The sequence below is a fragment of the Mustela lutreola genome, chromosome X (genome assembly GCF_030435805.1).
Source record: "Mustela lutreola isolate mMusLut2 chromosome X, mMusLut2.pri, whole genome shotgun sequence".
Taxonomy (NCBI): domain Eukaryota; kingdom Metazoa; phylum Chordata; class Mammalia; order Carnivora; family Mustelidae; genus Mustela; species Mustela lutreola.
In genome coordinates, this window is record NC_081308.1 from 53,625,229 (window position 1) to 53,697,317 (window position 72,089).

At 38.3% G+C, this 72,089-nt stretch overlaps 2 non-coding genes across 2 annotated transcripts; one reads left to right on the forward strand and one right to left on the reverse strand.

Annotated features, from left to right (window-relative positions):
- Nucleotides 1-25: 25 nt before the first annotated feature.
- On the forward strand, nucleotides 26-132 carry LOC131822341 (U6 spliceosomal RNA). Its single transcript, XR_009350216.1, has one exon. It is a non-coding gene; the product is annotated as a U6 spliceosomal RNA (small nuclear RNA).
- Nucleotides 133-31,236: 31,104 nt separating this feature from the next.
- Nucleotides 31,237-31,343, reverse strand: LOC131822342 (U6 spliceosomal RNA). Its single transcript, XR_009350217.1, has one exon. It is a non-coding gene; the product is annotated as a U6 spliceosomal RNA (small nuclear RNA).
- Nucleotides 31,344-72,089: the final 40,746 nt, after the last annotated feature.

Here is a 72,089-nt window from a genome sequence, read left to right on the forward strand (position 1 = left end):
TAGAGTGTAAAAATGCTCCTGTCTTGTGCTTACTTTGGCAGCACATATACTAAAATTGGAATGATGCCGAGAAGATTAGCGTGATCACTGAACAAGGATGACATGAAAAACTGGGAAGCATTCCACATTAAAAACAAAACAAAACAAAATTCTTGTCTTTTATATATTGATCTTGTATTTGGCAGCTTTACTAAATTTGTTTATCAAATTTTTTTGTGACGTTTTTAGGATTTTTTTACATGTAAGTTCATGTTATCCAAAAAAGGAAAATTTTATTTCTCCTTTTTTTTTTTTTTTGGAGTCTTTTATTTCTTTGTGCTCCTTGTTTCTCTGGCTAGGACATCCAGTACTATGTCAAATGAGAGTAGTGAAAGTGGACACACTTTTCTTGTTTCTGATCTTTAAGGTGAAAACTTTCAAACTTTTTTGATTGAATATGAGATTAGCTCTGGGCTTGCAATATGTGTTTTTTAATTGATTTTTTAAAATTTTTATAAACATATAATGTGTTTTTATCCCTAGGAGTACAGGTCTGTGAATCACCAGGTTTACACATTTCACAGCACTCACCATAGCACATACCCTCCCCAATGTCCATACCCCCACCATCCTCTCCCAACACACCTCCCCCCAGCCACCCTCAGTCTGTTTTGTGAGATTCAGTGTTTTATGGTTTGTGTCCCTCCCAATCCCATCTTCTTTTATTTTTCTTTTCGTACCCCTCAAACTGCCTATGTTGCATCTCCACTTCATCGTATCAGGGAGATCATATGATAGTTGTCTTTCTCAGATTGGTTTATTTCGCCAAGCATAATACCCTCTAGTTCCATCCACGTCATCACAAATAGCAGGATTTCATTTCTTTTGATGGCTGCATAGTATTCCATTGTACATATATACCACATCTTATTTATTGATTCATCTGTGGAAGGACGCTTAGGTTCTTTCCATAGTTTAACTATTGTGGACATTGCTGCTATAAACATTTGGGTGCATGTGCCCCTTCAGAATGCCACGTTTGTATCTTTAGGGTATATACCCAGTAATACAATCACTGGGTCATAGGGTAGTTCAATTTTCAGCTTTTTGAGGAACCTCCACGCTGTTTTCCAGAGTGGTTGCACCAGCTTGCATTCCCACGTACAGTGTAGGAGGGTTCCCCTTTCTCCACATCCTCGCCAGCATCTGCCATTGACTGACTTGTTCATTTTAGCCATTCTGAAAGATGTGAGGTGGTATCTCATTGTGGTTTTGATTTGTATTTCCCTGATGCCGAGTGATGTGGAGCATATTTTCATGTGTCTGTTGGCCATTTGGATGTATTCTTTGCAGAAATGTCTGTTCATGTCTTCTGTTCATTTCTTCATTGGATTATTTGTTCTGAGGGTGCTGAGTTTGATAAGCTCTTTATAGATTTGGGATACTGGCCCTTTATCTGGTATGTCATTTGTAAATATATTCTCCCATTCTGACAGTTATCTTTTCGCTTTGTTAACTGTTTCCTTTGCTGTGCAAAAGCTTTTTGATCTGATGAAATCCCAATAGTTCATTTTTGCCCTTGCTACTCTTGCCTTTGGCGATATTCCTAGGAAGAAGTTGCTGCTGCTGAGGTCAAAGAGGTTGCTACCTGTTCTCTCCTCAAGGATTTTGATGGATTCCTTTCTCACATTATGCTTCTTCATCCATTTCCAGTCTATTTTCATGTATGGTGTAAGGAAATGGTCCAATTTCTTTTTTCTGCATGTGGCTGTTCCATTTTCCCAACACCTTTTGTTGAAGAGGCTGTCTTTTTTCCATTGGACATTCCTTCCTGTTTTGTTGAAGATTAGTTGGCCATAGAGTTGAGGGTGTATTTCTGGGCTCTCTATTTTGTTCCATTGATCTATGTCTGTTTTTGTGACAGTTCCCTACTATCTTGATGATGACAACTTTGTAATAGAGCTTGAAGTCTGGAATTGTGATGCCAACAACTTTGGCTTTCTTTTTCAATATTCCTCTGGCTACTCGAGGTATTTTCTGGTTCCATATAAATTTTAGGATTATTTGCCCCAGTTCTTTAAAAAAAAAATGGATGGGATTTTGATAGGGATAGCATTAAATGTGTAGATTGCTTTAGGTAGCATAGACATTTTCACAATAATTGTTCTTCCAATACAGGAGCATGGAACATTTCTCCATTTCTTTGTGTCTTCTTCGATTTTTTTCATGAGTGCTTTAGAGTTTTCTGAGTATAGATTCTTTGTCTCTTTGGTTAGGTTTATACCTAGGTATCTTAGGGTTTTGGGTGCAACTGTAAATGGGATTCACTCCTTAATTTATATTTCTTCTGTCTTATTGGTATAAAAAAATGCAACCAATTTCTGTGCATTGATTTTATATCCTGACACTTTACAGAATTCCTATACAAGTTAGAGCAGATTTGGAGTGGAGTCCTTTAAGTTTTCCACATACAGTATCATATCATCTGCAAACAGTGATAGTTTGAATTCTCTTTTGCCAATTTGGCATAATTTCGATGCCTTTAATTTCTTTTTGTTGTCTGATTGCTGAGGCTAGGACTTCTAGTACGATGTTGAATAGCAGTGTCATGATAACGGACATCCCTGCTGTGTTCCTGACCTCAGCGGAAAAGTATTCAGTTTTTCTCCATTGAGAATGGTATTTACAGTGGGTTTTTCATAGATGGCTTTGATAATATTGATAATATGTGCCTTCTATCCCTACACTTTGAAGTGTTTTAATCAGGAAGGGATACTGCACTTTGTCAAATGCTTTTTCAGCATCTATGGAGAGTATCAGATGGCTCTTGTTCTTTCTTTTATTAATGTGTTGTATCACATTGATTGATTTGCAGAAGTTGAACCAACCTTGTAGCCCTGGAATAATTCCCACTTGGTCGTGGTGAATAATCCATTTAATGTACTATTGAATCCGATTGGCTAGTATTTTGGTGAGAATTTTTGCATCTGTGTTCATCAAGGATATTGGTCTGTAGTTCTCTTTTTGGATGGGATCCTTGTCTGGTTTTGGGTTCAAGGTGATGCTGGCCTCAGAAAAAAAGAGTTTGGAAATTTTCCTTCCATTTCTATTTTTTGGGAACCGTTTCAGAAGAATAGGAATTAATTCTTCTTTAAATGTTTGGTGGAATTCCCCTGGGAAGCCGTCTGGCCCTGGGCTTTTGTTTGTTTGGAGATTTTTGATGACTGTTTCAATCTCCGTACTGGTTATGGCTCTGTTCAGGTTTTCTATTTCTTCCTGGTTCAGTTGTGGTAGTTTATATGTCTCTAGGAATGTACCCATTTCTTCCAGATTGTTGAATTTGTTGGCGTAGAGTTGCCCATAGTATGTTCTTATAATTGTTTGTATTTCTTTGGTGTTGGTTGTGATCTATCTTCTTTCAATCATGATTTTATTTATTTGAGTCCTTTCTCTTTTCTTTTTGATAAGTCTGGAAAGGGGTTTATCAATCTTATTAATTCTTTCAAAGTACCACCTCCTAGTTTTGTTGATTTGTCCTATTGGTTTTTTTTGTTGTTGGTGGTTTTTTTTGTTTCTATTTCATTGATTTCTGCCATGATCTTTATTATTCCTCTTCTCCTGCTGGGTTTAGGCTTTCTTTGTTGTTCTTTATGCAACTCCTTTAGGAGTAGGGTTATGTTGTGTATTTGAGATCTTTCTTATTTCTTGGGAAAGGCTTGTACAGCTTTATATTTTCCTCTCAGGACTGCCTTTGCTGTATCCCACAGATTTTGAACACTTTTGTTTTCATTATTATTTGTTTCCATGAATTTTTTCAATTCTTCTTTAATTTCCTGGTTGATCAATTCATTTTTTAGAAGGATGCTATTAGTCTCCATGTATTTGTGTTCTTTCCAAATTTCCTCTTGTGATTGAGTTCTAGTTTCAGAGCATTGTGGTCTGAGAATATGCAGGGGATGATCCAATCTTTTGATAATGGTTGAGATCTGATTCATGACCCAGGATGTGGTCTATTCTGGAGAATGTTCCATGTGCACTAGAGAAGAATGTGTATCTGTTATTTTGGGATGAAATATGTTGAATATACCTGTGATGTCAATCTTGTCCAGTGTGTCATTTAAGGCCTTTTCCTTGTTGATCTGTTGCTTGGATGATCTGTCCATTTCAATGAGGGGAGTGTTAAATTCCCCTACTATTATTTTATTATTGTCGATGTGTTTCTTTGATTTTGTTATTAATTGGTTTATTTAGTTGGCTGCTCCCATGTTAAGGACATAGATATTTAAAATTTTTAGGTCTTCTTGTTGGACAGACCCTTTGAATATGATATACTGTCCTTCCTCATCTCTTATTATAGTCTTTGGCTTAAAATCTAATTGATCTGATAAAAGCTGCCACCCCAGATTTCTTCTGATGGCCATTAGCATGGTACATTGTTTTCTACCCCCTCTCTTTAAATCTGGGGGTGTCTTCGGGTCTATGATGAGTTTCTTGGGCAGCATATTGACGGGTTTTGCTTTTTATCCATTCTGATACCCTGTGTCTTTTGATTGGTGCCTTTAGGCCATTTACATTCAGGGTAACTATTGAGAGATATGAATTTAGTGGCATTGTATTGCCTATAATATGACTGTTACTGTATATTGTTTCTGTTCCTTTCTGATCTACTACTTTTAGGCTCTCTCTTTGCTTAGAGGACTCCTTTCAATATTTCCTTTAGAGTTGGTATGGTGTTTGCAAATTCTTTCAGCTTTTGTTTGTCCTGGTAGCTTTTTAATCTTTCCTTCTATTTTCAATGATAGCCTAGCTGTATATAGTATTCTTGGCTGCATGTTTTACTCACTTAACACTCTGAAGTTATCATGCAAGGTCTTTCTGGCCTGCCAGGTCTCTGTGGATAAGTCTGCTGCCAATCAAATGTTTTTACTGTTGTACAATACAGACTTCTTCTCCCAGGCTGCTTTCAGGATTTTCTCTTTGTCGTTGACAGTTGTAAATTTTACTATCAGGTTACGGGGTGTGGACCTATTTTTATTGATTTTGAGGGTCATTCTTTGCATCTCCTGGATTTTGATGTTTGTTCCCTTTGCCATATTAGGGAAATTCTCTACAAAAATTCTCTCCAATATACCTTCTGCTCCCCTCTCTCTTTCTTCTTCTTCTGGCATCCCAATTATTCTAATGTTTTGTCGTCTTATGGTCTCACTTATCTCTCAAATTCTCTCCTCATGGTCCAGTATTTGTTTGTCTCTCTTTTGCTCAGCTTTTTATTCTCCATCATTTGGTCTTCTGTATCACTAATTCTTTTGCCTCATTTATCCTAGCAGTAAGAACTTCCATTTTTTATTGCACCTCATTAATAACTCTTTTGATTTCAACTTGGTTAGATTTTAGTTCTTTTATTTCTCCTGAAAGGGCTTTTATCTCTCTGGAGAGGGTTTCTCTAATATCTTCCATGCCTTTTTCGAGCCCAGCTAGAACCCTGAGAGTTGTCATTCTGAACTCTAGTTCTGTCATATTACCAATGTCTGTTTTGATTAGTTCCCTAGCCTTTGGTACTGCCTCTTGTTCTTTTTCTTGTGATGAGTTTTACCACCTTGTCATTTTGAGCAAATAAGAATATATAAAGGAGCAAATAAAATGCTAAAAGGGTGGCAAAGACCCCAGGAAATTGTGCTTTAACCAAATCGGAAGAGACCCCAAGTTGTGGGAGAACGAAAGGGGATAAAAAAGAAGTTCTAGGGGAAAAAAGGTTAAAAAAAAAGAAAACAAGGAAAGAATATTACCAAAGAAAAAAAAAATATATATATACTAGACTTGTGACTAGACTAGGGTCACTCACTTAATTTTAGGAGTATTTTGGTCTCTTAGAAGAAACTACCTCCCAGGATTTTAAAGGATGAAAAACATATAAGGGTAGGCACAATGATGGGATGGAATGAACCTATAAAAATGAGTTAAAAAAATTAATTTCTAAAAAATAAGTTGATAGAGCAAGTTGGTTGGGACTATAAAGAAAAATAAACTGGAGAAAATTTGCTCAGTCTGGACACTAGAACAATCTTGGAGCTAGATTTAGGGTATATTTTGGTCTATTAGGAGAAGTTATACCCCAAATTATTTAGAAGAAAAAAAACCCTATGTGTAAAAAATATATATAGTTAGATACAATGGAGGATAAAATATGACTATAGTAATGAAGGTTCAAAATAGATTATTTTTTTGTAAGCTATTTAAAAAATAATCTCGTTAAAAAATCATTGAAAGACGAATTGATAAAAGTTAAAAAAAAGTAGCAGAAGAAAAAAGAAAAAATATATAACTGCAAGACTAAAGAATCATTGGGAGAAAGCCATGAATTCTTTGTTTTGCTTTCTCCTCCTCTGGAATTCCACTGTTCTCTTTAGTAAGTGAAGTTGATCTTGGCTGGGTTTCTTGTTGGTCTTCTGGGGAAGGAGCCTTTTGTATTGATTCTCAAGTGTCTTTGCCCGAATGGATTTATCCTGCCCTTACCTAGGGTAGGGCTAAGTAATCCGTGAACTTTTGTTCCCTGAAGGCTTTCCGTAGAGTTCTCGATGATGGAATGATAATGGCGGTCTCACAATCCGGCCCAGAGGAGTGGAGAACTCAGGGCCCCGCTCCTCAATGCACCCTCAAAGAAAAGTGCTTAATCACTCCCATCTTCCCGGCCTCTGGCCATGCTTGGAGAAAAGCACTCTGTCATTCGCACTTGGAGAAATGTCCTTGGTCATTCTCATCTCCCTGGCCTCTGGCCGTGCTTAGAGAAAAGAGCTCAATTACTCCTGTCTCCCTGGCCCTTGGCCATGCTCCAAGCTCACCCTGCCTATTCCTGGTTCAAAGTAACCCTGGGTTGAGAGCTCACTCCTCAGCTTTGTTCTGTAGCCAGCTTCCCCACTCTAATACCTGTGAATTCTGTGACATTCAGATACCCCTGGTCCTTCTGTGACCCTGAGGGACCTGGGGCTATGCTGACCCCACTTGGGCTTCACTCTGATTTAGCCTCTGGGGTGATATCCCTCAGTGGATCAAATTTAAAAAGTCCTGATTTTGTGCTCCATTGCTCCACAGCTTGCCGGGAGCTGGTCCCTCCCCCCGCAGTCTACCTTCCCTTTCTTTGGGTTCTCTTTTCCGCCGGTTCTACCTTTCAGAAAGTGATCAATTTTCTCTTTCTAGAATTGTTGCTCTCCTTCTCTTTGATCTCCCATTGGACTTGTAGGTTTTTGCAATGGTTAGATAAGCTATCTACTGATCTCCTGCTACCTGATGTCGTCTCAGCCTGCTACTTCTCGGCCAATTTGAATCCTTCCACGGAATATGTGGTTTTCATTGTGTTGATGTGTATTCTTTCTGTACCCAGTTTGTTGAGTATTTTTATTATGAAAGGGTGTTGAATTTTGCCAAATGCCTTTTCTGCATATATGGAATTGATCATATGAGATATCATTGATCATTCTATTAATATAATGCATCACATTTACTGATAGGTGCTGGTGAATTCAGTTTTGTAGCATTTTGTAGAGAATTTTTACATTTTTTATTTATCAGGGATATGATCCAGTAGTTCTTTTTGTTGCTGATTTGAAAAGTGCCTCGGAGTATTTCAACCACTTCAACTTTTGGGAAGGGTTTTACAAGTGTTTGTATTATTTCTTCTTAAAATGTTTGGTAGAATTCACTGTGGACATCATCTGATTCTGGACTTTTATTTGTTAGAAGGTTTATATTACGAATTCAATCTCCTTATTCCTAATTGGTCTGTTCACATTTTTTATGTCCTTATGATTCAGTCTTGATAGGTTGTATGTGCCTAGGAATTTGTCCATTTCCTCTAGGCTTTTGATTTGCTGGCATTTAACTGTCTGTTATCTTTTATATTTCTGTGGTATCTGTTATAATGTGTCCTTTTACATTTCTAATTTTATTGAGTCTTCTCTCTTTTTTTCTGATTTAGTCTAGCTGTCTTTTTTATTTATCATTACCAAGTCTAATTTTATTTACCATTTTAAAAAACTTTCTAATTTCTTAATTCTATATTTCATTTATTTCTGCCCTAATTTTTATTTTTTTAATTGCTTTTGCTACTTTTAAGTTTACTTTTTTTCTTTCTGTACTTTTTTGAGCTGTTATATGGTTCTTTATTTGAAATGTTTTTTTAATACATTTAAAGCTATAAAATTTCCTTTTATAACTGCTTTGCTGCTTCTCATAATTTTTTGGTATATATTTTTTTATTTTCCTCAAGATGTATTTTTATTCCCACTTTGTCTTCTTTTTTTTGATTTTTTGTTTGTTTAAAAATGTGTATGTCTGTGTATTTTTAAATTTTCCAAATTTCCTTCGGTATTGATTTCTAGCTTCATATTATTTTGGCTGGAAATATACTCGATATGCTTTCGATATTATTGATTTTGGGGGGACTCTTGTTTTGTGGTTTAAAATGTGATCTATCCTAGACAATTTTCCACGTGTGTTTGAGAAGAATATTTATTATGATACTATTGGATGGAATATCCTGTAAATATATTAGTTTCATTTGACATAGTTCTTATTTGTTTGTTTGTTTTGTTTTGTTTGTTTGTTTGGTTGGTTGAGAGAGAGCAGGGCGGAGAGAATGAGCAAGGGGTAAGGGCAGAGACAGAGGGAGAAGATACCCTCCTGAGCAGGGAGCCCAATGTGGGACTCTATCTCAGGACCCTGGGATCACAACCTGAGCCAAAGGCAAAGGCTTAACTGACTGAGCCACCCAGTTGTCCAGGCAGTGTTTAAATTCACTATTTTCTTATTGATTTTCTGTTTGGATGATCTATCCATATGTAAGAGTGGGGTATTATTATCCCCAGATACTATTGTATTGCTATTTATTTCTCCTTTTTGTTTTGTTAGTATTTGTTTTATATATTTATGGGGCTCAATATTAGGTACATGATATTTACAGTTACTGTATGGATGAATTGATGACACTTTTCTTATTGTATAATGACTGTGGTGATTTTTAGCTTATATAAACCCTATTTTGTCTGTTATAGTTATTGCTACCCTTGTTTTCTTTTGTTATCATTAGCTTGGAATATCTTTTTCCATCCCTTTACTCTCTGCCCATGTGTGTCCTTAAAGCTAAAGGCATTTTTTATACGCAACATATTGTTGGATCTTGTGTTTTTTGTTTGTTTTTTAAATCTATTCTAGCCTTTCTATGATTTCCAACTGGATGATTCCATTCACTTACAGTTAAAGTAATTATTGATAGGTAAAGACCTAACTATTGCCTTTGATTCTTTTTATATTTCCTGATTTATTTAAATTTTAGTTAATATATAGTGTAATATTAGTTTCAGGATTAGAATTTAGTAATTTGTCATTTACATATAACATTCAATGCTCATCACAAGTGACCTCTTAATAATTTTTACTGACTTAGCACATTCTCCTGCCCATCTCCCCTCCAGAAACAATCAGTTTGTTACTTATAGTTAAGTGTATTATGGTTTGTCTTCCCCTCCCTTTTTAAAAATTTTTTTCTTTCCCCAGTGCTTATCTGTTTTGTTTCTATGTTAATTGTTTGCTCTTTTGTAGATGCTCTGCTTTTTATTTCCTGTATTGTTCTCTTTGTAATCTGATGACTTTTTGTGGCAGTACGTTTTAACTTCTTTATCAAAATCTTTTGTGTATCTACTACATATTTTTTTATATTTACCATTAAGTTTATATAAAATATGTTAGTTATAACATTCCATTATATGTTGAAAGCAACTGAACTTCAATAGTGTACAGAAAATTTATACTTCTATAACAAGAGGTTATTGATGTTTTTACATTTTGATCATTTTTATATTGTACTTTTAATAACAAATGATTGCAGTTATAGTTATTTTTAATAAGCTTGTTTTTTAACTTTTAAACTAGATTAGTAAATGATTTCTATATCACCATTACAGTATTGGAGAATCTGGTTTTGACTATACATTTACCTTTAGCAATAAATAAGGAACCATCCATGCATCCATGTTGTCATCTTGATTACATCACCGTCCCCAAATCTTCAGTAAGTGTTACTTTATATTTATCTATTTTTAAAGATTTTGTTTATTTGACAGAGAGAGAGAGAGCTCAAGTTGGCAGAGTGGCAGGCAGAGGAAGATCTAGAGGCAGGCTTATTACCCAGCAGTGAGCCCGATGCAGGTCTTAATCCCAGGACCCTGGGATCACGACCTGAGCCAAAGGCAGCTGCTTAACCGATTGAGTCACCCAGGGACCCCTAAATTTTACTTTAGTTAATATATGACCATTTTTTATTTCTACTAATAGACACATCAATTTTATTGCTTTTAATATTAAGGTCTTCTCCTTAACATCATTATCATCTAATTCTTTTTCAATTTTAAAAGTGTTGTTTACATTTGTGGTGGTAAGTATGTAATTCATGTATGTGGTGGTATGTAAGTAATTCAAATATGAATTTTAAACTCTAGATCATATGCTCCATTGTGGCAGATATTTGTCTTATTCATCCCACCCACAAAAAATTAGTACTCAATAGGTCTTTGTTGATTGACTGAATGAATTAAGTGTTCTGACACTAGCATAGCTGACCAAACCAGAGATCAAGGAGAAAATATAATGATTGTCAAATGGGTGAACCTGAGATAAAAAGACATTTTAGCTTCGTTAGTTTGATATACACTCCAGATAACATTCCAACTCTGCATGGATTTTTGGAAAGCAAACAACTCCTCTCCTAAATAATAAATGTATTAATTGCCTTCCTTATGAGTCCTGACAGCAGTCAGCTTTGTGGGTTTCTGATTCCATTCCAAGAGGTTGAATGTCTGTTTGATTTATGTCATAGGCAACAGTGTCATGAGGAAAGACTTGTAGGATAAAATTTCTTAAAGATGGGAACACATATGGCTGCCTATGGACTGTGAGGTGGGTGTTAATGAAAATGCATTGAGCAGTAAGGGAAGGGCAGCTCACAACCATAGGAAAGGTGCCCTGTGTCTTTGTTTTGTTTTATTTTGTTTTACAAACAGATACCATTTCCCCTCCCCATGGAAATTTTCAAATTTACTTTTCTCTAACAACCACAAATACTTGGGACATTATGAACACAATATGGGCCTTAAAGGATAAAAATAAACAAAAATTTAAGTAAATGTTAAGTGTTTATCATTATTTCAGCCATGTTTTTCTATGTTTAACTTCTCAAAGAAATTACACAGTCTGGTTTCTAAAGATTATACCAAGCTGTTAAACTAATGCAAAGGGTTTTATGGAATTTTTTATAACACCATCTAGATTTTCTACATTGGCTGTCACTCCTGAAAATTCTCAGTTTATAAATGTGCATGCATTGAGGCAGCATATATTTACATTATAGTAAATATTCACTGGTTATTTACCTGTTTTATTACTGTATTTTGATCCTTTCTAATTGTTCACTTTCTTCCATGTTTCCCCCTTATTTCTACAAATGTCAATCCATCACATGTTATGTAAAGTCAAACAGAAGAACAGCTGTTAGTAGAAAGGATTAATAGGTGATTTGATGTTACTCTGTGAGATATTAAGTAATAGTCAAGGTATTTCCATATCATCATTTTAATATATTTCAGTAATACAGCATAGTTGTTATGCTTTAATTAAACCTTCATTAAGTCTTTATATATATATATTTTTTCCTAACTCAAAAATCAGCCCTCATGTCCCATTCAAAACCCACTCAATTTATGGAATAATTGTTTTGTCTTCCCCACACAATCTTCATTTAACTTATTGCTCTGGTGTGCTCCTTTGTCAGCACATATATTAAGTTATTGCTCTGGGTATGTCTGTGTAAGCATTCTTAGTTCAGAGACCTAAGGAGGAGGTCCAAATTGAAGAAAAACAAACAGAAAAAAAGAAAATGTTCTCAGCCATTTCTTGCAGTTTCATTTGCAGGAACCACAAAAGCAAAGATATTAAAATGTGTTTTTTTCTTATTTTTTAAAATTAAGTTTAAATTTTTTATTGGATTATGCTCCCTTAAACTCATCTGATACCATGAATAGAAAACCAAAGCAATCCACCAAACATTCTTTCATGATGTTGCCTTTAAACATGTTGCCTTTACAAAGTTTACAGAGTAGTCTCATCTGTAGAGTAGATGAGCCTTGACTCAAAAGTGTCATCAAGGACTGTGGTGACACTTGCCTTGCCATCCGCCCCCTGTTCCTGCCATGCCAGGCTCTCCTGCTTCACAACTGTTTCCCGACTGCAAAGCCAATGGCTCCTTCTCTTCTCCCGGGGCGGCGTGCTGTGCCTTCCCCAGACATGCTAGTGGGGAGTGCAGTCACAGACGTGTCCCTTTCCTTAAGGCTCTTTCCACGGGCTTAACCACGCTTCACTCCCAGGCAGAGGGGATGCCCGGGCTAAGATGATTTCGCTCCATACAGGTTTCTCCCACGATGCTCCAGAGACTATGTTCAGGCAAGCAGCATCAGCATCCCCCAGAACCGACACTGATTTCCCAGTGAATGCTGTGCTTTCGCAGAGGGGATGCAGGAACAAAGAGGCATTTGCTCTATGCGGGTTTCTCCCACTGTGCTGTGAACACTAGGTTTAGGCAAGCAGCAACAGCAGCCCGCAGAACCGACTCTGATTTCAGAGAGACTGCCTTGCGCACGCAGAGGCTTTGGGCTTGGCGCGAACCGCACTTCGCCGCTGCTTCCTCAGGAAGGCTTTGGGTGTTCGCTCTTTCGCATCAGGGAAGAAAATCTGGGGGAGAGCTGGTGCCTCTTGGGCCTTGCTTTCATTGGCTCTATGTTGGCGCCCTGGGTTCAACCTGCCAGGCCGAACTAAGCAGACATAGCCACAACCTGCAGCAGCATGCGTGGCCTAGGATGGCACTCTATGCACACTACCATCTCCCGGTATAGGCAACACTTGGCCTTTTGCTCTGGTGCTCAGGCGGACTAGGGGACTAGGCCAGTGCCTTCCCCACAGGAGAGGAGAGGCGACAGGATCCCTGCACACTGCCTGTGCACTGGGATGGAGAGCTGTGGGGGACTTATCTCACTCCTTCCCCAGCCAGCCCGGCCACCGCGAATGCTTCCACATCCTGGAGGAAGATCTTATCTGACGACCCGTTCCTTTAGGGAGCTACTTCTGTGTGTTCAGGTTATGGTCCTGGTGGCAAGCACATGTCTGAACCAGGGACATGTGGCCAAGGAGCTGCTTTCCCCTTGGGCTCAGGGGCCCAGGACAGGCATGCCTTCTGCCCAGACTCCTTCCTCACAGTGGAGCACGCGCCCCTGCCCTAGTCGTCCCCTCGGGTCTCCTTCTCAGCCATGTTTCCGTCTCTCCACACAGAGAGAGGGTGACACTTGTCTTACCACCGACCAGCCAGGCTTCCGTCTCTCCGCGCAGGGCGCGGGAGACACTTGTCTTGCCACCGCCCGCTGTTCCTGACAGGACCGGCTCTCCTGCTTGGAGACTGTTTCTGAAAACAGGGCCAACGACTCCTTCTCTTCTCCGGGGCAGCGTGCTGCACCTTCCCCAGACATGCTGCTGGGGAGCGCAGTGACAGACGAGTCCCTTTCCTTAAGGCTCTTCCCACAGGCGCAACCAAGCATCTCCCTCAGGCAGAGGGGATGCCCGGGCAAAGCCGATTTCGCTCCATGCGGGTATATTACACTGAGCTGTGGAGACACGCTTAGGCAAGGAATAGCCGCATCCCACAGACCCGATTCTGATTTCCCAAAGAATCCTGTGCTTTCCCAGAGGGGATGCCCGGGCAAAGAGGCTTTCGCTGTATGCGGGTTTATCCCACCTTGCTGCCAAGACTAGGCTAAGGCACCCAGCAAGAGCAGACCACAGAACCGACTCTGATTTCCCAGTGACTGCTATGCTATCGCAGAGGTTTTCAGCTTGGCGAGAATGGTACTTCTCTGCGGCTTCCTCAGCAAGGCTTTGGTCGTTCGCTCTGTCGAGTCAGGGATAAAGAGCTGGGGCAGAGCTGATGCCTCTTGGGCCTTGCTTTTCTGGGCTCCATGTTCTAGTCCTGGGTTCACCCTGCCTAGCCGAAATAAGCAGACACAGCCTCGACCCTGCAGCAGCGTGTGTGGCCTAGGATGGCACTCTGCTCACAATTTCATCTCCCGCCGTAGGCAAGACCAGCCCTTTTGCTGTGGTGTTCAGGTGGACAGGGACTAGGCCAGTGCCTTTCCAGCCGAGAAGAGATGCGACACGATCACTGCACACCGCCGCGCCCTGGAATGGGGAGTAAAGGGTAACTGTCCCTCCTTCCCCGGGACACTCGCTGCCTCCGCCAATGCTGCTACATCCTGGAGGAGGATGGCATCTGACTGCCCGTTCCTCCAGGAGCTGTTTCTGCGAGTTCAGGGCTGGGCGCCTGGTGGCAAGCCCACGTCTGCCCTATCGTCAGGTGGCCAAAGAGCTGCTGTCCCCTTTGGCCCAGGAGCCCAGGACAGGCATGTCTTCTGCCCAGACTCCTTCAGAGTGGAGCACGCGCCCCTGCCCTTCTCGTTCCCTCGTGTCTCCTTCGCAGCCAAAGTGTCTCTCAGGCAAAGTGAATGACGGGGCAATGAGGATTTCGCTCCATGCGGGTTTATTACATCGTGCTGTGGAGACTAGCTCAGGCAAGCAGCAGCCGCATCCCATAGCCCCGACTCTGATTTCCCAAAGAATGCTGTGCTTTCCCAGAGGGGATGCCCGGGCAAAGAGGCTTTCGCTCTACGAGGATTTCTCCTACCGTGCTGCGAATACTAGGCTAAGGCAAGCAGCAACAGCAGCCATCAGAACCGACTCTGATTTCTCAGCAAATGCTGTGCTTTCGAGAGGCTTTAGGCTTGGAGCCAACAGCACTTCGCCGCCGCTTCCTCAGCTAGGCTTTGGGTTTTCCCTCTGTCGCGTCAGGGAAGAAGTGCTGCGGGAGAGCTAATTCCTCTTTGGCTTTGCTTTCCAGGGCTCCATTTTGGCGTCGTCGGTTCAAACTGCCAAGCCGAATTAAGCAAACAGAGGCACAACCATGCAGCAGCGTGCGTGTCCTAGCATGGCACGGTATGCCCACTACCATCTCCTGGCGTAGGTGAGGTTTGGCAATTTGCTCTGGTGCTCAGGCGGACTGGGGGACTAGTCCAGTGCCTTCCTCACAGGAGAGGAGAGGCGACAGGATCCCTACAGACCGCCGTGCCCTGGGATGGGGAGCAGTGGTGGACTGTCCTCACTCCTCCGGACAACACGTGCCATACGAAAGCTTCCACATCATGGAGGAGAACGGCTTCTGATGGTCCTTTCTTTCAGGGAGCTACAACTGCGAGTTCAGCATAGGCGCCTGGTGGCAAGCACATGTCTGCACCAGGGACAGGTGGCCAAGGAGCTGCTGTCCCCTTGGGCCCAGGGGCCCAGGGCAGGCCTCCCTTCTGCGGAGACTCCTTCTTCAGAGTGGAGCTCGCTCTTCTGCCCTAGTCGTCCTCTCATGTCACCTTAGCAGCCAGGCTCACATCTCTCCGCACAGGTAGCGGGTGAAACTTGTCTTTCCACCGACACGCTGTTCCTCACAGGTCCGGCTCTCCTGCTTCTCGACCGTTTCCGGACAATATCACCAACGGCTCCTTCTCTTGTCCCGGTATAGCCTTCTGCACCTTCCCCAGACATGCTCCTGTGGAGCGCAGTGACAGACGTGTCCCTTTCCTTAAGGCTCTTTCTAAAGACGCAACCACGCTTCTCTCTCAGGCAGAGGGGATGCCGGGGCAAAGAGGATTTCGCTCCATGCGGGTTTATTACACCGTGCTGTCGAGACCAGCTCAGGCAAGGAGTAGCAGCATACCACATACCCGACTCTGATTTCCCAAAGAATGCTGTGCTTTCCCAGAGGGGATGCCCGGGCAAAGAGGCTTTCGCTCTACGAGGATTTCTCCTACCGTGCTGCGAATACTAGGCTAAGGCAAGCAGCAACAGCAGCCATCAGAACCGACTCTGATTTCTCAGCAAATGCTGTGCTTTCGAGAGGCTTTAGGCTTGGAGCCAACAGCACTTCGCCGCCGCTTCCTCAGCTAGGCTTTGGGTTTTCCCTCTGTCGCGTCAGGGAAGAAGTGCTGCGGGAGAGCTAATTCCTCTTTGGCTTTGCTTTCCAGGGCTCCATTTTGGCGTCGTCGGTTCAAACTGCCAAGCCGAATTAAGCAAACAGAGGCACAACCATGCAGCAGCGTGCGTGTCCTAGCATGGCACTGTATGCCCACTACCATCTCCTGGCGTAGGCGAGGTTTGGCAATTTGCTCTGGTGCTCAGGCGGACTGGGGGACTAGTCCAGTGCCTTCCTCACAGGAGAGGAGAGGCGACAGGATCCCTACAGACCGCCGTGCCCTGGGATGGGGAGCAGTGGTGGACTGTCCTCACTCCTCCGGACAACACGTGCCATACGAAAGCTTCCACATCATGGAGAGAACGGCTTCTGATGGTCCTTTCTTTCAGGGAGCTACAACTGCGAGTTCAGCATAGGCGCCTGGTGGCAAGCACATGTCTGCACCAGGGACAGGTGGCCAAGGAGCTGCTGTCCCCTTGGGCCCAGGGGCCCAGGGCAGGCCTCCCTTCTGCGGAGACTCCTTCTTCAGAGTGGAGCTCGCTCTTCTGCCCTAGTCGTCCTCTCATGTCACCTTAGCAGCCAGGCTCACATCTCTCCGCACAGGTAGCGGGTGAAACTTGTCTTTCCACCGACACGCTGTTCCTCACAGGTCCGGCTCTCCTGCTTCTCGACCGTTTCCGGACAATATCACCAACGGCTCCTTCTCTTGTCCCGGTATAGCCTTCTGCACCTTCCCCAGACATGCTCCTGGGGAGCGCAGTGACAGACGTGTCCCTTTCCTTAAGGCTCTTTCTAAAGACGCAACCACGCTTCTCTCTCAGGCAGAGGGGATGCCGGGGCAAAGAGGATTTCGCTCCATGCGGGTTTATTACACCGTGCTGTCGAGACCAGCTCAGGCAAGGAGTAGCAGCATACCACATACCCGACTCTGATTTCCCAAAGAATGCTGTGCTTTCCCAGAGGGGATGCCCGGGCAAAGAGGCTTTCGCTCTACGAGGATTTCTCCTACCGTGCTGCGAATACTAGGCTAAGGCAAGCAGCAACAGCAGCCATCAGAACCGACTCTGATTTCTCAGCAAATGCTGTGCTTTCGAGAGGCTTTAGGCTTGGAGCCAACAGCACTTCGCCGCCGCTTCCTCAGCTAGGCTTTGGGTTTTCCCTCTGTCGCGTCAGGGAAGAAGTGCTGCGGGAGAGCTAATTCCTCTTTGGCTTTGCTTTCCAGGGCTCCATTTTGGCGTCGTCGGTTCAAACTGCCAAGCCGAATTAAGCAAACAGAGGCACAACCATGCAGCAGCGTGCGTGTCCTAGCATGGCACTGTATGCCCACTACCATCTCCTGGCGTAGGCGAGGTTTGGCAATTTGCTCTGGTGCTCAGGCGGACTGGGGGACTAGTCCAGTGCCTTCCTCACAGGAGAGGAGAGGCGACAGGATCCCTACAGACCGCCGTGCCCTGGGATGGGGAGCAGTGGTGGACTGTCCTCACTCCTCCGGACAACACGTGCCATACGAAAGCTTCCACATCATGGAGAGAACGGCTTCTGATGGTCCTTTCTTTCAGGGAGCTACAACTGCGAGTTCAGCATAGGCGCCTGGTGGCAAGCACATGTCTGCACCAGGGACAGGTGGCCAAAGAGCTGCTGTCCCCTTGGGCCCAGGGGCCCAGGGCAGGCCTCCCTTCTGCGGAGACTCCTTCTTCAGAGTGGAGCACGCGCTCCTGCCCTAGTCGTCCTCTCATGTCACCTTAGCAGCCAGGCTCACATCTCTCCGCACAGGTAGCGGGTGAAACTTGTCTTTCCACCGACACGCTGTTCCTCACAGGTCCGGCTCTCCTGCTTCTCGACCGTTTCCGGACAATATCACCAACGGCTCCTTCTCTTGTCCCGGTATAGCCTTCTGCACCTTCCCCAGACATGCTCCTGGGGAGCGCAGTGACAGACGTGTCCCTTTCCTTAAGGCTCTTTCTAAAGACGCAACCACGCTTCTCTCTCAGGCAGAGGGGATGCCGGTGCAAAGAGGATTTCGCTTCACGCGGGTTTATTACACCGTGCTGTCGAGACCAGCTCAGGCAAGGAGTAGCAGCATCCCACATACCCGACTCTGATTTCCCAAAGAATGCGGTGCTTTCCCAGAGGGGATGACTGGGCAAAGATGCTTTCGCTCTATGCGGGTTTCTCCCACCGTGCTGCGAAAAGCACAGCATTCTCCACAGCACGTTGTAATAAACCCTCATGGATGTGAAAGCGTTCGCGGATGTACAGGGTGTCCGGGGAAGGTGTGGGGACAGTCCCTCACTGCTCTCCATCCCAGTGCACGGGCGGTGTGCAGAGATTCTGTCGCCTCTCTTCTCCTGTGGGGAAGGCACTGGCGTAGTCCCCGAGTCCGCCTGAGCGCCAGAGAAGGGTAGTGTGCATAGAGTGCCATCCTAGGCCACGCATGATACTGCAGGGTTGTGGCTGTGTCTGCTTAGTTCAGCCTGGCAGGGTGAACCCAGGGCGTGAACATAGAGCCCGGGAAAGCAAGGCCCAAGAGGCACCAGCTCTTCTGCAGCTCTTCTTCCCTGACGCGACAGAGAAAACGCCAAAAGCCTTGCTGTGGAAGCAGCAGCGAAGTGCGGTTTGCGCCAAGCTGAATAGTACTGTGAAAGCATAGCAGTCGCTGGGAAATCAGAGTCGGTTCTGTGGGCTGCTCTTGCTGCTTGCCTTAGCCTAGTATTCCCAGCACGGTGGGAGAAGCCCCCATACAGCGAAAGCCTCTTTGCCTAGTCATCCCCTCTGGGAAAGCACCGCATTCTTTGGGAAATCAGAGTCGGTTCTGTGGGATGCTTCTGCTGCTTACCTGAGCTAGTCTCCACAGCACGGTGTAATACACCCGCATGTAGCAAAATCTTCTTTGCCCGGGGATAACCTCTGCCTGAGACAGAAGCGTGGTTACGCCTGTGGAAAGAGCCTTAAGGAAAGGGACACGACTGTCACTACGCTTCCCAGGAGCATGACTGGGGAGGTGCAGCACGCTTCACCGGGAGAAGAGTAGGAGCCGTAGGCCTTGTTTTCAGAAACGGTCTCCAAGTAGGAGAGCCGGTCCTGTCAGGAAAAGTGGGCAGTTACAAGACAAGTGTCACCCGCTCCCTGTGCAGAGAGAGGTATGCCTGGCTGTTAAGGAGATACGAGGGGACGACTAGGGCAGGGGTTCGTGCTCCACTGTGAGGCAGAAGTCTGGGCAGAAGGCATGCCTGTCCTGGGCCCCTGAGCCCAAGGGGAAAACAGCTCCTTGGCCACCTGTCCCTGGTGCAGACATGTGCTTGACGCCAGCCGCGTACCTGAACTCGCAGAAGTAGCTCCCTGAAAGAACGGGCAGTCAGATGTCGTCTTCCTTAAGGAAGTGGAAGCGTTCGTGGAGGCACGGGGTGTCCGGGGAAAGAGTGAGGTAAGTCCCCCACAGCTCCCCATCCCAGTGCACTGGCGGTGTGCAGGGATCCTGTCCCCTCTCCTCTCCTGTGGGGAAGGCACTGGCCTAGTCCCCGAGTCCGCCTGAGCACCAGAGCAAAAGGCCAAGCGTTGCCTATACCGGGAGATGGTAGTGTGCATAGAGTGCCATCCTAGGCCACGCACGCTGCTGCAGGTTGTGGCTGTGTCTGCTTAGTTCGGCCTGGCAGGTTGAACCCAGGGCGCGAACATAGAGCCCACGAAAGCAAGGCCCAAGAGGCACCAGCTCTCCCGCAGCTCTTCTTCCCTGATGCGATAGAGCGAACGCCCAAAGTCTTCCTGAGAAAGGAGCGGCAAAGTGCAGTTCGCGCCAAGTCCAAAGCCTCTGCGCGTGCATAGCAGGCTCTGCGAAATCAGAGTCGGTTCTGCGGGCTGCTGTTGCTGCTTGCCTTAACCTTGTATTCACAGCACAGTGGGAGAAACCCACATAGAGCAAAAGCCTCTTTGATCCTGCATCCCCTCTGGGAAAGCACAGCATTCGCTGGGAAATCAGTGTTGGTTCTCTGGGATGCTGATGCTGCTTGCCTGAACATAGTCTCCGAAGCATGGTGGGAGAAACCCGTATGGAGCGAAATCCTCTTAGCCCGGTCATTCCCTCTGCCTGGGAGAGAAGTGTGGTTAAGCCCGTGGAAAGAGCCTTAAGGAAAGGGACACGTCTGTGACTGCACTCCCCAGTAGCATATCTGGGGAAGGCACAGCACACCGCCCGGGGAGGAGAGAAGGAGCCCTTGGCCTTGCTTGTCGGGAAACGGTCGTGAAGCAGGAGAGCCTGCCATGGCAGGAACAGCGGGCGGGTGGCAAGACAAGTGTCACCACAGTCTTTGATGACACTTTTGAATCAAGGCTCATGTACTCTACAGATGAGACTACACTGTAAAAATTTTAAGGCAACATGTTTAAAGGCAACATCATAAAAGAATGTTTGGTGGATTGCTTGGGTTTTCTATTCATGGTATCAGATGAGTTTAAGGGAGCATAATCCAATAAAAATTTTAAACTTAATTTTAAAATAAAAGAAAAAAATTTTTTAATATCTTTGCTTTTGTGGTTCCTGCAAATGAAACTACAAGAAAGGGCTGAGAACATTTTCTTTTTTTTGTTTGTTTTTCTTCAATTTGGAACTCCTCCTAGGTCTCTGATCTAAGAATGCTTACACCGACTCTGTAGTGCAGACAGGACAAAATATCATATTACAAAATATTCTATTCCTATCCTTTTGTATACCCAGAACAATAAGTTAATATATGTGCTGCCAACGGAGCACACCAGAGCAATAAGTTAAATGAAGATTGTACTAGGAATATAAAACAGTTATTCCATAAAATGAGTGGGTTTTGAATGGGACATGAAGGGCGGACTTGTGAGTTTGGAAATATATATATATATAAAGACTTAATGAAGGTTTAATTAAAGCATAAAAACTATGTTGTATTACTGAAATATATTTAAATGGTGATATGGAAATACCTTGCCTATTACTTAATATCTCACAGGGATATTTTAATTAAGGATATTTTAATTAAAGCATAAAAACTATGTTGTATTACTGAAATATATTAAAATGATGATATGGAAATACCTTGACTATTACTTAATATCTCACAGAGTAACATCAAATCACCTATTAATCCTTTCTACTAACAGCTGTTCCTCCTTGTTTGACTTTACATAACATGTGATGGATTGACATTTGTAGAAATAAGGGGGAAACATGGAAGAAAGTGAACAATTAGAAAGGATCAAAATACAGTAATAAACCAGGTAAATAACAAGTGAATATTTACTATAATGTAAATATATGCTGCCTCAATGCATGCACATTTATAAACTGAGAATTTTCAGGAGTGACAGCCAATGTAGAAAATCTAGATGGTGTTATAGAAAATTCCATAAAACCCTTTGCATTGAGCAGTTAAACATAGAAAAACATGGCTGAAATAATGATAAACACTTAACATTTACTTAAATTTTTGTTTATTTTTATCCTTTAAGGCCCATATTGTGTTCATAATGTCCCAAGTATTTGTGGTTGTTAGAGAGAAGTAAATTTGAAAATTTCCATGGGGAGGGGAAATGGTATCTGTTTGTAAAACAAAACAAAACAAAACAAAAACACAGGCACCTTTCCTATGGTTGTGAGCTGCCCTTCCCTGACTGCTCAATGCATTTTCATTAACACCCACCTCACAGTCCATAGGCAGCCATCTGTGTTCCCATCTTTAAGAAATTTTATCCTACAAGTCTTTCCTCATGACACTGTTGCCTATGACATAAATCAAACAGACATTCAACCTCTTGGAATGGAATCAGAAACCCACAAAGCTGACTGCTGTCAGGACTCATAAGGAAGGCAATTAATACATTTATTATTTTTTTTAAAGATTTTATTTATTTATTTGACAGAGAGAAATCACAAGTAGATGGAGAGGCAAGCAGAGAGATAGGGGAAGCAGGCTCTCCGCTGAGCAGGGCTCGAACCCAGGACTCTGAGATCATGACCTCAGCCAAAGGCAGCGGCTTAACCCACTGAGGCACCCAGGAGCTCCAATACATTTATTATTTAGGAGAGGAGTTGTTTGCTTTCCAAAAATCCATGCAAAGTTGGAATATTATCCAGAGTGTATATCAAACTAACGAAGCTGAAATGTCTTTTTATCTCAGGTTCACCCATTTGACAATCATTATATTTTCTCCTTGATCTCTGGTTTGGTCAGCTATGCTAGTGTCAGAACACTTAATTCATTCATTCAATCAACAAAGACCTATTGAGTACTAATTTTTTGTGGGTGGGATGAATAAGACAAATATCTGCCACAATGGAGCATATGATCTAGAGTTTAAAATTCATATTTAAATTACTTACATACCACCACATACATGAATTACATACTTACCACCACAAATGTAAACAACACTTTTAAAATGAAAAAGGAAAGATGAATAGATGATAATGATGTTAAAGAGAAGATCTTAATATTAAAAGCAATAAAATTGATGTGTCTATTAGTAGAAATAAAAAATGGTCATATATTAACTAAAGTAAAATTTAGGGGTCCCTGGGTGACTCAATCGGTTAAGCCTTTGCCTTTGGCTCAGGTCGTGATCCCAGGGTCCTGAGATAGAATCCCACATTGGGCTCCCTGCTCAGGAGGGGGTCTTCTCCCTCTGTCTCTGCCCTTACCCCTTGCTCATTCTCTCTGCCCTGCTCTCTCTCAAACAAACAAACAAACAAAACAAAACAAACAAACAAACAAGAACTATGTCAAATAAACCTATCATATTTACAGGATATTCCATCCAATAGTATCATAATAAATATTCTTCTCAAACACACGTGGAAAATTGTCTAGAATAGATCACATTTTAAACCACAAAACAAGAGTCCCCCCAAAATCAATAATATCGAAAGCATATCGAGTATATTTACAACCAAAATAATATGAAACTAGAAATCAATACAGAAGGAAATTTGGAAAATTTAAAAATACACAGACAAACACATTTTTAAACAAACAAAAAATCAAAAAAAGAGACAAAGTGGGAATAAAAATACATCTTGAGGAAAATAAAAAAATATATACCAAAAAATTATGAGAAGCAGCAAAGCAGTTATAGAAGGAAATTTTATAGCTACAAATATGTATATAAAAAAAGATTTCAAATAAAGAACTTAATATAACAACTCAAAAAAAGTACAAAAAAAACAAAGTAAACTTAAAAGTAGCAAAAGGAAGGAAAAACATAAAAATTAGGGCAGAAATAAATTAAATATAGACTTAAAAAACTAGAAAGTTTTTAAAAATGGTAAATAAAATTAGACTTGGTAATGATAAATACAAAAAAAGACAGCTAGACTAAATCAGAAAAAAGAGAGAAGACTCAATAAAATTAGAAATGTAAAAGGACACATTATAACAGATACCACAGAAATATAAAAGATAACAGACAGTTAAATGCCAGCAAATCAAAAGCCTAGAGGAAATGGACAAATTCCTAGGCACATACAACCTATCAAGACTGAATCATAAGGACATAAAAAATGTGAACAGACCAATAAGGGGTAGGAGATTGAATCCGTAATAAAAACCTTCTAACAAATAAAAGTCCAGAATCAGATGATGTCCACAGTGAATTCTACCAAACATTTTAAGAAGAAATAATACAAACACTTTTAAAACCCTTCCCAAAAGTTGAAGTGGTTGAAATGCTCCGAGGCACTTTTCAAATCAGCAACAAAAAGAACTACTGGATCATATCCCTGATAAATAAAAAATGTAAAAATTCTCTACAAAATGCTACAAAACTGAATTCACCAGCACATATCAGTAAATGTGATGCATTATATTAATAGAATGATCAATAAAAACTCATATGATCAATTCAATATATGCAGAAAAGGTATTTGACAAAATTCAACACACTTTCATAATAAAAATACTCACCAAACTGGGTACAGAAAGAATTCACATCAACACAATAAAAACCACATATTCCGTGGAAGGATTCAAGATGGCGGAGAAGTAGCAGGCTGAGATGACATCAGGTTGCAGGAGATCAGCTAGATAGCTTATCGAACCATTGCAAACACCTACAAGTCCAATGGGAGATCAAAGAGAAGGAGAGCAACAATTCTAGAAACAGAAAATTGATCACTTTCTGAAAGGTAGAACCGGCGGAAAAGTGAACCCAAAGAACGGGAAGGTAGACCGCGGGGGGGGGGGGGGCAGCTCCCGGCAAGCTGTGGAGAAACTGAGCATGAAATCAGGACATTTTAAGTTTGATCCACTGAAGGATATCACCCCAGAAGCTAAACCAGAGTGAAGCCCAACTGGGGTCAGCATAGCCCCAGGTCCCTCAGGGTCACAGAAGGACCAGGGGTATCTGAGTGTCACAGAACTCACAGGTATTAGAGTGGGGAAGCCAGCTACAGAGACAAAACTGAGGAGTGAGCTCTCAACCCAGGGTTACTTTGAACCAGGCATAGGCAGGGTGAGCTTGGAGCATGGCAAAGGGCCAGGGAGACAGGAGTAATTGAGCTCTTTTCTCTAAGCACGGCCAGAGGCCAGGGAGATGAGAATGACCAAAGACATTTCTAAAAGTGCGAATGACAGAGTACTTTTCTCCAAGCATGGCCAGAGGCCGGGATTATGGGAGTGATTAAGCACTTTTCTCTGAAGGTGCACTGAGGAGCGGGGCCCTGAGCTCTCCACTCCTCTGGGCCGGATTGTGAGACCGCCATTATCATTTCATCAACCAGAACTCTACGGAAAGCCTTCAGGGATCAAAAGCTCGCAGATTACTTAGCCCTACCCTAGGTAAGGGCAGGATAAATCCATCTCGGGCAAAGACACCTGAGAATCAATACAAAAGGCCCCTTCTCCAGAAGACCAACAAGAAACCCAGCCAAGATCAACTTCACTTACTAAAGAGAACAGTGGAATTCCAGAGGAGGAGAAAGCAAAACAAGGAATTCATGGCTTTCTCCCAATGATTCTTTAGTCTTGCAGTTATATATTTTTTCTTTTCTCTTCTGCTACTTTTTTTTAACTTTTTCCAATTCGTCTTTCAATGATTTTTTAACGAGTTTATTTTAAAAATACCTTACAAAAATAATAATCTATTTTGAACCTTCATTATTATAGTCATATTTTATCCTCCATTGTATCTAACTATATATTTTTTTACACATCGGGTTTTTTCTTCTAAATAATTTGAGGTATAACTTCTCCTAATAGACCAAAATATACCCTAAATCTAGCTCCAAGATTGTTCCACTGTCCAGCCTGAGCAAATTCTCTCCAGTTTATTTTTCTTTATTGTCCCCACCAACTTGCTCTATCAACTTATTTTTTAGAAATTAAATTTTTACTCATTTTTATAGGTTTATTCCATCCCGTCATTGTGCCTACCCTTATATGTTTTTCATCCTTTAAAATCTTTGGAGGTAGTTGCTTCTAAGAGACCAAAATACTCCCAAAATTACGTGAGTGACCCTGTTCTAGTCACAAATCTAGTATATATATAATTTTTTTCTTTTGTAATATTTTTTTCCTTGTTTTTTTTTTTAACATTTTTTTCCCCTAAAACTTCTTTTTTATCCCCTTTCGTTCTCCCACAACTTGGGGTCTCTTCCGATTTGGTTAAAGCACAATTTCCTGGGGTCTTTGCCACCCTTTTAGCATTTTATTTGCTTCTTTATATATTCTTATCTGCTCAAAATGACAAGGTAGAAAAACTCACCACAAGAAAAAGAACAAGAGGCAGTACCAAAGGCTAGGGACCTAATCAAAACAGACATTGATAATATGACAGAACTAGAGTTCAGAATGACAACTCTCAGGGTTCTAGCTGGGCTCGAAAAGGGCATGGAAGATATTAGAGAAACCCTCTCCAGAGAGATAAAAGCCCCTTCTAGAGAAATAAAAGAACTAAAATCTAACCAAGTTGAAATCAAAAGAGCTATTAATGAGGTGCAATAAAAAATGGAAGTTCTTACTGCTAGGATAAATGAGGCAAAAGAATTAGTGATACAGAAGACCAAATGATGGAGAATAAAAAGCTGAGCAAAAGAGAGACAAACAAATACTGGACCATAAGGAGAGAATTTGAGAGATAAGTGAGACCATAAGACGACAAAACATTAGAATAATTGGGATGCCAGAAGAAGAAGAAAGAGAGAGGGGAGCAGAAGGTATATTGGAGAGAAATTTCTAGAGAATTTCCCTAATATGGCAAAGGGAACAAACATCAAAATCCAGGAGATACAAAGAATGACCCTCAAAATCAATAAAAATAGGTCCACACCCCGTAACCTGATTGTAAAATTTACAACTGTTAATGACTAAGAGAAAATCCTGAAAGCATCCTGGGAGAAGAAGTCTGTATCGTACAACAGTAAAAACATTTGATTGGCAGCAGACTTATCCACAGAGACCTGGCAGGCCAGAAAGACCTGGCATGATATCTTCAGAGTGTTAAGTGAGTAAAACATGCAGCCACGAATACTATATACAGCTAGGCTATCATTGAAAATAGAAGGAGAGATGAAAAAGCTACCAGGACAAACAAAACCTGAAAGAATTTGCAAACGCCAAACCAACTCTCCAGGAAATATTGAAAGGAGTCCTCTAAGCAAAGAGAGAGCCTAAAAGTAGTAGATCAGAAAGGAACAGAAACAATATACAGTAACAGTCACATTATAGGCAATACAATGCCACTAAATTCATATCTCTCAATAGTTACCCTGAATGTAAATGGCCTAAAGGCACCAATCAAAAGACACAGGGTATCAGAATGGATAAAAAGCAAAACCCCTCAATATGCTGCCCAAGAAACTCATCATAGACCCGAAGACACCCCCAGATTTAAAAAGAGGGGGTGGAAAACAATGTACCATGCTAATGGACATCAGAAGAAAGCTGGGGTGGCAATCCTTATATCAGATCAATTAGATTTTAAGCCAAAGACTATAATAAGAGATGAGGAAGGACACTATATCATACTCAAAGGGGCTGTCCAACAAGAAGACCTAACAATTTTAAATATCTATGTCCTTAACATGGGAGCAGCCAACTAAATAAACCAATTAATAACAAAATCAAAGAAACACATCGACAAAAATAAAATAATAGTAGGGGAATTTAACACTCTCCTCATTGAAATGGACAGATCATCCAAGCAACAGATCAACAAGGAAAAAGGCCTTAAATGACACACTGGACAAGATGGACATCACAGGTATATTCAACACATTCCATCCCAAAATAACAGATACACATTCTTCTCTAGTGCACATGGAACATTCTCCAGAATGGACCACATATGGGTCATGAATCAGATCTCAACCATTATCAAAAGATTGGGATCATCCCCTGCATATTCTCAGACCACAATGCTCTTAAACTAGACTCCATCACAAGAGGAAATTTGGAAAGAACACAAATACATGGAGACTAATAGCATCCTTCTAAAAAATGAATTGGTCAACCAGGAAATTAAAGAAGAATTGAAAAAATTCATGGAAACAAATGATAATGAAAACAAAAGTGTTCAAAATCTGTGGGATACAGCAAAGGCAGTCCTGAGAGGAAAATATAAAGCTGTACAAGCCTTTCTCAAGAAATAAGAAAGATCTCAAATACACAACATAACCCTACTCCTAAAGGGGTTGCATAAAGAACAACAAAGAAAGCCTAAATCCAGCAGGAGAAGAGGAATAATAAAGATCATGGCAGAAATCAATGAAATAGAAACAAAAAAAAAACCAAAACCAACAAAAATAAACAATAGAACAAATCAACGAAACTAGGAGGTGGTTCTTTGAAAGAATTAATAAGATTGATAAACCCCTTTCCAGACTTATCAAAAAGAAAAGAGAAAGGACTCAAATAAATAAAATCATGATTGAAAGAAGATAGATCACAACCAACATCAAAGAAATACAAACAATTATAAGAACATACTATGAGCAACTCTACGCCAACAAATTCAACAATCTGGAAGAAATGGATACATTCCTAGAGACATATAAACTACCACAACTGAACCAGGAAGAAATAGAAAACCTGAACAGACACATAACCAGTACGGAGATTGAAACAGTCATCAAAAATCTCCAAACAAACAAAAGCCCTGGGCCAGATGGCTTCCCAGGGGAATTCTACCAAACATTTAAAGAAGAATTAATTCCTATTCTCCTGAAACGGTTCCCAAAAAATAGAAATGGAAGGAAAACTTCCAAACTCTTTTTTTATGAGGCCAGCATCACCTTGAACCCAAAACCAGACAAGGATCCCATCAAAAAAGAGAGCTACAGACCAATATCCTTGATGAACACAGATGCGAAAATTCTCACCAAAATACTAGCCAATCGGATTCAATAGTACATTAAATGGCTTATTCACCACGACCAAGTGGGAATTATTCCAGGGCTACAAGGTTGGTTCAACTTCTGCAAATCAATCAATATGATACAACACATTAATAAAAGAAAGAACAAGAGCCATCTGATACTCTCCATAGATGCTGAAAAAGCATTTGACAAAGTGCAGTATCCCTTCCTGATTAAAACTCTTCAAAGTGTAGGGATAGAAGGCACATATTATCAATATTATCAAAGCCATCTATGAAAAACCCACTGTAAATACCATTCTCAATGGAGAAAAACTGAATACTTTTCCGCTGAGGTCAGGAACACAGCAGGGATGTCCGTTATCATGACACTGCTATTCAACATCGTACTAGAAGTCCTAGCCTCAGCAATCAGACAACAAAAAGAAATTAAAGGCATGGAAATTTTGCCAAATTGGCAAAAGAGAATTCAAACTATCACTGTTTGCAGATGATATGATACTGTATGTGGAAAACTTAAATGACTCCACTCAAAATCTGCTCTAACTTGTATAGGAATTCTGTAAAGTGTCAGGATATAAAATCAATGCACAGAAATTGGTTGCATTTTTTTTATACCAATAAGACAGAAGAAATAGAAATTAAGGAGTGAATCCCATTTACAGTTGCACCCAAAACCCTAAGATACCTAGGTATAAACCTAACCAAAGAGACAAAGAATCTATACTCAGAAAACTCTAAAGCACTCATGAAAGAAATTGAAGAAGACACAAAGAAATGGAAAAATGTTCCATGCTCCTGTATTGGAAGAACAAATATTGTGAAAATGTCTATGCTACCTAAAGCAATCTACACATTTAATGCAATCCCTATCAAAATCCCATCCATTTTTTTTCAAAGAAATGGGGCAAATAATCCTAAAATTTATATGGAACCAGAAAATACCTCGAGTAGCCAGAGGAATATTGAAAAAGAAAGCCAAAGTTGTTGGCATCACAATTCCAGACTTCAAGCTCTATTACAAAGTTGTCATCATCAAGATAGTAGGGAACTGTCACAAAAACAGACATAGATCAATGGAACAGAATAGAGAGCCCAGAAATACACCCTCAACTCTATGTTCAACTAATCTTCAACAAAACAGGAAGGAATGTCCAATGGAAAAAAGACAGCCTCTTCAACAAAAGGTGTTGGGAAAATGGAACAGCCACATGCAGAAAAAAGAAATTGGACCATTTCCTTACACCATACATGAAAATAGACTGGAAACGGATGAAGAAGCATAATGTGAGAAAGGAATCCATCAAAATCCTTGAGGAGAGAACAGGTAGCAACCTCTTTGACCTCAGCAGCAGCAACTTCTTCCTAGGAACATCGCCAAAGGCAAGGGTAGCAAGGGCAAAAATGAACTATTGGGATTTCATCAGATCAAAAAGCTTTTGCACAGCAAAGGAAACAGTTAACAAAGCCAAAAGATAACTGTCAGAATGAGAGAAGATATTTACAAATAACATACCAGATAAAGGGCCAGTATCCCAAATCTATAAAGAGCTTATCAAACTCAGCACCCTCAGAACAAATAATCCAATGAAGAAATGGACAGAAGACATGAACAGACATTTCTGCAAAGAATAAATCCAAATGGCCAACAGACACATGAAAATATGCTCCACATAACTCGGCATCAGGGAAATACAAATCAAAACCACAATGAGATACCACCTCACATCTTTCAGAATGGCTAAAATGAACAAGTCAGTCAATGGCAGATGCTGGCGAGGATGTGGAGAAAGGGGAACCCTCCTACACTGTACGTGGGAATGCAAGGTGGTGCAACCACTCTGGAAAACAGCGTGGAGGTTCCTCAAAAAGCTGAAAATTGAACTACCCTATGACCCAGTGATTGTATTACTGGGTATATACCCTAAAGATACAAACGTGGCATTCTGAAGGGGCACATGCACCCAAATGTTTATAGCAGCAATGTCCACAATAGTTAAACTATGGAAAGAACCTAAGCGTCCTTCCACAGATGAATCAATAAATAAGATGTGGTATATATGTACAATGGAATACTATGCAGCCATCAAAAGAAATGAAATCCTGCTATTTGTGATGACGTGGATGGATCTAGAGGGTATTATGCTTGGCGAAATAAACCAATCTGAGAAAGACAACTATCATATGATCTCCCTGATACGATGAAGTGGAGATGCAACATAGGCAGTTTGGGGGGTATGAAAAGAAAAATAAAAGAAGATGGGATTGGGAGGGACACAAACCATAAAACACTGAATCTCACAAAACAGACTGAGGGTTGCTGGGGGGAGGTGTGTTGGGAGAGGATGGTGGGGGTATGGACATTGGGGAGGGTATGTGCTATGGTGAGTGCTGTGAAATGTGTAAACCTGGTGATTCACAGACCTGTACTCCTAGGGATAAAAACACATTATATGTTTATAAAAATTTTAAAAAATCAATTAAAAAACACATATTGCAAGCCCAGAGCTAATCTCATATTCAATCAAAAAAGTTTGAAAGTTTTCACCTTAAAGATCAGAAACAAGACAAGTGTGTCCACTTTCACTACTCTCATTTGACATAGTACTGGATGTCCTAGCCAGAGAAACAAGGAGCACAAAGAAATAAAAGACTCCAAAAAAAAAAAAAAAGGAGAAATAAAATTTTCCTTTTTTGGATAACATGAGTTTACATGTAAAAAAATCCTAAAAACGTCACAAAAAAATTTGATAAACAAATTTAGTAAAGCTGCCAAATACAAGATCAATATATAAAAGACAAGAATTTTGTTTTGTTTTGTTTTTAATGTGGAATGCTTCCCAGTTTTTCATGTCATCCTTGTTCAGTGATCACGCTAATCTTCTCGGCATCATTCCAATTTTAGTATATGTGCTGCCAAAGTAAGCACAAGACAGGAGCATTTTTACACTCTAATGATGAAAAACAATCTAATTCACAATAGCATCAAAAATAATAAAATACTTAGGAAAAGTTTTAACTAAGAAGATGAAAGATCTGTACCCCATAAACTATGAAATTGATAAGGAAAAGAAATTGAAGGAGACACAAATGGAAAGATAGCCCATATTTATGAATGGTAAGAATTAACATTGTTAAAATGTCCATACTACCGGAAACCATCTTTAAATTCAATTCCTATCAAAAATCCAATGTTAGGGGCGCCTGGGTGGCTCAGTGGGTTAAGCCGCTGCCTTCGGCTCAGGTCATGATCCCAGGGTCCTGGGATCAAGCCCTGCATCAGGCTCTCTGCTCAGCAGGGAGCCTGCTTCCTCCTCTCTCTCTGCCTGCCTCTCTGCCTGCTTGTCATCTCTCTCTGTCAAATAAATAAATAAAAAATCTTTTTTAAAAAAATCCAATATTATTTTTTGACAGAAGTAAGTAAAGAATCCTAAAATTTATATGAGACCATAAAAGACAACAAATAATCAAAGCAGTTCTGAGAAAGAATGAAGAAGAGAAATTACACTTCTTGATTTGAAATTATACTACAAAGCCCTCAAGCTCAAAACAATAAAGTATACTGGCATAAAAACAGACCAATAAACAAGTAGAACAGAATTGAGAGTCCAGAAATAAATCCTTTCATGCAGTCACCTAATATTTGACAGGGGCCAACATATGTAATGGGTAAGGATAGTCTGTTCAATAGATGATATTTAAAACTGAATAGTCACATAAAACAGTATGAAACTGGAGCCTTATATCACTCATAAATCTTAACTTGAAATAGATTAAAGACTTAACTATGATGCATGAAACTAAATTTCATAAAGGAAAACATAGGAAAAATTCTCCTTGACATTGGTCTTGCCAATAGTTTTTTGGATACCAGACCAAAAACACAAGTAAAAAACCAAAAATAAATAAATGGTATTACATCAAACTAAAGTTTCTGCATTGCCGAAAAAGAGAGACAGAGAGAGAGAGAATAAAAACACAATCCACAGAATGGAAGAAAATACTTACAAATCTTATATCTGAAAAGAGGTTAATAACCAACAGATACAAATAGAAAAAAATATATAATTTAAAAAATAGCAAAAGGATCTCAATAGACTTTTTCTTTCAAAAAGTTGTATAAATGACCAACAGGAGCATTAAAAAGTGCTCAATGTAAAAACTCAGGGCAAAGTCATTATGTTGTTGTTGTTGTTGTTTACTTCTGGAAAACACAGCAAGATATTACTACCTATTAGAATATATACTACCAAAAAATTAAAACTAAAAATTTTGGTAAATATTGGGGAAAATGGGGAACTTATGCACTGTGATAGGGATATAAATTTGTATGGAAAACAGTATGGAGATGATTCATATTATTAAAAGTAAAATTACCATATGATTCAGTAATCCCACTTCTAGGTATATATCTAAAGGAAACGGAGTCACTATTCGAAGACATATCTGCACTCTTATGTTCATTATAAAATTATTAACTCTAAGCAAGAGATGGAAATAGCTTCAGTATCCATTAATGGATGAATGAATAAAATAAGTATGGTAAATATATACTATGGAATACTACTACTTAACCATGAAAAATTAAGAAATACTGCCATTTACAACAGCATGGATGGATCTTGAAGGTATTATACTAAGTGAAATATTTCAAAGATTTTATATATTTTTTAAATTTATGTATTATGATATCCCTTACATACAGAATCTGAAGAAAAGGCAAACTAATAGAAACTTAGAGTTGAGTTGACAAGGGGTGAACCTGGGGTGGAGTAAGGTGGTCAAAGGGTACAAACTTGCAACTATAATATGAAAAAGTTCTGGGGATCTAATGTACAGCATGATGATCATAGTTAATAATATATACATACTTTTTTATTGTGCTTCCCTTTATTAAACTTTGCATATATCACATTCTTACAAGTTGAAATTTTATAGGATTCTTGTATAAAAAAGGTCTGCTGCCTCCATTTTTCTAACAACATTTGTTCATTTTGTGTCTCTCTGTCACATGTTGGTAATTCTTGCAATATTTCAAGTTTTTTCATTATTATTGTATTTGTTATGGTGATCTGTGATCAGTAATTACGACCCACTAAAAACTCAGAACTAGTTTACTTAAGGTATATACATTGTTTTTCTTTAAAGACATAATGCTTTTGAACAGTACAGTATAGTGTTTATTTTTTTATATGCACTGGGAAACCAAAAAAACAATAATAATTTGACTTAGTTTATTGAGATAATCTCTTTATTGAGGTGGTCTGGAACAAAACCCACAAGAACTCTGAAGTTTATCTCTACTGTACTATATACATAAGAGTTGCTAAGAGAGTAGATCTTAAAATTCCTTACGATACATGCATAAAAACAGTGGCAACTATATGAGATAGTAGATGTATTAACATTTTTATGTAGATTATATTGCAATACAGATGTATACCAATTTATCAAATTGTACAAAATTTACACAATGTTAAAAGTTTGCAACGTTATAAGAAATCATTTCTTAAATTTACAAATTATAATATGTCGATTATTTTTCAATAAAGCTGGAAAAAACTTTTTGTAAAATTAATCTATTTTTCAAAAAAGGAAGTAAGGAAGTAGAAACTGCAACTAACTCTGAAATAATAGAATATAAAATCCATTTTAGTTATATACACTGTGACAAAAACTATTACTTAGTTTACAATGAAGGAATACTTATGAAGCATGAAGGATGGTCTATAAATAAGGCTGAAAGAGCTCATTTTTAAGGTTTAAATTTAAAATCTTCTTTTGAGATACTAAACTGACCACCCAGTTTTCCAAACATAAATATCTTAACTGCATGAATTTATTTCATACAACTCTATAATCTAGTTTCATAAGAAAGCAGCATGCAAATTTTGAATAAGACAGACTTGCTTAAGTTTCTTTATGTTCAACAGTTTAGGATACTTCCCTAAAAATAAATAGAAGAAAAATCAGCATATTTATCATGATAATTATTATTCATAATGAGATTCATATTGAATTAGGAAATATATATCCTCAGGGGGGGTAAAGTAAAATGAAATTTATTTTGGTAAATGTGTCTATGAATAGTCAATACAATGCCTCAATATAAATGAATATTATCATTTTGAACAATTTAATTACTATTATTAGAATTATTATAAGTATAAAAATAGCTATCATTTTAGCATGGAATATGAGACTCTCATGCTCCATGCTTCATTACAGCCACACAACAACTCTGCATAATAAGTATTATCATCACCATTTCATGGGTGAAAAAACCGAGGAAACACAATTTAGATAACTGGTTTATGATTACATGGCTAATAAAGATGCATCACACTAATTTAGGCTATATGATTTCAGAATTGTACTCTTTCCACTGCACATTCTATGACTCTGTAAATACTTGGCTTGTTTTCATTTAGTTCTTCAATTTTATTCATGTGGTGGTGGCTTAAAGCTTCATTTAAAGGAAGCTTAAAAAATTCATTTAACCAAAAGCTCCCAAGAATTAAAAATGTCATGGATCTAATGTAGACATGGATATCATTAGTTAATGGGTAACTATATATTTTCCACTCTAGTGAGATAACAGAGTATTTTTCTAAGTTTTAGTCTCTGAGTGTTACAAAGGACTTTGTTAAAATAGAAATATTTAGACAAAGGTGATCAAAAGTCTAGATCAGGTCACCTTAAGAGAAATATTAGGAAACTGAGGAAACCAATGGAGATTTGAACACTGAGCTATGATATAATGAAAGGTTTAAAGTATTTAGTAGAGTGTAGAAAAGCCCTTTAAAGCCTGGTCCTAGCCTAGCATTGCAGCTTCTGGGATATCTGTCTATCTATCATCTATCTATCTATCTCTCTATCTATCTAGATATAAACTGGAAAACTTTTTTAACTTAAAGATTTTGAGAAATAGAACATAATCAGCACCATAGAAGATCTCTTTATGATAACAACCTAGCCCCTCCTCCCAGGTTGTTAATATTCTCTCTTATTTAATGTAACATTGTGCAAATATACCACTGCTGATCTGCTGTTATGAATGAAATAACTATAATCATCTGTTTGCATATCCTGGTGAAAATATTCATTTAGTTCCATGTTGTGTTTCTAGGAATGGACCAATTTTTTTTATTTTTATTGTTAAGTTTTCTAAATATTGTACAACTTACCTCAAATGTTTTTATTATGGGCACTGTCATTCTTTCACATTCTTGCAAGACATTTTTACTGTTGCCCAATATGGTAAGTGTGTAATAGTATGCCATTCTAGGTTTTAATTTAATTTTAATTTAATTTAATTTAATTCCAGATTCATAATAAAGATAAGCAGTTTTTATATATGAACGGCCATTTGGATTACACTTTCTGTAAAGTACATGCTCAAATCTTTTGATATCTTAACATTTTGTCATACTGACTTCTTTAATAGTAGATTTTCTGAATGAACTTTTAGCTGTGTAGGTCTTCTCTATTTTATTTTGAACTTGTTTTCATTTCAAAATCTTTATATGTATTTCCATAATCTGCTTTTATTTTGCTTTGTCTATTATCTATATATTTATATATTTATTTATTTATTAGCAAGCAAGAGAGAGCGAGCGAGCGAGAGCGCAGGGAGGGATAGAAAAAGAAGAGAAAAGAATCTTAAGCAGGCTCCAGGCTCAGCACAGAGCCCAACTCTGGGCTCTATTTCACAACCCTGACATCATGACCTGAGCCAAAATGAAAGAAATAAAATAAAATTAAGGTGTTAAAAAAAAAAGGAAAAAGAATTGGAGGTTTAATTAAGCGAACCACCCAGGCACCATTGTGGTATCTTAAATTAGCTGTCATATCTTTAAAGTTCTAGAGTATCCATTTGGTTCATTTATAAAATCTTTCTCAATATCATTTTTAGTTTCAGTTTTTTGTTCAATTTGCTTCCCCTCTCATTTCTTTGAGCAGAGTAATCAAGCCATTTTACAATCTTTATTGATCATTTTAATATCATACTTAATCCCATTTTGTCTATCAAATCTTGTTAATGGTTTTTCGTTGTGTGCTTTGTTACATTTTGCTATGTTCAAGACATTATATTTGAAACTCTTATTGAGTAGGGATAATTAAGAGCTATAATAATGGTATGGTCCTCCTTGGCAGGATTTTCTATTATATCTGAGACTCTACAAGACAATCATACTCCAAATTCAGTGACTGACTTTCTCAGTTTACACAGAAGGCAAGGCAGGCTATAGTCTTATTTCTGCTTCTCCTTGTGCTTTGGGGATCTCAACTTAAATTTGGGTTGTACCAAAGTCCTCAAACTTGATTGTTGCTGGGTTTTGAATTTTGTTTCTCTAGTATCAAGAGTCTATTAAAAACACAGCTCAGTGTGTTTTAGCAGTTTCAAATGCTCTCATAGCTAAAATGGCTTCAGGGCATATATCTCTAGGCTCTCATTGTATTTCGTATTTTGGCCCAGTAATTCCTCACTTATTTTTATAATCATTCTGATATTTTTAACTTTAAAAGCTATTTTGTCTGGATTTTTAGTTGTCTTAAGTAGGAGTTTTTAGATCACCATTACTAGAAGCAACAACAAATATACATGAAAATATCTGCAGTAGTTTATCACATCTTTATGGCTTCGAAGTTCCATAAGCTGAGGCATCCTTCTCTAATCACTTAGACAAACTCCAATTTACCTTTTAAAACAACACAAGAATTGCTTCATTTAAGAACATGTTCAGGGATGACTCTTCCCCACTGTGCTTACCAACATTCCCACACACTCTTTGCTACCCACACCTTGTTTATGATCTTTCATTAGGTATATCAGCATCACCAGGATTTTGCTCTAGTGTATTTTTGTCCTTTAGAGCTTTAATTAAATATGAATTCCATAGAAAGTCTGTCCCTTTTCTTTCAAACCTGGGTTAGTTATTTCTTCTCATCCTTTGTCAGAAGTTACTTTATTAGAGAAAATTACAGCTGTATTGTGACTTTGGAGCCTTTACAGTTTTTTGACTGGAAAAATCACCCACCCCTGAGATCTTTACACAGCTTCATAGCTGATATTATTCAGAGATCTGTTCAAAACAGACTTTTTAAGGGAGTCCTTTTCGGACCACTCAGTTAAAAAACCTCTTCTTCTCAATCACTGCTCTTTTTAAAATGTGCTTATTTAGTTCAAATATGCATCACTATTAAAGAAAAACCAGTACAATTTTTTTTTAAAAGTTGGGTTACCTATTATCTATCTCTCCCATTAAAATGATTCCTCTGGGCTGGGGTTTTGTTGTGCTCATCTTAGGCCAGGCACTCAATAAATTGTCTATGAATGATTGAGTTGTTTGACTCCCTTGCTAGATTCTCAACTTCATGAGGCCAAGGATTGTTCTATTCAGTCCTTCTTTATCCTCAATGTCTGTTATATTGCAGTCACTTACGTGACTAATGGGAAAAATCACAGAAAGAAAGAGTTAAAACTACAGAAAAACCCTGTAGGTTCAATAACACAAAGCTTTCTAAAATTATTTAGCCCAGGAATTGAATACTGGCTGCACTTTTGATTATTTTTTAAATGATATTGAATTTAATTTAAATGGAAATACTTGAATGGTAGAATAATTTAAAAATTATAAAAGCAACTTGTTCCTTAAAGTAAGAATTATATAGGGCTTGCTTTAGGTAGCATAGACAGTTTCACAATATTTATTCTTCCAATCCAGGAGCATGGAACATTTTTCCATTTCTTTGTGTCTTCCTCAATGTCTTTCATGAGTACGTTATAGTTTTCTGAGTATAGATTCTTAGCCTCTTTGGTTAGGTTTATTCCTAGGTATCTTATGGTTTGGGGTGCAATTGTAAATGGGATGGACTTCTTAATTTCTCTTTCTTCTGTCTTGTTGTTGGTGTAGAGAAATGCAACTGATTTCTTTGCATTGATTTTATATCCTGACACTTTACTGAATTCCTGTCAAGTTCTAGCAGTTTTGGAGTGGAGTCTTTTGGGTTTTCCACATATAGTATCATATCATCTGCAAAGCATGATAACTTGACTTCTTCTTTGCTGATTTGAATGCCTTTAATTTCCTTTTGTTGTCTGATTGCTGAGGCTAGGACTTCTAGTACTATGTTGAATAGCAGTGGTGATAATGGACATCCCTGGTGTGTTCCTGACCTTAGTGGAAAAGCTTTCACTTTTTCTCCATTGAGAATGATATTTGCAGTGGGTTTTTCATAGATGGCTTTGATGATATTGAGGTATGTGCCCTCTATCCCTACACTTTGAAGAGTTTTGATCAGGAAGGGGTGCTGTACTTTGTCAAATGCTTTTTCAGCATCTATTGAGAGTATCATATGGTTCTGGTTCTTTCTTTTATTGATGTGTTGTATCACATTGACTGATTTGCGGATGTTGAACCAACCTTGCAGCCCTGGAATAAATCCCACTTGGTCGTGGTGAAGAATCCTTTAAATGTACTGTTGAATCCGATTGGCTAGTATTTTGGTGAGAATTTTCGCATCTGTGTCCATCAAGGATATTGGTCTATAGCTCTCTTTTTTGATGGGATCCTTGTCTGGTTTGGGGATCAAGGTGATGCTGGCCTCATAAAATGAGTTTGGAAGTTTTCCTTCCATTTCTATTTTTTGGAACAGTTTCAGGAGAATAGGAATTAGTTCTTCTTTAAATGATTGGTAGAATTCCCCTGGGAAGCCGTCTGGCCCTGGGCTTTTGTTTGTTTGGAGATTTTTAATGACTGTTTTAATCTCCGTACTGGTTATGGGTCAGTTCAGGATTTCTATTTCTTCCTGGTTCAGTTGTGGTAGTTTATATGTTTCTAGGAATGCATCCATTTCTTCCAGTTTGTCAAATTTGTTGGCATAGAGTTGCTCATAGTGTGCTCTTATAATAGTTTGTATTTCTTTGGTGTTAGTTGTGATCTATCCTCTTTCATTCATGATTTTATTTATTCGAGTCCTTTCTCTTTTCTTTTTGATAAGTCTGGCCAGGGGCTTATCAACTTTATTAATTCTTTCAAAGAACCAGCTCCTAGTTTCGTTGATTTCTGCTCTGATCATTACGATTTCTCTTCTCCTGCTGGGCTTAGGGTTTCTTTGAAGTGTGTAAACCTGGCGATTCCTAGACCTGTACCCCTTGGGATAAAAATATATGTTTATAAAAAATAAAAAATTTTAAAAAAAGAATTATATAGGGCATCTCTTCTAGAAGCAAAATTTTCAAATGTCAAACATCTGAAAGCATAGAAGGAGAAGTAAGAATGTGAATTGTACTTCAATGCTCTATTCTTTATATTCAGCAAACAGCTACCTTCACACTTTTCCAATTTTTTCAACTCTTTTGACAAAGCCTTCAGAGGAGTTACTGCTGATGACAATCATCACAGCCTAACAGGAGAAATTTTATAAAGAAAAATAATAGCATGTTTTTCCCAAATTGTTAAGGATATGGTGAAACTCTGTTGGATTCAAAGGAGGAATGTGCAATTCCATGCTCTATATAATAATAACTTATTTTAATAGTGGCTTTGCTATTGTTCAGATATATCCATTTACTGAAACCACTAACAAGTAATCAAAAACAAACAAATTAACAGGGGTTTGAGACAGGAATTATCTAATCTAAAATTAGCACATGTTCACAGAATACACAACACATATCCCAAGTACTACTATAGGTTTCAAGTAATAGTCAAAACAATAGTAAAAATTCTTCAGACCCTACCAGTCAAATCATAAATGGGACCTTAACTGTAAATCCTTATCTTTAGATCAAAGCGGGTAATTGGGTGCTGAAGATACATTATAGAACTAATATGTTATAGAACTCTGAAATGAGTCATTTATTCCACCACTTTTCCTGCACAGCTGCTGACCCATGTTTTGGTTCCTGGAAATAGCTGCTACCCTGTCATACTTCTTAAAAGCACATATATTGATAACTCGACTCATTCCTCCATTCCTCTGTGACTGTCACTGTGTTAAAATGTGGAGCCAGCTGACTCACTTGTGGTGGTAACTTGTAGAAATAATAAAGTAGAGGAGTTTGCAAAGTATTTTGTTATTTCTAAAAATGCAAAAACCAAGTTACATTGAAATCATAAGGGGTGTTTCAGGGAGAGCTGTAGGATGTGGTTTCTTGTGTAATCCACAGAGATTAGCTCCAACACATATTTAAACTCTCCTCTAGGAACAACCTTAATGGTAAAGCAAGAAGATAAACAGATGTATACACACCCTGGCACAAAATTTTCACTTATGTTTGGCTTCCTAGTCTCCTCGTGTTACTTATTTATCTTAACTTCTCTCTGAAATCAGGGAACACAGAATCTCAATCAGTTGACATTTTTCTACTGAATTACCCAATAGTCTGATCATACCCCTAAGACTTTTTTAAATTAGTTCACTCATAATCCCAAATCTGCTTTGCCTCCTCAGCTCAGTACACTGTAATTTGATTTCAAAATGAGGACAGTTGTGAGTAATGCCACATTCATTAATCTATTTTACAATTCCTTGTACTTAGAACTATGAAAATATGTTAATAACATCCATTCCAATAAGCCACCCTAAATTTATTATCATGAAACAAGACCTCAAGAAAGAGAATTCAAAATCATCCATGTATTTGCAATTTATTGCAATAAAGCCTTTATCAATAGACTTCCCTGTGCACATGGTGGTCAAATTGCTGGTGAAAGCCAGCCAGATCTATTACAAGCTTTCTCATGGCTTCTAGGTACCCCAAGTGAGCCTTTATTGATACTGGGAAGGAATAAAGCAGAGAAGGGATAAACAGTGATGTAAGAATTGGCTAGACAAAAGTAATGACCCTCGTTACAAAGTGAGTATTTTAAAGCAAAAGAGCCTGTTGGGAATATTGTTTTATAAAATAGTGGTATTTTTTTTACTAACTTTTTAAAATTCAATTAGTTAACATATAGTGTACCATTAGTTTCAAATGTAGATTTCAGTTATTCATCCATAGCATATAATAGCTAATGCTCAGTACTTACTCTTATAGCTTCTTGAAAGCAGAATTTTAACCCACTGAGCCACCCAGGCGCCCTTGAAAGCAGAATTTTAGATCATATTTTCTGATTACTTCCATGTAGTACAACACTTTTCTGCTAGCAACCTTCAACACATACTGTTTGTTCGAGGAATTTCTTTAATAATAAATAAATAGGAATTTATTTAAATTTATAAATATATAAAATAAATAGGAATTTATTTAAATTGATTTAAATATTGCATGCTGTTTCATTGTTCATAAATAAGGTGATGATATTATAGCCATTAGTTGGTAGCACTGATATATCACTTTCTCTTTACTTCTCAGTTCATTCTCTGTACACAAAATAGATACATATTTTAAAAGAATCTGAATCTGTGGCAAACTTTTAAAAAACCCTAAACAATAAAGTTTATCATTTTAAGTAATCTCAATTATCTTCCTCAATTGTGATAGTATATCCTTCTATCTAGGCCAGATATTGTATGAGGGATTTGAAGAGACATTTCCAAATTTCATTTTTCTCATCTGCAAAATGCTGATCATGATCCTACAATAAAATACACTTACAATTTTTTTATGAGAATTTATTTATTTATTTATTTATTTATTTTAAGATTTAAATTATTTATCAGAGGGAGTGGGCGAGAGCGCAAGCACAGGCAGACAGAATGGCAGGCAGAGGCAGAGGGAGAAGCAGGCTCCCGGCCGAGCAAGGAGCCCGATGCGGGACTCAATCCCAGGACGCTGGGATCATGACCTGAGCCAAAGGCAGCTGCTTAACCAACTGAGCCACCCAGGAATCCCTTTTGATGAAAATTTAATCTGTATAAACAACATATTTGCTGTAATGCGTGGTTCATGGAAAACATCTTATTTAATTATAAGCAACATCAGTATTAGAAATTAAGTAAATGTGTCTATAATATTTCAAGTTTTAACACATGATTCCAGTGCTTTGCCTTATTTTCTCAAATCCCTTTACCATTTTCACTGACAGAGTCAAATGTACTTTTTCTACTAGTAGCCAGCTCTTTGTGTTTTGTCAGATAAATGCCCTTGTGAATTATTTATAATAGAGATATGAGCAATAATAATAATAATAATAAATAGCAATGAAAATGTTAAAAAAAAAGTATTCTTAACTAATTAGGGTTCTTAGACATCATTTAGAGGAACCACCTCTGGCAAGCAAATTAATCTGCAAAACATTCCCAGAATTAACAAGTCAATCAGATACAGGGTTGTCCGCAGACTGAAAGGTGAAGCAAAAGGACTAGGTTTGGAAAATAGGTTAGGACAGTGAAAACAATGATCAAATTTTTGGGCAAAATTAATTCTTACGTGTCCTTTCAATGGAGTCCTGGGCATTATGTAGCAGAAACTCTGGAGATTATCTCAATCCTTTGGAGTCACACCGTTTATTAGCTTGCTATTGACAAAGTTATTTACAAACTGTAGAGCAACAGGTTTTAATATAGAAAACTGATGGTAATGCACAAGATTCTTGTTAACAATAATGCAAGTTAATGATTTTTCATTAGAAAACATAAATTCTATAACCCAAATTATGGGCCCAGAGCACTTTTGCTGCACAACTCTGCTTATATCCCAAAGTACCATGTGAACTAGTTTTAATATCTGATTCTCTTATTAATTTTTGAATAAAAATTCTTGACACAAGTATTTTATAATTGTGTGATAATCATGCATTTAATTTCTTGGAGAAAAAAACACACTTTAGCATAACTATGTTCATTCACAGAACCAGCCTTGATAACACACTTCTATATGTTAGAAATGATATAATAAATGTAGAATATTGGGCACTTGTTTGGTATTCTTTGCCAGGTTTTGCACTATCTAAAAAGAGATCAGTGAACTTGGACTGGAGTTAGTAGACATGGAAGAAAATAAAATATTACAGAGAAGAATACTCTGTGGTCCACAACCTAAACGGGCTGGGATTCCCATCATTTGGATCCCTGTAGCTTTACAAAAGTCAATTAAATTTTTGTATCTCCCATTAAAGTTGATTCCCCAGTACTTTTTCAAACATCTCTTGTAAAGTATTGTTTCCCAGAAAAAAGGGATTTTGCACATGTACCTGCCTTTGTCTCTGGTCATGATCTCAGTCAGGATCCTGGGATCAAGCCCCATATCGGGCTTCCTGCTCATTAGGGAGTATACTTCTCAGTCTCTCTCTGCAGCTACCTCTCCCTGCCCCACTCATGCTCTCTCTCTCTCAAATAAATAAATACAATCTTTAATTTTTTAATTAAAAATAAGATAAATAAAATAAAATAAAAAGTCTGGTCTTACTGCCCCATTTAGCTCCCTTTTTTTGAGTTGTATTTAAAGCAGCATGAGAGAACATGAGGCTCTCAAACTTAAAAAAAAAAGGAAAAATTTGAGTTTTGTTAGGATTTAAGATCTTGTCTGCTATACAAAAACGTTAGCTTTGTTAACATGTGAAAATTAACAAAAGAGAATAAGGTAGAATTCTAATAATTTTTGTAGAAATTAAAAATTTCCTCCAACCCAATTACATACAGACCCATTAAGTAAATTCATTCCAATGTCCCAAACCAACCTTTTCTGATAGTAATGCATCTGTGTAAACAGGGTCAACCCAAGGAATGTATAAATATTATTATTTGTTTCCTGTATCTTCCACAGTCACATCTGGGTATATTGGTAGCAATATCCATCTTATAAGACATGATATCATAAGGAAGGGTATTCTGTCCATTTGGAATGACTGAAAATCATTGTAATTTTATCTTGGTGCAGTAGCTTGAGATGGCACAGTGTGGGTTATGAATATATATATTTTTTTACTGGGAAGAAGAGATTATAGAGATATTGGTTATCCAAGAGAGACTGACAGGTGTTGATAGTTGCCAGGTCAATATCCATCTACTTTTTCCTTTAATATCAGAAAGCACTGAGGGACTGACAACAGGAAACTTAAAACAACATCAAATATTTTATTGTCTCTTTTCTAGTTACATTGTAACCATATGACAAAGTATCAGTCTTACAAGATATCATTCTCTTTTACCTCTATCTTTCTGCCAGAAATGTGGGCTTAATAGTGAGAACTCCAACAGCAATTTTTGCAACCGTGAATAAAAAACCATGAAAACCTTTAAGACAGTTCACTGGACTTTCTTAAGACTCTGAACCAACACCAGAAAACACTCTCTGTAGTCCTCTTGTTAAATGAAAAACTATGGTTAAACCACTTTTGACAGTCTACTACATACAGCAAAATGTAAATCTTAATTGAAATATGTTCTCTCAGCTGTGCTTAAGCAACTGAGTCCTGAGCTTTTCAGGTTTTCAGTCTGAAAGAGTACACCTCTGGTGCTCTTAAAGGGAAGAGAAAGGATGCCCTGTTCTCCATATAAATTAAAGAAGAGAAATCTGTGCATTTAAGTGGGCCATATAAAATTTATCAAGCAATTATCTCCTAACTACTTCCTATCCAAATTACCTGATATGCTCTCCCTACTCCTTTATTCAATGTTACTGCCTTTTCCAGGATTCTGTATCACATCACAACATGTCTTCTGTTATTTCCTTCTTGCAAGCTAGATTTGTTTTCTCCATCTGAAAAAATCAATAATCATTGTGTATTTCAATTCCCATTTTCCTCAAATGCATTGATTCTTCTTATCTATTACTCGTTTCTCATACTCTGTGTCTTTGTCTTTATGGGGTTTGTGCTTTGCTTTTCCCCATCCTTTACTGCCATTATATAATCAAATCTAATAGCTTCTTAGAGAAAGTTAAAAATTCCTGCATAGCCACAAGTGAACACAAAGTCACTGATTTTTAGCAAACCTAAGAGATAGTCAGACATCCATTCAATTTCTTTTTTTTTAAAGATTTTTTTTATTTATTTGACACAGAGAGATGACAAGCAGGCAAAGAGGCAGGCAGAGAGAGAGGAGGAAGCAGGCTCCCTGCTGAGCAGAGAGCCCGATTTGGGGCTCGATCCCAGGACCCTGGGATCATGACCTGAGTGGAAGACAGCGGCTTAACCCACTGAGGCACCCAGGCGTCCCTCCATTCAATTTCTTAACTGAGTCTCAAATGCATCCTGAGTTCTAACCTAAACCTAAGTTCTACTTCTTACACGTTGTTATATGACCAAACTCTTTCAGTTCAGTATTTTGTAACATTTAAATATTAATCAATTGATGCTTTTCTGTGAATTTCTATGAAAATAATTTGAATACAGTAGATTTATTGTTATATTTGTAGATTTATAATCAAATTTTCATCAGTTGAAGTTTTTGGAAATTTCAGATATAGTGATTAACCTAAAATGATACTGCCTCAAATACCTCTGATATCAAGGCCCAACACCTGATTATAGCCACACCTGTGGTGGATAGTTCCATGGGAAATCACAGTTATGTAACACTGATAGCATCTCATGTTCTCTCTCTCATTTTAGAATGTCTCCAACACAACCCAAAAGTGTAGGAGAATTAATGTCCTCTGAGGACAGCTCTCAGTGAAGTGGAAATAAGAACCATAGATAAAATTGTCAGTTTTCAGGTCTTCATGAGGACAACTTAAAGAAGTTTCTCAGGAACTTTCAGTAAAAGCAAGCCTTCATTTTCTATCCACAACAATTATATCAACAATGTACCTTTTTGACAAAGTTGCTTCTTCACTGTCTCACTTTCCCATTCTTTTCTACCTTGGATAATCCCCCAGATAAACTAACAGTACTCAAATCCTTTGTCCTACACTTTGCTCTCAGGATAAATGGAGCCAAAAGACTTAGATTAATATCAAGTTCTGAATGGGATCTTAGAGCTATTTCTGTCCAGATTTTCATAAACATAGGGACCTTTGAATTATCAGGCTATAAATAAGTTCCAAATGGAGGGGGCAAAAGCAAAAAGTAGAAATTTTTATGTTTGATTTTTTAATCATGATTAAAATATTAACATTAAAAAGTGTGGATATTTGTAAAACAATGTCATAATGTAAGAAATAAGTTGCATAGTCCTTTTGAGAATATTAAACCAAGTGTTCAGGTGCCATCTAATTTCTTGTTTAATCCAGAACTTTGGTGTGCATTATCTTGAGGAATAGGATTTTGAAGTCCGGACAGACTAACAGAAAACTGATCCAAATGTGTGTGTTTATATTTCTGCTTTTGTTGTAAAAATCAAAGTCTGATTGCTGGTTTAAAATGGTAAAACTAATAATGTTCATGGACTCTATTATAAATTTTCTAATTGTATGGGAAGAATCCAAGAAAAATATAATTAGTTGATTTGCAAATCCTCAAAGAGCTACAGATTCAGGTAGTGGTATGTTCTGATTCAACAGCATCATAATGCTGCATTTTATATGTGTGGCTAATGGATATTTTCATGAATGTTTGCTAGCTAGTCAGCCAATACAGAGAAATATTAGGTAGGGTAATTACTCACAGTTGTGTTTAATAAAATGAGAGAAAATTATCAAATGACTCTAATAATAATAATCCTAGAGCAGGCTAAATAATTCAATGATAATTACAAGTATTAATCTAGCTTTCTTCCCTGATTATGACTCTTCTCTCCTTTATCATAATGGGAGTAGCAGATTGTCTGCAATGAGTTGTGAAAAGCCAGCAGTGACTTTGGCAGTGAAGGCCTCCCATCAATTTTGATAGGTTAAAATGATTCTGGTTGGTCTTGAGTAAATGTGTCAATTTTTTTTTCTGTGTGTATCATAAAAGAAAGAAGCAATAGTAAATTCTTGCTGTTATTCCATCGAGCCAATAAAATCATACTGCCAACAAGAGGCTGTTGACACCGTAAGTGTAGTTAACTTTCTTGAAATACTAGGCCTGGAAATAAAATTCCAATATTTCACATAACCTCTTTTTTTTTTTTAAAGAAAAAAAACAAAACAACTATACTGCTTACATTTAGGGCCCCGCTGTTGTGTAACTATTTTTGAACATGGCTACTGTCAATGTCTATATATATATTTTTTTCTGTGCAATAAATTCATTTAGAGATAAATTTGGATTGCAAATTATTTTGGGGGAGGCATGGTATTTGTGGCTAGTTTTACAAGTTAAAAGGACTAAAAGAAAGAAGAAAAACATTTTTCATTACAGCATATTTACATCTGTCCAAAGTACTTATTTACTATAACACTGACTAATGTATAATACTGTACACAAAGAAAGAATTTAAATGAGTTATAATTCATTCGAAGTATAGCTGGCCATTTTAAAACTTACCACTGCATCTTTCTGGTATGAAATGTGATATCTGGCAATCTGGTCCAGTTCATTACATCAGGTCATTTGTATGTTCTTATTACCATTTTGATAGCATAGCACATTTTGATAGCATAGACATTTTACAATGGAACTATGATGCATATATTTTCAAAAGTATAGACATACATGAAGCTATGAGGTCAAAAAAGATGAATGTCCGTAGTACCATATAGACTCAACAAATAAAAGTATCCAAGGCTCTGAGTGAGATTTATGAATATTGTATAAGATTAGGCCAACATGTGGTTTTGATATAAATAATCTGTTCTTAAATTAGAATTACAATCGTTGAGTACAGTGTTGAAAATGGCAGATAGATTTTAGCTCTCTTTGCTGACTAAGGAAAATGGAAAAATGTTTAGTTTGGTCAGATTTTCACTTAACTTCTGAAAAGAGAGAACCCTTCTGAAATAAGAATCCTTAAAGATATAACCCCATTGGCACAAGTTTTCAAGAAACTTGATGTTGTAGACAATTATATGGCACACGTACTGTTCTAGATGCTTCATGCCAATAATATGTAAGCCATACCAAGGCTACATATTCATATAGAGATGTTCCTCAGCTTACAAGGGAGCTATGTACAGAGAAACACATAAAAAATTGAAAATGCATTTAATACCCCTAAACTATGAAATATCATAGCTTACCTTAACCTTATTTAACATACTCAGAACACTTACATTTGCCTGCATTTGGGCAAAATCATCTTAAGCAAAGCCTATTTTATAACAAAGTATCAAATAGCACATGCAATTTATTAAATATTACACTTAAAAAAAAGAAGAATGGTTATATATAGAATGGTTGTAAGTATATCAGGTGTTCACCCCTGTAATCTTCTAGCTGACTGGGAGCTGTGGCTCACTGCCCCTGCCCAGCATCACAAGACAGCACCATACCACATGTCACTGGCCCATATAAAGACCCAAATTCAAAATTCAAAGTACAGTTTCTACTGAATCACTTTCACCTTCACATCATTGCAAAATATATCATAAGTTGAATCATTGTAAATCAGGAGCCATCTTATTTGAAAGTTAAATCACAGTCACCCATATACACACCAAAAAAAGGCCTTCATGTAGGGCCATCTATGGATCTCTAAACAACATAGCATGACATATCAATAGCAAAAAATGGATGTGAAGGGGACAATTGCTTTGCGTCAGTACTCTGAGCAGTAACATACATGGCCTTACTCACCTAGCAGAACTCCAGAGCTAGCTGTTGGCAAGGAATTTTACAAATGTTTGCTGAACAGATTAAGCACTATTATTTTTAAATTAGTGTGCATGTCTGTTTTCTAAAGATATGTTACTTTATTTTATTGACTTATTACAAAACCCAATAAGTTCCTCTTATTTAAGTGGCAGGTAAATAGAATTCTTTTTAATTTAAATCAAATGGCTTTTTAGGGAAAATATACTGAAAATTCTGAAACTTGTATTGCTTATGAATCTTTTATCGGAATCCTTATCAAGTTGTATTTTTCAAGTTTGTCCTAAATAATATTCAATGAATTGAAAATATTTTTTGGATTTTATTCAAGACTATTAACACACAATTTCACTTTGTTAAATATAGTGCTAAAGTTTCAACCAAAACGTTGTGTCTTTTTTTTTTCCACTACCACGTCCTCCATCTACTGACTGGATTCTCTCCCCAACTAGCACATATATACCATTGTCTATATTTAGGATAAGTAAGGGTCATCTTCTGTCTTTATTCTATTTGTTGTATGCTTCTGAACTTGTTGAATTTTAATATAGTCACACCATAAGCATCACATATTTTGTTCCCCTTTAAATAGTTATCAGTGCCCAACCAGAGCATACCTTCAATGCTATCAATATACTTACTCTGATATATTATTTTTGTATTTTTGTAAATTAAAATAATTAAACTACAGAACAAGAGTTTCAGGTGGTAGCTGTTGTAAGTTTTACCCAAACTGACTTTGTCAAACTCGCTTTTGTCATGATATATGTCAAGTAGTTTTCTCAGGTTTATTTTTAGAATATCCTTGTATAATGAATATTTACACTGATATCTAGTATAAAAATCTTGCAATTTATTTTAGAAACATTAAGATATTGAAAATCAATCTATTTCTTTAATTCATTGAAGACATTTTTGGCTTGTTTCCAGTACTTTCTTACTGGTTAAAAAATGAATTTGAAGTAGTCTGAATTTCATTATTATATGGCACTTTCCCTTTGATGAATACAAAGACAATATTCTATATTAGCTATCTGAGAAGAATTTATTTTTTTTTTTTTTTTTTTTTTAAAAAAAAAAAAAAAAAAAAAGAGAAGAATTTATTTTTAAAATTTTATTTATTTGTAAGAGAGAGAGTGAGAGAGAGCACAAGCAAGGGGAGCAACAGGGTAAGGGAGAAGCAAACTCCCGGCTAAGCAGGGAATCTGTTGCAGAACTCAGTCCCAGGACCCTAAGATCATGACCTGACCTAAAGGCTCAGGCATTTAACTGACTGAGCCACCCAGGTGTCCCAATCTGAGAAGAGTTCTGTATGTTATTCCTATCAATATGCAGTTTAACGTCTAGGTAATTAACTTAATATTTTAGTGGCTATTATATAGATAGCACTATGTTCCAGGCAGAGAGTAAGATAGAAATATTAAATCAGGGCGCCTGGGTGGCTCAGTGGGTTAAGCCTCTGCCTTCGGCCCAGGTCATGATCCCAGGGTCCTGGGATCGAGCCCCGCATCGGGCTCTCTCCTTGGCGGGGAGCCTGCTTCTCCCTCTCTCTCTGCCTGCCTCTCTGCCTACTTGTGACCTCTCTGTCTCTCTCTGTCAAATAAACAAATAAAATCTTTAAAAAAAAAAGAAATATTAAATCAACCATATTCTATACATTCTAAATGAAAATAATTAATCAATCATAATAAATCCTTCTATTTATGGAATATCAACTTATAAGCTTTCCTCCATATGAACAATGCCAAACACCAGAATAAAGGGTCATCTAATACAAATAAAGGATAGAATTAAAGAATTCTGGTAAGCAATTTAATTTTGAAAAATGGTGTTATATTGTTGCTGAGTTGTGGTTTTCAGTTACATAATATCTAATAAGTGCAGAAGTAGCATGAGTGTTACGTGAGATGAGAAATGGTATATAATTAAGATATTTTTAATAGTACAGATAAATACAAATTTGTAAACATAGCATTATGGAGGAATAAAAATAAACGATAGCTATTCACTCTAAAGTGAATAAATCTTGGAAAGTTAATAGAGAAGTAAAACAAGGACAGTGCAAAAAGTATGGTACATTTTTATGAAGTTCAAACAAATTCTGTTAAACCATAGATGGACTTAAAGATACTATTATGTATCAAATATTGTAAAAATTAAGCAAGGAAATAGCAAACATAAAATAACCAAAGCATACAAACTTGGATAGATATAATAGGTGTGATCATGTTCTACTTTATAAAGAGATGAGTTAATAGATAAATAAAAGTAACTAGAATTTTTAGAAGTTAATAAAACTTCGCCTGTTATTTCTTACTAATATAAAATATATGGTTTTCTAACAAAAACGTTTATCTTAAAAATATTTAAAAATAAATTTCAGGCTACTCATAAGGTTATATTTACTTTTCCACTGAAGGAAAAGCTGGTTGTTGTAGTTGTAGTTGTTTGTTTGTTTTAGCCTCCTCCTTGTTTTTATTATTATAATGTGGAATGAGGAATGTTGGATTGAAAAGTGAATTATTTTATAGACAAAAATCATTACCTGATTCACCTCCTGGTACAGCAAATGGAACTCCTGAAAACATGCCCTTTTGCCTTACGGAAGAGTAACAGTTATGCTTACTTCTGAAACATACTTGGTGGTGGCCCTATGTAGTGACACCATAGTAAACATTTTGAATATTTGCAATTAATTTGTATAGTCATAGGGCTCCAAAGGGCACTTCTGGTATCTTAGCAGGTATTTCAATAAAGCTAAAAGTTGCCTGACTGTTTAAAAATAGTAAGGCACAAAACATGGCAGAAGTATTGTCCTCAGATATTATTTTTTTCTATATGCTCCTGATTCCAGACATGACAAGTTATTTTTTTAATTTTTTTTAATAAAAGATTTTATTTATTTATTTGATAGAGATCACAAGTAGGCAGAGTCAGGCAGAGAGAGAGGAGGAAGCAGGCTCCCTGCTGAGCTGAGAGCCCGATGTGGGACTTGATCCCAGGATCCTGGGATCATGATCTGAGCCAAAGGCAGAGGCTTTAACACACTGAGCCACCCAGGCGCCCCCATGACAAGTTATTTTTGATAGATATATATACAATGTATTTTCCAGTTATAAGAAAAATGGTTCTGCTATTTTTAACCTTTTTTTAAAATTACATAATATTTTTAAATTAAAATTTTATTTTTTAATGTTTTACTTTTCAATATACTTCTTAGAATATAAAACCTATTCCATGTTGTAAGAAGTTTACCACTTAAAAATGGTAATTTTCTCATTGTATCTTCCCCTCACATTGCTTTATTTTGAATAAAAAATTCACAATAAACATAACTGATGCTTTCCTTCTGATGGTCCCTCTGTTGGTCATATTGTATATGAGCCATGACAATTAGTTTTACAAAATTTATTGATGTTTGTTGATATGTTTTATCATAACTAATTTTCCCTCCCTTAGCTAGATTTCCCAGCTTTCAGACAGGTGGACACTTCAATAAACCATATCCAAGGGATGTATCAAGTACTTCTTAGACATTCTCTCAGATCCTTGAGGTCTCATTTTGCCTAGGGATTTGCAATAGGTTCTGCCAGAGGCACCACTGTGACGAGTGATGTCCATGGTCTATCTCCTGCTAAGCTCAAGAGATCACTGGTTTCCAAGTTTATCTATATAATTAATGCATTCCAGCAAGTTCTTTTTTTTTTTAATATTAACAAACTTATTTTAAAGTTTATATGGAGAGGCAAAGACCCACAATAGTCAACATAGTGTTGAAGGAGAACAAAGTCTGAGGGCTGACTTCAAAGTTTACCATAATGATAGGGCACGTGGGTGGCTCAGTGGGTTAAGCCTCTGCCTTCGGCTCAGGTCATGATCCCAGGGGCCTGGGATCGACTCCAGCATTGGGCTCTCTGCTCAGCAGGGAGCCTGCTTCTCCTCATCTCTCTCTCTGTCTGTCTCTCTGCCTATTTGTGATCTCTCTCTCTGTCAAATAAATAAATAAAATCTTAAATAAAAAAGTTTACCATAACGATAATTGTAAGCAAGATATTGTAATACCACAGAAAGACTAGATGAAAGGAACAGAATATATATTATCAATTATATTTTATATTAAATATAAAAACAAAAGCAATACAAGAGAGCAAAATACAATCTTTTAAACAAATGGTTCTGGAGTAATGGTGAAGCTAAAGGTAAAAATATAAAATAAAATAAAATAAATCCAGGCAGATATCATACACTCTTCACAAAAATTAACTCAGATTGGTTTATAAACCTAAACATGAAACATGTAGAAGGTAATATAGAAGAAAATTTAAATGGCCTTGGTTTTGGCAATAACTTTAGCTACAAAAGCACAAGCACTGAATTTAAAAATGTCTACTCTGTGAAACACAATGCCAAGAGAATAAAAAGGCAAAGCACAGACGATGAGAAAAATTTGCAAAATACACATCTGGCAAAGGACTGTTAATCAAAAATACACAAAGACCCCTTAAAACTCAACAATGGGGGAAAAAACCTGATTAAAAATGAGCCAAAAACCTTACCAGATACCTCACAAAAGAAAATATTACAGATGGCAAATAGCATATAAAAAGATGCTTCACATCATATGTCATCAGGAAAATGCAAATTTAAACAAAAAAGAGACACCAATACATACCTAGAATCCAGAACACTGACAACAGAACACTAAATGTTGGTGAGGATGTGGAGCAACAGGAACGTTCTTCTATATTTATTGAGAGTAAAAAATAGAAAACAACTTGGCAGTTTCTTCCAAAACTAAAAATATTCTTGCCAGATGATTCAGCAGTAGCAGTTCTTGGTATTTATCCAAAGAAGATGAAAATTATACCCACAAAGATGTCTATAGTACTTTTATTCATAACTGACAAAAGCTTGGAAGCAACCAAGATATCCTTCCATAGGTGAAAGGTCAAATAAAGTGTAGTACATGCAAACAATAGACTATTATTTAATGCTAGAGAAATGAATTATCAAGCCATGAAAAAATATGGATATAAATATTTAATAAATATTTGATTTTAGGCTTCTACCAGTCTATCAATAGTATTAGTATATTTTAACAGTGAATGCTCAGCATTCATGAATTTACCTAATAAAATATTTTGGGTTCAATATTTTAAATACTTCAACCTCTATGATTATATTCCTAATAATTTTGAATTGGGGTAAATAAATCTTAATTTTTGTAACTTGTTTCTTATTGCAAAACAGCTCAATGAGATTTTAGAAAATAAAAATTTACAAAAAAAACGTTTAGTTTACAATTGCCAAATAATTTAAAACTTTATCTTATATTCAAATACATATATTTTTCTAAATTGATTTATATGCTACTAAAACCAACAACTTTTATTTATACTAGATTTCATATCATGCAGTCAATGCCAGAAAGCCAACTGGCAATGATTTGTCTTAAATAGAGTTAAGATGGGTGTTATTACAATGCAAGATGGAAACATAGATAGTATAACAATTGAGTGTTACATAACTTTTCTGTTTTGTATCAAGTTACTAATCTACAAAAGGCTTTTATCGGTGACAGACTTGGGAATTTAACAAAACTTTTAAACTAGCGTGTGTGACTCATTCCTAGAAAACAACACAATCAATAACACTTTATTTAGATTAAATCATGACTATTTCTCCATTTGAATAAAAAAGGTAGCAACCCCAATAAGTTTATTGAACATGAAAAGTTGAAATGCTATAATGCTCCTAAGGAATTAAATGATCCAGTCATGAATTACAAAAAAAGGATATAAATTACCAAAGTGTTTGTATAATTGTAATGTACAACTGCCCATTATCGTACAATAGTGTAGGCTTGTACAAGAACTCTATAAAAGAACTCCACTTCTAAACTGTGGAAAATATGTTCCCTTTCCCCCTATATACAACTATTAAGCCATTCATTTAGCTTTTAAAATATCCACTTAATACAGGCTTTTTACTCATTTGAACAGGCAGCAGGGCTCTATTCTTATTGCTTACATCTGAAGGATAGACTTCTAGCGTAAGAGGTAAAGCCCATAAAGGAGCCCAATAATAACAACAAAATACAGTTTAGTGAGCCCTTACAATCTGCCAGCTACCTTTCTGAGAATACTTCAATTAATAAAACATATAAAATACCTGACCACAAAGAGCTTACATTCTTTTGAAATATAATAGTGAAATAAACCAATAATAGAGGGGTACCTCGGTAGCTCAGTCCATTGAGTGACTGCCTTTGGCTTGGGTCATGATCTCAGGGTCCTGGTATGTAACTCCCCAGCAGGCTTTCGAGGCAGTGGGGTGTTTTCTTCTTCCTCTGCGCCCCCTCCCAATTCTCTCTCTCTCTGTCTCAAATAAGAAAATAAACCAGTAATAGAATAATGATTGATGGTTGATGGTGATAAGTGTTACAAAGAAATACAGGAAAGGTAAAAGCCATTGGAGAATGCTGGGATGAAAGTTAATTTTATTTTGTGTTGGGAGGTTATATCTCATTTATGAGATGTTCTTTGCACAAAGACTCAGGAAGTGAAGGAGGGTGTTATACAAATATTAAAGGAAAAGATTGCTCTAGGCAGAGAAAGTAAGTATATAGACTTTGTGTGAACAGCTTGTCTGTTACTTTTGAGGAAAAGCAAGGAGGCCAATGAGGAGTTCATAGTGGTGGAGAGAGGAAGAAAGTATTGATGTATGACCTTCTAGTACAGTGAAATGCCTTCATTTTTTATTTACTATGAAAGGGGAAGATACCAAAAGATTTTCAACAGCAGAATAAAATCATCTGACTTGATTTTTAGGTTAAGTTGCTGTACCAAAATAAATTTGCAGGGAGAAAGGAGTGCAGTATGTGTGGAAGTGGGGTTATCAATCAAGTCAATAATTCAGGAACATATGATGGTGATTTTAGCATCATTGCTCACCAATAGAAGTGGTGAGGTATGGTTTTTATTTTGTGTATATTTTGAGGGTGAATATTCGGGTGAACAGAATGGGGTATGTGCAGGACAGACAATATCAACATTTATTTTACCTGTACAAACAGAAGGGTGGAGTCTTCATTCTCTTATATGGAGAGAACTCTGAGTTCAAATGTTCTTTCTGATTAAATGGCATAGTGATGATGAGGATTTAGTCAGACAGTGAAAGAGAACAGTAAGCATAGTGTTAAGCGGTAACACTTAACATAGTGTTAAGCGGTACATTTGAACATCAAAAAACATTGTGTTGGATCATGTGTTTATGTGAGTAAATAAATAAATAAAGCTTCCTGGGGTTCTGATAGAGGTAAAGAAGACTACTATATGATCCAAAGGGGCACGTGTACCGAATGTTTATAGCAGCAATGTCCACAATAGCCAAACTATGGAAAGAACCTAAATGTCCATCAACAAATGAATGGTATATATATGTACAATGGAATACTAGGCAGCCATCAAAAGAAATGAAATCTTGCCATTTGCGATGACATGGATGGAACTAGAGGGTATTATGCTTAGCAAAATAAGTCAATCAGAGAAAGACACTATCATATGATCTCCCTGATATGAGGAAATGGAGGTGCAATGTGGGAGGTTTGGGGGAAAGGAAAAGAGTAAATGAAACAACATGGGATCGGGAGGGATACAAACCATAAGAGACTCTTAATCTCTCAAAACAAACTGGGAGTTGCCGGGGTGGTGAGGAGGGTAGGGAGAGGGTGGTCGGGTTATGAACATTGAGGAGGGTATGTGCTGTGGTGAGTGTTGTGAAGTGTGTAAACCTGGCGATTCACAGACCTGTACCCCTGGGGCTAATAATACATTATATGTTAATTTTTAAAAAAGTAGAAGAAGAAGACTACTATAAATCCAATGGTTTTCAGCGAAGAGTGTGTAATCAGGCATATTTTATTAAAGTAACCAAGTAAAATGATGGTCGAAAATTGGAATAACAGAAAACATAAAAATCAGAGATTTTAAAAAGAGATATGGGACAGTGTAGAAAATATAGTCAATGATATTATAATAGTGTTATATGATGACAGATTGTGGCTATGTAGTGATCATAGAATAATGTATGGAGATATTGAAAACCTGAAACCAATGTAACACTGAATATCAACTCTACTCAAATAAAAAAAATAATAAAAATAAAACATTTTAATTTAAAAAGATAAAAAGAGGGAAAAGAATTTGAAAAGTGAATTTCAAAAAGAGTAAAGATGAGGCTAAGACATACTCTGAACCTTGAGGAAAACACCATTTTGAAAATTCTTCCCATTTTGAGAAAACTCAAATGAATCAATACCATAAAAGAACCCATTTTAACTGAGAGATGTAATGAATTCTCAAGAAATAATTTTATTGCAGGATAATTCTTCCCTATGAAACAGCATACAGAAAACAGGGGAAACACCTGGAAGCAAAATAAACTATACTGAAAATAAGAATTAGGAAAAAGATAAATGATGAAAGATAAGAAAATTAGACCTGTGACAGAGACCTAGTGAAGAGAATTTTTAGCTTGTGGTTTAATATTTTTGAGGATAATATAGAGTTCATAACTGCCTTTAGACAGGCTGGTTGTAGGCAGTTTAGGCAGACCCCTAAGACAGGCCTACTTTGGGCAGGTGGTGTTGGATGAGGCCATTGGGTTGGACAAGGACAAATCCAACCATTTGACTAAAGTGTCTGTGAAGATGTTGAAGTCAGATGCAACCTGTCAAACCTAATCTCAGAAATGGAGATGATGAAGATGATTGGAAAGCACAAGGACACCATCAACCTGTTGGGTCCTGCACACAGGACGGTCCTTTGTACACTATCATGGAGTATGCCTCCAAAGACAACATACAGGAGTACCTGCAGGCCCAGAGGCCTCCTGACCTGGAGTACTGTTACAATATCAGCCACAATGCAGCAGAGCAACTCTCCTCCAAGGACCTGGTATCCTGTGCCTATCAGGTAGCCTAAGGCATGGAGTACCTTGCCTCCAAGAAGTGCATACACCAAGACCTGGCCACCAGGGAAGTGCTGGTGACAAAGGACATGATGACCTCAGACTTCAGCCTTGCCAGAGATATCACCACATCAATTACTATAAAAAAACAACCAACAATGGACTGCCTGTGAAGTGGATGGTCCCTAAGGCCATGTTTTATTTTTATATATATAGGATATATTTGTATTTTTAATATTCTAGTATTGCTGTCACGAAAAAATAAATCTTCAGAATGGTGGGGAGGACATAGATTGAAAAAATAAAGAAAACCAATTATGGTTAGAGAGCTTTAAAATGTATCAGGGCTATAGAGTCACAGAGAATTTCTAAAAGCTGAAGAACTTGGGGAAGACTTCATGAAGACAGTATCTTATAAGTTGTACTTACATGAAAGAAAGTATTTTAATTGACAAAGAAGTAGTTTGCCAAAACAATTCTTCTATTTTTTCCAGGAGTAACAGAAAATGTATGATACTTGGACTTCATGAAATCATATTTATAACTGAGAACATTTGTTCATATTATATATAAAATATACTATATTTTACTTTAAATATTTATATTAGATACGCATTTCATTTTATTGTATAAGTATCTATTACATGTCATTTATTCTAGTACATATTGTGTTGCATTTTTATTATTCAATTGGCATTATACTAGCATATTATGGTGAAAAATAAAGCTGCCACCTGATTTCCTGAATAAATAAAATAAGCCAAATAAAACATAACACTTTAATGCTATCCAAAAAACTTATCTTTGAATTCTTGCTATTCTATTTTTTTTCTATTCCTCTGTTCTTCTTGTCTGGGAGCTGGTAATTTAGGTGCTGCACTCAGAAGCTAGGGAGATTGGGAGAGAAACAGACATTTCTGTTATCACAATCACAACTCTGTGTGACAACAAAATTGATTTGACCATTATCCTTTCCTCCACACCCAAAAATCATTGCAATAAATGACAGCTCTCTATCAAGTAGCAGCTTAATTTAGTGTAGTTTCATTAATTTATCATTTTATTTTATTATTTTTATGAAGTTTTTTCTTTTACTTTTAGTATAGCTAATAGACAGTGTTCTATTAGTTTCAGGTGTACAATATAGTGATTCAACAATTCTGTATCTCATTAGTCAATCTCATCATGATAAATGTACTCAAACTCTTTCACTTGTTACACCCATCCTCCCACCGACCTTCCCTCCTATATGCTCTATTTTAAATGAGTAACTTCAGTTAAAGGTTTTTTGTTTTGTTTTGTTTTTCCCTCACAGGAACATTTTTTACTTGAAGCATGCTTCAGGGCACATGGTTCTCAAAAAGATATGTAAAACGTTCCATCTAAGAAAAATAGGATACACATTTTCTTCAAGCATGCGCAGAAGAATCCCCTAGCTAAATTACATAAAAAGAGATATAACTGGGACACCTGGGTGGCTCAGTTGGTTAAGCATCGGCCTTAGGCTCAGGTCATGATCCCAGGGTCCTGGAATTGAATCCCACTTTGGGCTCCTTGCTCAGTAGGAGACTAGCTCCCTCTTTCTGCTGTCTCTCTCTCTCTCTCTCTCTCTCTGACAAATTAAATAAAATCTTAAATAAAAAGAGGAACATAACACATACTACAAATGTAAGAAGATTGAAATCATACCAAGTATATTTTCTAGCTGCAATGGTACAAAACTACCGATCAACTAGTGACAGAATTTAAATATACACCAACGTAACTTGGTAACAGAAAAAAGCAATATATAAAAAGGAAATCAGGAGGATGGGGAGGTAAGTAACACAGGCAAAGGAGATGGTGAGAGAAATGCTACACTGACAAGAAACAAAGGACAATGCACATATTTTTATATTATTGGAACCTAAAGAGCAAGGCAGAGAGCCAGAAGCTGGGAAGCAAGAGCAGACCAAGATGGCATTTTTAATGGTTATAAAAACAGGAAGAGTTTATAGCTAGTAGTTATTGATGGAACAAATATGACTCATATATTACTGTATTATTAGATCCACATCAAATAGATTTCAGAAAGAGACTCAAATATCCTTAAATGATGAACCACTATTGTTTATGAAATTTCCCCAATGGCAGGCCATACAAAGTAAATTACATAGTAGATAAAGAAAACATACTGCTTAGAATATGCTCATAGTCTCTTAATTTTTAAAGTACTTAATATTTCATGTAATGTAAGAACAGAATAATGAGAGAGTGCTAATATTTGTAAAACAAAAAAGTCTTTCTTTTTTTTTCCAGTCAGTTTTACATCTCAATCATAGCGTTTTTAATTGAGACTTGACATTTTTCTGCTCTTGTTAGGACTGTTATTAAGATAACAAGGTAAATGGGCACCTGGGTGGCTCAGTGGGGTAAAGCCTCTGCTGTCGGCTCAAGTCCTGCATCGGGCTCTCTGCTCAGCATGGAGCCTGCTTCCTCCTCTCTCTCTGCCTGCCTCTCTGCCTACTTGTGATCTGTCAAATACATAACTAAGATCTTTAAAAAAATTAAAAAATACACTTAAGATAACAAGGTAAAAAATGCTTCAATAATTTTCTATATTTAAGGTATCTTCTCCTAAACCCCTATGGTTCATTTTGTTTTCAATTTTATATCCATAATTTAAAACCGATTTCTAAAATAAAAATTCTGTATGTTTGCACTTGGGCTTCAAGTTTGTTTGCCTTTTGTTGAGTGTCTAAAATATACGTATGGTTTCAGAATATAGGGTGCCAGCAAGCAGTTACTGTATCTACATATAGCTGTATATTTCCAGCTGTTTTATAAAGCTTATCTTTATTTTTCAATATGCACGCAAATGAATTCTTTATTCCAGTGAAATTCACATGCTTTCACAGAGCCACTACAATCTCTAAAATGAAAAGAGTTTCTTGCTGTGGAGTAGAGACATAAAAATATGTTAACTGGGAGTTATTGTAAAGCTATTTTTTTCTAAGCAATATATTCTTGGTATAATTACCTTTGCTACATCAACCAGACAAACTTGGAATTTCAATCTTTATGAGAAAAATAAAATAAAACATGAATCTGTGTAAACTGGAAATGATAATAAAGCCAATTTTACCCTTATAAAAATATACTACAATCTAATTTTCTCTAGTAGGAATACTTGACTAGTATGAAGACACTGAAGATGAATATTATTAAGCTGAAACCGGACATGGAAGTTTTGGAAAAAAAGTTATTGTATTTAATTATTTAGAAATATAATCAATATTAAAGATAATCTGCTGCCAAAGGTGAAAATGTTGAGTTAGAGCTGTTATTATTTTACTTCCAATAAAATATCTTTGAAGCTGAAAATCAGATGGTAAATAGAAAAGACAAACTAAGACTCTGACAAAAGAATGGATCCATAACTTTTATAATGTGAATATCAAAAGTGGTTTGAACAGGAAATTGGGACTTCCACTTTCAGCTGCATGATGTACTTGCAATCCAGAATCCATGTCACTTACAGATCATATGCTGGATATCAGCTCCTAGAATTCTCTGCACAATAGCCAAGAGGCTGTCTTCAGTGCCTTTTGTAAGTCTCTTTCCTGATCCCACTCTCATAAGGCAGAGTAGCCATTGGTATATGTGCTCCTAGGCTTGAGACATGGCCAAAGGCAGCAGGATGGCAGGTAGGGCCGGAGCATACGTGCTGCACTGTTTTGTTGTACCAATGGTGGTGTCAGAGTCCTTGTTTGCATGGAGCATAACTGTAAAGTTGGAAAAGAAAAGTGGACTCCAAAGCAGAGACTTACACTTGAGCTCTTATACCAGCCACACAAATGGAAGAGATAACCTGATCTCAGGATTTATTTCACTTCCCAAAATAAGTATCTCCCTGAGTAATTTATAATCCAAAACCTATATACACTGTTACAAATTTGTACTATGTGAGTGGTCTGAAAATGGCCAAATTGAATGATAACCTTTAAGTGGATTGGAAATGACTATAGAAAACAAAAGTTACCCCTGAAAAAATTCAACCACCTCCATTCAAAAGGTGAGCATCTCTTTCTTCTCCCAAATCAGAAAAATTTTATGTCAGTTTCTCAAAATGAAATTAAACTTAAAAAATATTGTTTTAATGTTCTATTCCATATATACCATACTCACTGTGACCCTCTAAATAAGAGTGAATTAGGGACCTCCATCCAGTTGCTTGTTGTATGGCCTGCCAGTTAAGAATTTTTTTTAATGTTTTTAAATGTTTTCAGATAATCAAAAGCAGAATAAAATTTTGTTACTTGAGGATTATAAAATATTCAAATTTTAGTTTCTATATTGTTTTATTATTACGGAATTCCTCTCATTTGATAATTCATTATCTGTGGCTGCTCTGTGCCCCACCTCAAGAGTTCTGAGAACCAATCTGTCTACCCCTCACCTAGCCTGGACACTAAGAATGCAAAAGATCCTTATTGTCTACAGTAATTAATATGTGTTGATATTCCACAATCTTTATTAGCATACTTTTGATTTTCTAGGGCCCTTACACCCAGGCAAATAGTTCTATTATTCATTACATGATCTGAAAGTCCCATCAACTCTTCAATGAAAAGCGTCAAACAACAGTTTGGACCCTAAGATTCTTTGAGTTATTCACTTCAGAACTCTACCTTCCTGTCTTTCCCAATCCTGGATTGTTATATCATCATTACCAATCTTAATCCAATCAAGGTCTCACATTGAAAAATTTACCACAAACAGAATTTCCAATTCTCAACAAATTTACCTCCCTCCAACTGAGATGTTGCTAAAGCTTCACAGAAGTGTTCCCTCTCCTAATGATAAGTAGTAAACTCAGCTTTGCCTTGTTAACACAATGTATTGGTAATATTTAGGGAGACAGTTTCAACAATTTACTAGATGCCATCTATATGATATCTATATGGACTTGGCATTAAGGACCATATAGTCCTCAAAGTCTAAAATATGTACTAGCATTCCTTTTACAGAAGAAAATTTGTCAACCTCTGTATTATATGAATCATATTTGTCCCATTAGAATAAAAATTCCCTACTGAATCTCTTTGCAAAGGTGCATTATTGTTTTATTTATGTCAGACTACAAGAGTTAATTTCCTTGTGGATTCCAAAACAATTTCTGGGAAGGTGCTGCAGGGTATGGGGCAGATCATGGATTATGTTCATCTATCCTCCAAATTTGATATTTTTAGGTACTGAGTAAGGCACCTGCTTCTATCTGGTGGATGTCCCCCTCATTTTTTTCTATATGAAGAACTTTTAATCAGTGGGAAAGATCATATTTCTTATAAAAAATATAAGTGTATGATACAGTTTCCTACAAAATTTGGTGCAATCTTAGCAAGATTTGAAGCAATACACATATCAAAAATAAGTGGAGAGGGTTACAGCACAAGGATGGAGTTTGCAAATTATCAAAGTCCTTGGTGTCTTACCTTCATCTCCTTCTGTGGGAATATGTGAAGAACACTCCCAATGAGAACAAGCAGGCTATTTCTTCAGACATTCAGAGATAGCTATAGCTAGGGAGTCGGTCACCATCACTTGCATTTGGTAGAGACTCAAAGACTGTCAGGGGAATGGAAAACCTTATGGTAAGCAAATGGTGAGGCTTCAGGTATGCTCTGCTTGGAGATTGAACTGTTTCCATTTCTTCAGTTCTCAACATCTCAAGAGTGATCACAGACTATACCTGAGAGCTTGTTACTGAGATATTCTTAGCTTTCCCACTTTTTCAAAAAAATGCATTTTTCCTTTTTTCTTCATATTTTATTTACATTTTTGGACTAGACTGATTTTTTTCCATTTTATTTTATCTTATTTTATTTTATTTTATTTCTCTTCAGTGTTCCAGAATTCACTATTAATGCACCACACCCACTACTCCATGCAATGCATGCGTTCCATAATATCCACCACCAGGCTCACCCAACCTCCCACCCCCGCCCTCCAAATCCCTCGGTTCGTTCCTCAGAGTCCACAGTCTCTCATTATTTGTCTCCCCCTCTGTTTTCCCCCAACTCACTTCTCCTCTTCTTCTCCCAATGTCCTCCCTATTATTCCTTATATGGCACAAGTATGTTTCACAAGTAAGTGAAACCATATGCTAAAATTGACTCTCTCTGCTTGACTTATTTCACTCAGCATAATCTCTTCCAGTCCTGTCCATGTTGATACAAAACTTGGATAATCATCCTTTCTGATGGAGGCATAATACTCCACTGTATATATGGACCATATCTTCTCTATCCATTTGTCTGTGGAAGGGCATCTTGGCTCTTTCAATAGTTTGGCAACTGTGGCCACCACTGCTATGAACATTGGGGTACAGTTGGTCCTTCTGTTCACTACGTCTATTTCTTTGGGGTAAATACCCAGCAGTGCCATTGCAGGGTCATAGAGTAGCTCTATTTTTAATTTCTTAAGGGATCTCCACACTATTTTCCAAAGTGGCTGCACCACCTTGCATTCCCACCAACAGTGTAACAGGGTTCCCCTTTCTCCACATCCTCTCCAGCACTTGTTGTTTACTGTCTTGTTAATTTTGGCCATTCTAACTGGTGCAAGGTGGTATCTCAATGTGGTATTGATTTGAATCTCCCTGATGCCTAATGATTTTTTCATGTGTCTGTTTAGTCATTTGTTTTAGACTGATTTTTTTTTATTGGAGCTTCTCCATGTAAGGATTAAGAGGTCAGAAACCAGTCTATACTTAGGTTTTTGATCTCTAAATGGTAAAATATGATGCTATACTATATTTTATTTGGTATTCTAGAGATGGTTCAGAAGTAAGTGTTTGTTCATGGCTCCCAAATCATTATGTCCTGTGAACCATCTAAGAGAAAACTTGAAAGGAAAAACAACAACAAGAAAACAGCAAAACCCTCTTCAACTGTGTGAAAGATGAGGGTTAAAACAGGAGACAAAATCCTTAATTGTCTCACTTAAATAAACTCAAATAAGGATGAAAATGGTAGTTTCTTGAGAGAGGAAAATAAATATCTGGGGACATATTTCTCAGATGCCTTGGAAGAGACCCCAGAAAGTTAAAAATCAAACCCTACACAGTTGCAGACCCTGATCCTTCCACTAGATCACATAGGGAAATTGTAACATTGAGAAACAAGCGAAGGAGAGAAAACCTGTCCACCAGAACATTGACACCACCAACATAACACAGTAAAATTGAGATTATCTTCCATTTATAAAAGGAACTTTGTACCAATGCTTGGTAAGACTTTAAGTTCCTTTCTTGAAAATGCAAGGAAATTATATATACGATTGTCTTAATGTGACAAACTATCCTTGATTTCCTCAGGATCTTTTAAAAAACATTGCAGAAATAATGGTCATTTGTTGTTATCTATTTTTATTAAGTAGGAAAATAGTCCTTCACAGGGAAAGTCCTGATATTAACCCCTTATTGGCTATCTACTGTACTGTACTGAAAACAAATTAGAGTAACTCTTTTCCCTCAGATTAATTTAGATGAAGAAGTAGCATTTTGGGGAATAATTAATTAATTAATTAATTAATGTCTTGCAAGAGGCATTAAAGAGATGTTAAATTTAAATATATGGATGGACCTAGAGGACATTACACTAAGTGAAATAAGTTAGACTGAGAAAGATAAATATCAAATAATCTATTTCATAAGTTAGATCTAAAAAAAGGTGAAGTAAATAAATAAATAAATAAATAACATCAGACCCATAAATACAGAGAACTCATAGATACAGAAACTGATGGTTGCTAGAGAGGAGTGGAGAGGGGGAATGAGGGGATGGGCAAAATGGATGAGGGGGAGAGGTAGAGATAGGGCCTCTAGTTACAGAATAAATGTATCAAGGACATAAAGGCACAGCATAAGCAATATAGTCAATGATATTGTAATAATGATGTAGTGGGATAGATGGTAGCTATACTGGTGAACAGAGCATAATGTTCGAACTTGTCAAATCACCAAGTTCTACACCTAATATAACACTGTATGCCAACTATATTCACATAAAACAAGAAAGAGGGTAAAAAAAAATTCATGGGTAAAAATAAATAAATAAGTTTAAATATAAGTAATGATAAAATGCTCTATTTTAACTTATAAAGGTACACTCACTTTGGAGTTTGTTGCAGAAAAGCCTGATGTTAAAAAATCAGAGTATTTAAAACATATATTGGGTTAAAAATTATATCCAGAGATTTCAGGTTTTTAAGTAATGTCTGTTGGGAAAAAAATATATCATTCAAATAAACAAGATAAATATAACACAAGAAAAGTGATGAATTTTAGTTGAGTATTATCACTAGATGTGGGTTGTTGATATCTAGTTAAAAATTACAGGATGGCATTTAATGCCTGACTATAAAATTGGAATTTATGCAAATTTGACTATGTGAAACAATTATTTTAGCTTTTTTATCAGTATTTTAAGTTAGTTGGAAAAATGAGGGGTGCCCGGGTGGCTCAGTGAGTTGAACATCTAACTCTTGTTTTCAGCACAGGTCTTGATCTCAAGGTCATGAGTTCAAGACTTTCATTGAGCTCCACACTGGGTGTAGAACATTTAAGGAAAAAAAAAGTTGGAAACATGAAATTTGGAGATAAGAAGTAACTATTGACCAGTTGATAAAGTTGACCTAGGGTCAATTTGAGAAGTCAAATAATAACAACTGAAAAAAATGGAGAGTTGTAAATACAACTCTCCATTGGAATCCAATGTTGGAATTTTTACATATGGCATAGTTTATAGTCTAAAAATGACTTTATTTAAAACAAAGTTAAAATATTATTATATTGGATTTAATATCTTCTAGCCTTATATTTTTCAGTTGTAAAAAAGGAATAAGAACATGACATATTTTATAAGATTATGAACCTGTAAAATTTATTAATGAAGTTTTTTGCCCACAATGAATTTACAAAAAATGTTAGCTACTACTGTATCATAAACTGTAGCAATCAAATTTTCTTTAATCTTGAACAACATAATTTATATTCTATATGTTATTTCCCATGATATTAAATCTGATATCAAAAGTAATTTAAACTCATCATAAAGCATATGAGTTCTCCAAAAATACTCCAAATATATTTTAAGTAACAAACATTTAAATAGTATTCAGAAAAGAATACTGTTACATTTTGGTGTTTATCTTCTACTTTTTACAAAGTATTTTTATGCAAAGACTTTTTTTTTAACAATATGGAATATTTTCTTCCCAATATATCTTCAGTGTTCTCATCAAAAATACACCAAAATAGATTTTTAATAGCTATAGAGTATTCTGCTATTACCAATCTTTATTTGCCTGGTGGTCAATTATTAAACTTTAAGATTACTTGTTTTGTCAATATTATAAAAAATGATTCAGAGTATATTCTACATATAAATATGCACATACCAAAGACTGTTTACGTAGGATAAAGTGCTGTCCCAAGGGATATAACTAATTTATAAAGATTTGAATATATGTTGTCATATTGCATTTTGAAATTTTGAATCAATTTATACCTCAAACATGCTATAAAGACTTTTTTCCCTGCACTCATGTAAACACTGAAAATTATTCCTGAACATTTGATAGACAAAGGCCTTTTCAATTTAACATAATGAAACTCAAAGGTGCACTTTACGTAGTTTATTACAGCAGTTATCAAAAACTGAATAAAATAAACTCTGAAAAGTGATTGATTCATAATAATCATTCAACAAACATATGTTGAGTGAATTCCACACCTTCTAAGACATAAAACACAAGTTTTTACAACTTCTAATAATTTTTAATACTTTGAGAATGATTTGCTGAACAGATTAATATAACTAAACTCTACTGACAGAGGCCGTCTTCCTCCAGGATGTGAAAGCGTTCGCGGAGGCACGGGATGTCCATGGAAAGAGTGGGGACAGTCCGTCACTGCTCCTCAACCCAGTGCACGGGCGGTGTGCAGCGATCCTGTCGCCTCTCCTCTCCTGTGGGGAAGCCACTGGCCTAGTCCCCGAGTACGCATGAGCGCCAGAGCAAAAGCCCTAGCAGTGCCAACACCAGGAGATGGTAGTGTGCATAGAGTTCCACCCTAGGCCACGTACGCTACTGCAGTGTTGTGACTGTATCTGCTTAGTTCGTCTTGGCAGGGTGAACCCAGGACGCGAACATGGAACCCGGGAAGCAGGGCCCAAGAGGCACCAGCTGTCCAGCATCTTTTCTTCCCTGAAGCGACAGGGCGACCTCCCAAAGCCTTGCTGAGGAGGCAGCAGCGAAGTGCCGTTCTCGCCAAGCTGAAAACCTCTGCGAAAGCATACTAGTCCCTGGGAAATCAGAGTTGGTTCTGTGTGCTGCTGTTGCTGCTTGCCTTAGCCTAGTATTCGCAGCACTGTGGGAGAAACCCGCATAGAGCGAAAGCCTCTTTGCCCGGACATCCCCTCTGGGAAAGCACAGCATTCTTTGGGAAATCAGAATCGGGTCTGTGGGATGCGGCTGCTGCTTGCCTGAACTTGTCTCCACAGGTGGGTGAAATACACCCGCATGGAGCAAAATCCTCTTTGCCTAGGCATCCCCTCTGCATGAGAGAGAAGCGTTTTTGCACCTGTAAAAAGAGCCTTAACGAAAGGGCCACGTTTGTCACTGCACTCCCCAGGAGAATGTCTAGGGAAGGTGTAACACGCAGCCCCGGGACAAGAGAAGGAGCCGGTGGTGTTACTATCCGGAAACGGTCATGATGCAGGAGAGCCGTCCCTGTCAGGAACAGTGGGCCGGAGGCAAGACAAGTGTCACCCACTCCTTGTGCGGAGAGCCGGAAGCCTGGGTGCTAAGGGGACACGAGAGGACTAGGGCAGGAGCACGTGCTCCACTCTGAAGGAGTCTAAACAGAAGGCAGGCCTGTTCTGTGCCTCTGGGCCCAAGAGGACTGCAGCTCCTTGGCCACCTGTCCATAGGGCAGACGTGGGCTTGCCACCAGGAGCCCGGCCCTGAACTCGCAGAAACAGCTCCAAGAGGAACGGGCAGTTAGATGCTGTCCTGCTCCAGGATGTGGAAGCGTTCAAGGAGGCACGGGGTGTCCGGGGAAGGAGTGGGGACAGTCCCCCACAGCTCCCCATCCCAGTGCACGGGCGGTGTGCAGGGATCCTGTCGCCTCTCCCCTCCTGTGGAAAAGGCATTGGCCTAGTCCCCGAGTCCGCCTGAGCGCCAGAGCAAAAGGCCTTGCGTTGCCTACAACGGGAGAGGGTAGTGTGCATCGAGTGCCATCCTAGGCCACGTATGCTACTGCAGGGTTATGGCTGTGTCTGCTTAGTTCGGCCTGACAGGGTGAACCCAGGGCGTGAACATAGAGCCCGGGAAAGCAAGGCCCAAGAGGCACCAGCTCTTCTGCAGCTCTTCTTCCCTGATGCGACAGAGCGAACGCCAAAATCCTTGCTGTTGAAGCAGCAGCGAAGTGCGGTTTGCGCCAAGCTGAATACTACTGTGAAAGCATAGCAGTCGCTGGGAAATCAGAGTCGGTTCTGTGGGCTGCTCTTGCTGCTTGCCTTAGCCGAGTATTCGCAGCTCGGTGGGGAAAACCCGCATACAGCGAAAGCCTCTTTGCCCGGGCATCCCCTCTGGGAAAGCACCGCATTCTTTGGGAAATCAGAGTCGGGTCTGTGGGATGCTGCTGCTGCTTACCTGAGCTAGTCTCCACAGCACGGTGTAATAGACCCGCATGGAGCAAAATCTTCTTTGCCCGGGGATAACCTCTGCCTGAGAGAGAAGCGTGGTTACGCCTGTGGAAAGAGCCTTAAGGAAAGGGACACGTCTGTCACTACGCTCCCCAGGAGCATGACTGGGGAGGTGCAGCACGCTTCCCCGGGAGAAGAGTAGGAGCCAAGGGCCTTGTTTTCGGAAACGGTCTCCAAGTAGGAGAGCCGGTCCTGTCAGGAACAGCGGGCAGTTAGAAGACCTGTGCAGAGAGACGTATGCCTGGCTGTTAAGGAGACACGAGGGGACGACTAGGGCAGGGGCGCGTGCTCCACTGTGAGGCAGAAGTCTGGGCAGAAGGCATGCCTGTCCTGGGACCCTGAGCCCAAGGGGAAAGCAGCTCCTTGGCCACCTGTCCCTGGTGCAGACATGTGCTTGACACCAGGCGCGTACCCTGAACTCGCAGAAGTAGCTCCCTGAAAGAACGGGCAGTCAGATGTCATCTTCCTCCAGGAAGTGGAAGCGTTCGCGGAACACGCGGTGTCCGTGGAAGGAGTGGGGTCAGTCCGTCACTGCTCCTCAACCGAGTGCACGGGCGGTGTGTCGAGATCCTGTCAGCTCTCCTCTCCTGTGGAGAAAGCACTGGCCTAGTCCGCGAGTCCGCCTCAGCACAGCATTCTTTGGGAAATCAGAGTCGGGTCTGTGGGATGCTGCTGCTGCTTGCCTGAGCTAGTCTCCACAGCTCCGTGTAATAAACCCGCATGGAGCGAAATCTTCTTTGCCCGGGTATCCCCTCTGCCTGAGAGAGAAGCGTGGTTGCTCCTGTGGAAAGACCCTTAAGGAAACAGGGACACGTCTGTCACTGCGCTCCCCAGGAGCATGACTGGGGAGGTGCAGCACGCTGCCACGGGAGAAGAGAAGGAGCCGTTGGCCTTGTTTTCGGAAACGGTCTCCATACAGCAGAGCCGGTCTGTCAGGAACAGCGGGCAGTGGCAAGACAAGTGTCACCCGCGCCCTGTGCAGAGAGACGGAAGCCTGGCTGCTAAGGAGACTGGAGGGAATGACTAGGGCAGGGGCGCGTGCTCCACTCTGAGGAAGGAGTCTGGGCAGAAGGCATGCCTGTCCTGAGCCTCTGGGCCCAATGGGCAAGCCGCTCCTTGGCCACCTGTCCCTGGTTCAGACATGTGCTTGCCACCAGGCCCCTACCCTGAACTCGCAGAAGTAGATCCCTGAATGAACGGGCCGTCAGATGCCATCTTCCTCCAGGATGTGGAAGCGTTCGCGGAGCCACGGGGTGTCTGGGGAAAGAGTGAGGTAAGTCCCCCACAGCTCCCCATCCCAGTGCACTGGCGGTGTGCAGGGATCCTGTCACCTCTCCTCTCCTGTGGGGAAGGCACTGGCCTAGTCCCCGAGTCCGCCTGAGAACCAGAGCAAAAGGCCAAGCGTTGCCTATACCGGGAGATGGTAGTGTGCATAGAGTGCCATCCTAGGCCACGCACGCTGCTGCAGGTTGTGGCTGTGTCTGCTTAGTTCGGCCTGGCAGGTTGAACCCAGGGCGCGAACATAGAGCCCACGAAAGCAAGGCCCAAGAGGCACCAGCTCTCCCGCAGCTCTTCTTCCCTGAGGCGAAAGAGCAAACGCCCAAAGCCTTCCTGAGAAAGGAGCGGCAAAGTGCGGATCGCGCCAAGCCCAAAGCCTCTGCGCGTCCATAGCAGGCTCTGCGAAATAAGAGTCGGTTCTGCGGGCTGCTGTTGCTGCTTGCCTTAACCTTGTATTCACAGCACAGTGGGAGAAACCCGCATAGAGCAAAAGCCTCTTTGATCCTGCATCCCCTCTGGGAAAGCACAGCATTCGCTGGGAAATCAGTGTTGGTTCTGTGGGATGCTGATGCTGCTTGCCTGAACATAGTCTCCGAAGCATGGTGGGAGAAACCCGTATGGAGCGAAATCCTCTTAGCCCGGGCATCCCCTCTGCCTGGGAGAGAAGCGTGGTTAAGCCCGTGGAAAGGGACACGTCTGTGACTGCACTCCCCAGTAGCATATCTGGGGAAGGCACAGCACACCGCCCTGGGAGGAGAGAAGGAGCCTTGGCCTTGCTGTCGGGAAACGGTCGTGAAGCAGGAGAGCCTGCCATGGCAGGAACAGCGGGCGGGTGGCAAGGCAAGTGTCACCACAGTCTTTGATGACACTTTTGAGTCAAGGCTCATCTACTCTACAGATGAGACTACACTGTAAAAATTTTAAAGGCAACATGTTTAAAGGCAACATCATGAATGAATATTTGGTGGTTGCTTGGGTTTTCTATTCATGGTATCAGATGAGTTTAAGGGAGCATAATCCAATAAAAAATTTAAACTTAATTTTAAAAAATAAGAAAAAAACACATTTTAATATCTTTGCTTTTGTGGTTCCTGCAAATGAAACTACAAGAAA